Consider the following 72,089-nt stretch of genomic DNA (forward strand, 5'->3'; position numbering starts at 1 on the left):
CTAACAATGGCATTGACTTGTCCTTATAAAAGAGTAAGTGCTACTTGTTGGGGTAGTCTTCTGTGACGTTTACATCTGTTATTCATACACATTGTGTTTGTCATGTGCTTCTAAATGCCACTATTACGGTGCTTTAAATTGAAGCCTTGATTGAGTTCAATGTTCTTCAGTGCTTGTCTTTGGGGCAGTGTGATCTTTCTGTTCCTTCTCTATATTTGACCAGTGTTAGCAATCTTCTTTGCATTTTACACTGCCTGTAGTAAATATACCTGTATTTGGTGCAATGTTTGCACTGAGAGTCCCAACCAAATCTGCCTTTGGATTGTTGCGATCGGTACCCTAACAATGGCATTGGCTTGTCCTTATAACAGAGTAAGTGCTGCTTGTTGGGGTAGTCTTCTGTGACTTTTACATCTGTTATTCATACACATTGTGTTTGTCATGTGCTTCTAAATTCCACTATTGCATTGCTTTAAATTGAAGCCTTGATTGATTTCAGTGTTCTTCAGTGCTTGTCTTTGGGGCAGTGTGATCTGTCTGTTCCTTCTCTATATTTGACCAGTGTTAGCAATCTTCTTTGCATTTTAAACTGCCTGTAGTAAATATACCTGTATTTGGTGCAATGTTTGCACTGAGAGTCCCAACTAAATCTATCTTTGGATCGTTGCGATCGGTACCCTAACAATGGCATTGACTTGTCCTTATAAAAGAGTAAGTGCTACTTGTTGGGGTAGTCTTCTGTGACTTTTACATCTGTTATTCATACACATTGTGTTTGTCATGTGCTTTTAAATGCCACTATTATGGTGCTTTAAATTGAAGCCTTGATTGAGTTCAATGTTCTTCAGTGCTTGTCTTTGGGGCAGTGTGATCTGTCTGTTCCTTCTCTATATTTGACCAGTGTTAGCAATCTTCTTTGCATTTTACACTGCCTGTAGTAAATATACCTGTATTTGGTGCAATGTTTGCACTGAGAGTCCCAACCAAATCTGCCTTTGGATTGTTGCGATCGGTACCCTAACAATGGCATTGGCTTGTCCTTATAACAGAGTAAGTGCTGCTTGTTGGGGTAGTCTTCTGTGACTTTTACATCTGTTATTCATACACATTGTGTTTGTTATGTGCTTCTAAATTCCACTATTGCATTGCTTTAAATTGAAGCCTTGATTGATTTCAGTGTTCTTCAGTGCTTGTCTTTGGGGCAGTGTGATCTGTCTGTTCCTTCTCTATATTTGACCAGTGTTAGCAATCTTCTTTGCATTTTAAACTGCCTGTAGTAAATATACCTGTATTTGGTGCAATGTTTGCACTGAGAGTCCCAACTAAATCTATCTTTGGATCGTTGCGATCGGTACCCTAACAATGGCATTGACTTGTCCTTATAAAAGAGTAAGTGCTACTTGTTGGGGTAGTCTTCTGTGACTTTTACATCTGTTATTCATACACATTGTGTTTGTCATGTGCTTCTAAATGCCACTATTACGGTGCTTTAAATTGAAGCCTTGATTGAGTTCAATGTTCTTCAGTGCTTGTCTTTGGGGCAGTGTGATCTGTCTGTTCCTTCTCTATATTTGACCAGTGTTAGCAATCTTCTTTGCATTTTAAACTGCCTGTAGTAAATATACCTGTATTTGGTGCAATGTTTGCACTGAGAGTCCCAACTAAATCTATCTTTGGATCGTTGCGATCGGTACCCTAACAATGGCATTGACTTGTCCTTATAAAAGAGTAAGTGCTACTTGTTGGGGTAGTCTTCTGTGACTTTTACATCTGTTATTCATACACATTGTGTTTGTCATGTGCTTCTAAATGCCACTATTACGGTGCTTTAAATTGAAGCCTTGATTGAGTTCAATGTTCTTCAGTGCTTGTCTTTGGGGCAGTGTGATCTGTCTGTTCCTTCTCTATATTTGACCAGTGTTAGCAATCTTCTTTGCATTTTACACTGCCTGTAGTAAATATACCTGTATTTGGTGCAATGTTTGCACTGAGAGTCCCAACCAAATCTGCCTTTGGATTGTTGCGATCGGTACCCTAACAATGGCATTGGCTTGTCCTTATAACAGAGTAAGTGCTGCTTGTTGGGGTAGTCTTCTGTGACTTTTACATCTGTTATTCATACACATTGTGTTTGTCATGTGCTTCTAAATTCCACTATTGCATTGCTTTAAATTGAAGCCTTGATTGATTTCAGTGTTCTTCAGTGCTTGTCTTTGGGGCAGTGTGATCTGTCTGTTCCTTCTCTATATTTGACCAGTGTTAGCAATCTTCTTTGCATTTGACACTGCCTGTAGTAAATATACCTGCATTTAGGTGCAATGTTTGCACTGAGAGTCCCAACTAAATCTGTCTTTGGATTGTTGCGATCGGTACCCTAACAATGGCATTGGCTTGTCCTTATAACAGAGTAAGTGCTGCTTGTTGGGGTAGTCTTCTGTGACTTTTACATCTGTTATTCATACACATTGTGTTTGTCATGTGCTTCTAAATTCCACTATTGCATTGCTTTAAATTGAAGCCTTGATTGATTTAAATGTTCTTCAGTGCTTGTCTTTGGGGCAGTGTGATCTGTCTGTTCCTTCTCTATATTTGACCAGTGTTAGCAATCTTCTTTGCATTTGACACTGCCTGTAGTAAATATACCTGCATTTAGGTGCAATGTTTGCACTGAGAGTCCCAACTAAATCTGTCTTTGGATTGTTGCGATCGGTACCCTAACAATGGCATTGGCTTGTCCTTATAACAGAGTAAGTGCTACTTGTTGGGGTAGCCTTCTGTGACCTTTACATCTGTTATTCATACACATTGTGTTTGTCATGTGTTTCTAAATTCCACTATTATATTACTTTAAATTGAAGCCTTGATTGATTTGGATGTTCTTCAGTGTTTGTCTTTGAGGCAGTGTGATCTGTCTGTTCCTTCTCTATATTTGACCTGTGTTAGCAATATTCTTTGCATTTGACACTGCCTGTAGTAAATGTACCTGCATTTAGGTGCAATGTTTGCACGGAGAGTCCCAACCAAATCTGTCTTTGGATTGTTGCGATCGGTACCCTAACAATGGCATTGGCTTGTCCTTATAACAGAGTAAGTGCTACTTGTTGGGGTAGTCTTCTGTGACTTTTACATCTGTTATTCATACACATTGTGTTTGTCATGTGCTTCTAAATTCCACTATTATATTACTTTAAATTGAAGCCTTGATTGATTTCAATGTTCTTCAGTGCTTGTCTTTGGGGCAGTGTGATCTGTCTGTTCCTTCTCTATATTTGACCAGTGTTAGCAATCTTCTTTGCATTTGACACTGCCTGTAGTAAATGTACCTGCATTTAGGTGCAATGTTTGCACGGAGAGTCCCAACCAAATCTGTCTTTGGATTGTTGCGATCGGTACCCTAACAATGGCATTGGCTTGTCCTTATAACAGAGTAAGTGCTACTTGTTGGGGTAGTCTTCTGTGACTTTTACATGTGTTATTCATACACATTGTGTTTGTCATGTGCTTCAAAATTCCACTATTATATTACTTTAAATTGAAGCCTTGATTGATTTCAATGTTCTTCAGTGCTTGTCTTTGGGGCAGTGTGATCTGTCTGTTCCTTCTCTATATTTGACCAGTGTTAGCAATCTTCTTTGCATTTGACACTGCCTGTAGTAAATGTACCTGCATTTAGGTGCAATGTTTGCACGGAGAGTCCCAACCAAATCTGTCTTTGGATTGTTGTGATCGGTACCCTAACAATGGCATTGGCTTGTCCTTATAACAGAGTAAGTGCTACTTGTTGGGGTAGTCTTCTGTGACTTTTACATGTGTTATTCATACACATTGTGTTTGTCATGTGCTTCAAAATTCCACTATTATATTACTTTAAATTGAAGCCTTGATTGATTTCAATGTTCTTCAGTGCTTGTCTTTGGGGCAGTGTGATCTGTCTGTTCCTTCTCTATATTTGACCAGTGTTAGCAATCTTCTTTGCATTTTAAACTGCCTGTAGTAAATATACCTGTATTTGGTGCAATGTTTTCACTGAGAGTCCCAACTAAATATATCTTTGGATCGTTGCGATCGGTACCCTAACAATGGCATTGACTTGTCCTTATAAAAGAGTAAGTGCTACTTGTTGGGGTAGTCTTCTGTGACTTTTACATCTGTTATTTATACACATTGTGTTTGTCATGGCCCACTAAATCCCACAATTACATTACCTTAAAGTGAAGCGTTGATTGATTTCAATGTTCATAAGTGCTTCTCTTTGGGGTAGTGTGATCTGTGTCTGTTCTTTCTCTATAATTTACTCTGGTCAATTTCCTCCGTATCAAGTTCATTGAGAATTATCCTTCAACTTGAGTGACTCTCTTTCCTCTAATCACAGAAAGTGCTATTAAGTTGGGGTATTATTCTTCAACGGATGGCAACTAATTTGATATGACTGTGGGAATTACCAGAATGGCTCCCCTTACAAGATACATTTTTGATGTTCTTTTTCTGAAGTTAATTGAACTTTGTTAGAGTATCAAGTTATTGGGAACCACACATTGACTGCATGCTCTATTAAGTTTGCATGTATTTACAGTAGGTTACAATAGTTGTCTAGAAACTCTATATAGAATGAGTGCTGTATGAACTTTGCTTGTCTGTAACTGCTGTTTTTGCATCGGAAAAAACAAGTCTAGTAGACCATTCAAATAATTGGGCCTTTAAGGCAGTGAATCAAAACTCATCACAATCCTATTGTTTTGAATGTGTGAAATAGTTTCTCTTGATTAAAATGACGAACCTTAGGTAAAGGCAGAGCACTCGTCAAGCTTAAGTACCTGAGCCGTTCACAGCACAGCATTTACTGACGTGGGATTGGTTGTGGTTGCTGAACATGAACCAATCTTAAGTTGTTCCTGGGAATTGAGGGCAGATCCTTGTTATAAGAAATACTCAGGAACATGTCTCTAGAGGAAGATGGACTTCATGGAATCAACATTAAGTGATCATTTGGTGGGCAGGTCATATACAGGTCTTTACAATTTGTAGGGATCGGTACCTTAACAATGGCATTGGCTTGTCCTTATAACAGAGTAAGTGCTACTTGTTGGGGTAGTCTTCTGTGACTTTTACATCTGTTATTCATACACATTGTGTTTGTCATGTGCTTCTAAATTCCACTATTGCATTGCTTTAAATTGAAGCCTTGATTGATTTCAGTGTTCTTCAGTGCTTGTCTTTGGGGCAGTGTGATCTGTCTGTTCCTTCTCTATATTTGACCAGTGTTAGCAATCTTCTTTGCATTTTAAACTGCCTGTAGTAAATATACCTGTATTTGGTGCAATGTTTGCACTGAGAGTCCCAACTAAATCTATCTTTGGATCGTTGCGATCGGTACCCTAACAATGGCATTGACTTGTCCTTATAAAAGAGTAAGTGCTACTTGTTGGGGTAGTCTTCTGTGACTTTTACATCTGTTATTCATACACATTGTGTTTGTCATGTGCTTCTAAATGCCACTATTACGGTGCTTTAAATTGAAGCCTTGATTGAGTTCAATGTTCTTCAGTGCTTGTCTTTGGGGCAGTGTGATCTGTCTGTTCCTTCTCTATATTTGACCAGTGTTAGCAATCTTCTTTGCATTTTACACTGCCTGTAGTAAATATACCTGTATTTGGTGCAATGTTTGCACTGAGAGTCCCAACCAAATCTGCCTTTGGATTGTTGCGATCGGTACCCTAACAATGGCATTGGCTTGTCCTTATAACAGAGTAAGTGCTGCTTGTTGGGGTAGTCTTCTGTGACTTTTACATCTGTTATTCATACACATTGTGTTTGTTATGTGCTTCTAAATTCCACTATTGCATTGCTTTAAATTGAAGCCTTGATTGATTTCAGTGTTCTTCAGTGCTTGTCTTTGGGGCAGTGTGATCTGTCTGTTCCTTCTCTATATTTGACCAGTGTTAGCAATCTTCTTTGCATTTTAAACTGCCTGTAGTAAATATACCTGTATTTGGTGCAATGTTTGCACTGAGAGTCCCAACTAAATCTATCTTTGGATCGTTGCGATCGGTACCCTAACAATGGCATTGACTTGTCCTTATAAAAGAGTAAGTGCTACTTGTTGGGGTAGTCTTCTGTGACTTTTACATCTGTTATTCATACACATTGTGTTTGTCATGTGCTTCTAAATGCCACTATTACGGTGCTTTAAATTGAAGCCTTGATTGAGTTCAATGTTCTTCAGTGCTTGTCTTTGGGGCAGTGTGATCTGTCTGTTCCTTCTCTATATTTGACCAGTGTTAGCAATCTTCTTTGCATTTTAAACTGCCTGTAGTAAATATACCTGTATTTGGTGCAATGTTTGCACTGAGAGTCCCAACTAAATCTATCTTTGGATCGTTGCGATCGGTACCCTAACAATGGCATTGACTTGTCCTTATAAAAGAGTAAGTGCTACTTGTTGGGGTAGTCTTCTGTGACTTTTACATCTGTTATTCATACACATTGTGTTTGTCATGTGCTTCTAAATGCCACTATTACGGTGCTTTAAATTGAAGCCTTGATTGAGTTCAATGTTCTTCAGTGCTTGTCTTTGGGGCAGTGTGATCTGTCTGTTCCTTCTCTATATTTGACCAGTGTTAGCAATCTTCTTTGCATTTTACACTGCCTGTAGTAAATATACCTGTATTTGGTGCAATGTTTGCACTGAGAGTCCCAACCAAATCTGCCTTTGGATTGTTGCGATCGGTACCCTAACAATGGCATTGGCTTGTCCTTATAACAGAGTAAGTGCTGCTTGTTGGGGTAGTCTTCTGTGACTTTTACATCTGTTATTCATACACATTGTGTTTGTCATGTGCTTCTAAATTCCACTATTGCATTGCTTTAAATTGAAGCCTTGATTGATTTCAGTGTTCTTCAGTGCTTGTCTTTGGGGCAGTGTGATCTGTCTGTTCCTTCTCTATATTTGACCAGTGTTAGCAATCTTCTTTGCATTTGACACTGCCTGTAGTAAATATACCTGCATTTAGGTGCAATGTTTGCACTGAGAGTCCCAACTAAATCTGTCTTTGGATTGTTGCGATCGGTACCCTAACAATGGCATTGGCTTGTCCTTATAACAGAGTAAGTGCTGCTTGTTGGGGTAGTCTTCTGTGACTTTTACATCTGTTATTCATACACATTGTGTTTGTCATGTGCTTCTAAATTCCACTATTGCATTGCTTTAAATTGAAGCCTTGATTGATTTAAATGTTCTTCAGTGCTTGTCTTTGGGGCAGTGTGATCTGTCTGTTCCTTCTCTATATTTGACCTGTGTTAGCAATATTCTTTGCATTTGACACTGCCTGTAGTAAATGTACCTGCATTTAGGTGCAATGTTTGCACGGAGAGTCCCAACCAAATCTGTCTTTGGATTGTTGCGATCGGTACCCTAACAATGGCATTGGCTTGTCCTTATAACAGAGTAAGTGCTACTTGTTGGGGTAGTCTTCTGTGACTTTTACATCTGTTATTCATACACATTGTGTTTGTCATGTGCTTCTAAATTCCACTATTATATTACTTTAAATTGAAGCCTTGATTGATTTCAATGTTCTTCAGTGCTTGTCTTTGAGGCAGTGTGATCTGTCTGTTCCTTCTCTATATTTGACCTGTGTTAGCAATATTCTTTGCATTTGACACTGCCTGTAGTAAATGTACCTGCATTTAGGTGCAATGTTTGCACGGAGAGTCCCAACCAAATCTGTCTTTGGATTGTTGCGATCGGTACCCTAACAATGGCATTGGCTTGTCCTTATAACAGAGTAAGTGCTACTTGTTGGGGTAGTCTTCTGTGACTTTTACATCTGTTATTCATACACATTGTGTTTGTCATGTGCTTCAAAATTCCGCTATTATATTACTTTAAATTGAAGCCTTGATTGATTTCAATGTTCTTCAGTGCTTGTCTTTGGGGCAGTGTGATCTGTCTGTTCCTTCTCTATATTTGACCTGTGTTAGCAATCTTCTTTGCATTTTACACTGCCTGTAGTAAATATACCTGTATTTGGTGCAATGTTTGCACTGAGAGTCCCAACTAAATCTATCTTTGGATCGTTGCGATCGGTACCCTAACAATGGCATTGACTTGTCCTTATAAAAGAGTAAGTGCTACTTGTTGGGGTAGTCTTCTGTGACGTTTACATCTGTTATTCATACACATTGTGTTTGTCATGTGCTTCTAAATGCCACTATTACGGTGCTTTAAATTGAAGCCTTGATTGAGTTCAATGTTCTTCAGTGCTTGTCTTTGGGGCAGTGTGATCTTTCTGTTCCTTCTCTATATTTGACCAGTGTTAGCAATCTTCTTTGCATTTTACACTGCCTGTAGTAAATATACCTGTATTTGGTGCAATGTTTGCACTGAGAGTCCCAACCAAATCTGCCTTTGGATTGTTGCGATCGGTACCCTAACAATGGCATTGGCTTGTCCTTATAACAGAGTAAGTGCTGCTTGTTGGGGTAGTCTTCTGTGACTTTTACATCTGTTATTCATACACATTGTGTTTGTCATGTGCTTCTAAATTCCACTATTGCATTGCTTTAAATTGAAGCCTTGATTGATTTCAGTGTTCTTCAGTGCTTGTCTTTGGGCAGTGTGATCTGTCTGTTCCTTCTCTATATTTGACCAGTGTTAGCAATCTTCTTTGCATTTTAAACTGCCTGTAGTAAATATACCTGTATTTGGTGCAATGTTTGCACTGAGAGTCCCAACTAAATCTATCTTTGGATCGTTGCGATCGGTACCCTAACAATGGCATTGACTTGTCCTTATAAAAGAGTAAGTGCTACTTGTTGGGGTAGTCTTCTGTGACTTTTACATCTGTTATTCATACACATTGTGTTTGTCATGTGCTTCTAAATGCCACTATTACGGTGCTTTAAATTGAAGCCTTGATTGAGTTCAATGTTCTTCAGTGCTTGTCTTTGGGGCAGTGTGATCTGTCTGTTCCTTCTCTATATTTGACCAGTGTTAGCAATCTTCTTTGCATTTTACACTGCCTGTAGTAAATATACCTGTATTTGGTGCAATGTTTGCACTGAGAGTCCCAACCAAATCTGCCTTTGGATTGTTGCGATCGGTACCCTAACAATGGCATTGGCTTGTCCTTATAACAGAGTAAGTGCTGCTTGTTGGGGTAGTCTTCTGTGACTTTTACATCTGTTATTCATACACATTGTGTTTGTTATGTGCTTCTAAATTCCACTATTGCATTGCTTTAAATTGAAGCCTTGATTGATTTCAGTGTTCTTCAGTGCTTGTCTTTGGGGCAGTGTGATCTGTCTGTTCCTTCTCTATATTTGACCAGTGTTAGCAATCTTCTTTGCATTTTAAACTGCCTGTAGTAAATATACCTGTATTTGGTGCAATGTTTGCACTGAGAGTCCCAACTAAATCTATCTTTGGATCGTTGCGATCGGTACCCTAACAATGGCATTGACTTGTCCTTATAAAAGAGTAAGTGCTACTTGTTGGGGTAGTCTTCTGTGACTTTTACATCTGTTATTCATACACATTGTGTTTGTCATGTGCTTCTAAATGCCACTATTACGGTGCTTTAAATTGAAGCCTTGATTGAGTTCAATGTTCTTCAGTGCTTGTCTTTGGGGCAGTGTGATCTGTCTGTTCCTTCTCTATATTTGACCAGTGTTAGCAATCTTCTTTGCATTTTAAACTGCCTGTAGTAAATATACCTGTATTTGGTGCAATGTTTGCACTGAGAGTCCCAACTAAATCTATCTTTGGATCGTTGCGATCGGTACCCTAACAATGGCATTGACTTGTCCTTATAAAAGAGTAAGTGCTACTTGTTGGGGTAGTCTTCTGTGACTTTTACATCTGTTATTCATACACATTGTGTTTGTCATGTGCTTCTAAATGCCACTATTACGGTGCTTTAAATTGAAGCCTTGATTGAGTTCAATGTTCTTCAGTGCTTGTCTTTGGGGCAGTGTGATCTGTCTGTTCCTTCTCTATATTTGACCAGTGTTAGCAATCTTCTTTGCATTTTACACTGCCTGTAGTAAATGTACCTGCATTTAGGTGCAATGTTTGCACGGAGAGTCCCAACTAAATCTGTCTTTGGATTGTTGCGATCGGTACCCTAACAATGGCATTGCCTTGTCCTTATAACAGAGTAAGTGCTACTTGTTGGGGTAGTCTTCTGTGACTTTTACATGTGTTATTCATACACATTGTGTTTGTCATGTGCTTCTAAATTCCACTATTATATTACTTTAAATTGAAGCCTTGATTGATTTCAATGTTCTTCAGTGCTTGTCTTTGGGGCAGTGTGATCTGTCTGTTCCTTCTCTATATTTGACCAGTGTTAGCAATCTTCTTTGCATTTGACACTGCCTGTAGTAAATGTACCTGCATTTAGGTGCAATGTTTGCACGGAGAGTCCCAACCAAATCTGTCTTTGGATTGTTGTGATCGGTACCCTAACAATGGCATTGGCTTGTCCTTATAACAGAGTAAGTGCTACTTGTTGGGGTAGTCTTCTGTGACGTTTACATCTGTCATTCATACACATGTCATTTGTCATGGGCCTCTAAATCCCACACTTACATGACCTTACAGTGAAGCATTGATTGATTTTGATGTTCTTCAGTGTTTGTCTTTGAGGCAGTGTGATCTGTCTGTTCCTTCTCTATATTTGACCTGTGTTAGCAATCTTCTTTGTATTTTAAACTGCCTGTAGTAAATATACCTGTATTTGGTGCAATGTTTGCACTGAGAGTCCCAACTAAATCTATCTTTGGATCGTTGCGATCGGTACCCTAACAATGGCATTGACTTGTCCTTATAAAAGAGTAAGTGCTACTTGTTGGGGTAGTCTTCTGTGACTTTTACATCTGTTATTTATACACATTGTGTTTGTCATGGCCCACTAAATCCCACAATTACATTACTTTAAAGTGAAGCGTTGATTGATTTCAATGTTCATAAGTGCTTCTCTTTGGGGTAGTGTGATCTGTGTCTGTTCTTTCTCTATAATTTACTCTGGTCAATTTCCTCCGTATCAAGTTCATTGAGAATTATCCTTCAACTTGAGTGACTCTCTTTCCTCTAATCTCAGAAAGTGCTATTAAGTTGGGGTATTATTCTTCAACGGGTGGCAACTAATTTGATATGACTGTGGGAATTAACAGAATGGCTCCCCTTACAAGATAAATTTCTGATGTTCTTTTTCTGAAGTTAATTGAACTTTGTTAGAGTATCAAGTTATTGGGAACCACACATTGCCTGCATGCTCTATTAAGTTTGCATGTATTTACAGTAGGTTACAATAGTTGTCTAGAAACTCTATATAGAATGAGTGCTGTATGAACTTTGCTTGTCTGTAACTGCTGTTTTTGCATCGGAAAAAACAAGTCTAGTAGACCATTCAAATAATTGGGCCTTTAAGGCAGAGAATCAAAACTCATCACAATCCTATTGTTTTGAATGTGTGAAATAGTTTCTCTTGATTAAAATGACGAACCTTAGGTAAAGGCAGAGCACTCGTCAAGCTTAAGTACCTGAGCCGTTCACAGCACAGCATTTACTGACGTGGGATTGGTTGTGGTTGCTGAACATGAACCAATCTTAAGTTGTTCCTGGGAATTGAGGGCAGATCCTTGTTATAAGAAATACTCAGGAACATGTCTCTAGAGGAAGATGGACTTCATGGAATCAACATTAAGTGATCATTTGGTGGGCAGGTCATATACAGGTCTTTACAATTTGTAGGGATCGGTACCTTAACAATGGCATTGGCTTGTCCTTATAACAGAGTAAGTGCTACTTGTTGGGGTAGTCTTCTGTGACTTTTACATCTGTTATTCATACACATTGTGTTTGTCATGTGCTTCTAAATTCCACTATTATATTACTTTAAATTGAAGCCTTGATTGATTTCAATGTTCTTCAGTGCTTGTCTTTGGGGCAGTGTGATCTGTCTGTTCCTTCTCTATATTTGACCAGTGTTAGCAATCTTCTTTGCATTTGACACTGCCTGTAGTAAATGTACCTGCATTTAGGTGCAATGTTTGCACGGAGAGTCCCAACCAAATCTGTCTTTGGATTGTTGCGATCGGTACCCTAACAATGGCATTGGCTTGTCCTTATAACAGAGTAAGTGCTACTTGTTGGGGTAGTCTTCTGTGACTTTTACATCTGTTATTCATACACATTGTGTTTGTCATGTGCTTCAAAATTCCACTATTATATTACTTTAAAGTGAAGCCTTGATTGATTTCAATGTTCATAAGTGCTTGTCTTTGGGGTAGTGTGATCTGTGTCTGTTCTTTCTCTATAATTTACTCTGGTCAATTTCCTCCGTATCAAGTTCATTGAGAATTATCCTTCAACTTGAGTCACTCTCTTTTCTCTAATCACAGAAAGTGCTATTAAGTTGGGGTATTATTCTTCAACGGATGGCAACTAATTTGATATGACTGTGGGAATTACCAGAATGGCTCCCCTTACAAGATACATTTCTGATGTTCTTTTTCTGAAGTTAATTGAACTTTGTTAGAGTATCAAGTTATTGGGAACCACACATTGCCTGCATGCTCTATTAAGTTTGCATGTATTTACAGTAGGTTACAATAGTTGTCTAGAAACTCTATATAGAATGAGTGCTGTATGAAGTTTGCTTGTCTGTAACTGCTGTTTTTGCATCGGAAAAGACTCAAGTCTAGTAGACCATTCAAATAATTGGGCCTTTAAGGCAGAGAACCAAAACTCATCTCAATCCTATTGTTTTGAATGTGTGAAATAGTTTCTCTTGATTAAAATGACGACCCTTAGGTAAAGGCAGAGCACTCGTCAAGCTTAAGTACCTGAGTCGTTCACAGCACAGCATTTACTGACGTGGGATTGGTTGTGGTTGCTGAACATGAACCAATCTTAAGTTGTTCCTGGGAATTGAGGGCAGATCCTTGTTGTAAGAAATATTCAGGAACATGTCTCTAGAGGAAGATGGACTTCATGGAATCAACAGTAAGTGATCATTTGGTGGGCAGGTCATATACAGGTCTTTACAATTTGTTGGGATCGGTACCTTAACAATGGCATTGGCTTGTCCTTATAACAGAGTAAGTGCTACTTGTTGGGGTAGTCTTCTGTGACGTTTACATCTGTCATTCATACACATGTCATTTGTCATGGGCCTCTAAATCCCACACTTACATGACCTTACAGTGAAGCATTAATTGATTTTGATGTTCTTCAGTGTTTGTCTTTGAGGCAGTGTGATCTGTCTGTTCCTTCTCTATATTTGACCTGTGTTGGCAATATTCTTTGCATTTGACACTGCCTGTAGTAAATATACCTGTATTTGGTGCAATGTTTGCACTGAGAGTCCCAACTAAATCTGTCTATGGATTGTTGCGATCGGTACCCTAACAATGGCATTGGCTTGTCCTTATAACAGAGTAAGTGCTACTTGTTGGGGTAGTCTTCTGTGACTTTTACATGTGTTATTCATACACATTGTGTTTGTCATGTGCTTCAAAATTCCACTATTATATTACTTTAAATTGAAGCCTTGATTGATTTCAATGTTCTTCAGTGCTTGTCTTTGGGGCAGTGTGATCTGTCTGTTCCTTCTCTATATTTGACCAGTGTTAGCAATCTTCTTTGCATTTGACACTGCCTGTAGTAAATATACCTGCATTTAAGTGCAATGTTTGCACTGAGAGTCCCAACTAAATCTGTCTTTGGATTGTTGCGATCGGTACCCTAACAATGGCATTGGCTTGTCCTTATAACAGAGTAAGTGCTACTTGTTGGGGTAGCCTTCTGTGACCTTTACATCTGTTATTCATACACATTGTGTTTGTCATGTGTTTCTAAATTCCACTATTATATTACTTTAAATTGAAGCCTTGATTGATTTGGATGTTCTTCAGTGTTTGTCTTTGAGGCAGTGTGATCTGTCTGTTCCTTCTCTATATTTGACCTGTGTTAGCAATATTCTTTGCATTTGACACTGCCTGTAGTAAATGTACCTGCATTTAGGTGCAATGTTTGCACGGAGAGTCCCAACCAAATCTGTCTTTGGATTGTTGCGATCGGTACCCTAACAATGGCATTGGCTTGTCCTTATAACAGAGTAAGTGCTACTTGTTGGGGTAGTCTTCTGTGACTTTTACATCTGTTATTCATACACATTGTGTTTGTCATGTGCTTCTAAATTCCACTATTATATTGAAGCCTTGATTGATTTCAATGTTCTTCAGTGCTTGTCTTTGGGGCAGTGTGATCTGTCTGTTCCTTCTCTATATTTGACCAGTGTTAGCAATCTTCTTTGCATTTGACACTGCCTGTAGTAAATGTACCTGCATTTAGGTGCAATGTTTGCACGGAGAGTCCCAACCAAATCTGTCTTTGGATTGTTGCGATCGGTACCCTAACAATGGCATTGGCTTGTCCTTATAACAGAGTAAGTGCTACTTGTTGGGGTAGTCTTCTGTGACTTTTACATCTGTTATTCATACACATTGTGTTTGTCATGTGCTTCAAAATTCCGCTATTATATTACTTTAAATTGAAGCCTTGATTGATTTCAATGTTCTTCAGTGCTTGTCCTTGGGGCAGTGTGATCTGTCTGTTCCTTCTCTATATTTGACCAGTGTTAGCAATCTTCTTTGCATTTTAAACTGCCTGTAGTAAATATACCTGTATTTGGTGCAATGTTTGCACTGAGAGTCCCAACTAAATCTATCTTTGGATCGTTGCGATCGGTACCCTAACAATGGCATTGACTTGTCCTTATAAAAGAGTAAGTGCTACTTGTTGGGGTAGTCTTCTGTGACTTTTACATCTGTTATTCATACACATTGTGTTTGTCATGTGCTTCTAAATGCCACTATTACGGTGCTTTAAATTGAAGCCTTGATTGAGTTCAATGTTCTTCAGTGCTTGTCTTTGGGGCAGTGTGATCTGTCTGTTCCTTCTCTATATTTGACCAGTGTTAGCAATCTTCTTTGCATTTTAAACTGCCTGTAGTAAATATACCTGTATTTGGTGCAATGTTTGCACTGAGAGTCCCAACTAAATCTATCTTTGGATCGTTGCGATCGGTACCCTAACAATGGCATTGACTTGTCCTTATAAAAGAGTAAGTGCTACTTGTTGGGGTAGTCTTCTGTGACTTTTACATCTGTTATTCATACACATTGTGTTTGTCATGTGCTTCTAAATGCCACTATTACGGTGCTTTAAATTGAAGCCTTGATTGAGTTCAATGTTCTTCAGTGCTTGTCTTTGGGGCAGTGTGATCTGTCTGTTCCTTCTCTATATTTGACCAGTGTTAGCAATCTTCTTTGCATTTGACACTGCCTGTAGTAAATATACCTGCATTTAGGTGCAATGTTTGCACTGAGAGTCCCAACTAAATCTGTCTTTGGATTGTTGCGATCGGTACCCTAACAATGGCATTGGCTTGTCCTTATAACAGAGTAAGTGCTGCTTGTTGGGGTAGTCTTCTGTGACTTTTACATCTGTTATTCATACACATTGTGTTTGTCATGTGCTTCTAAATTCCACTATTGCATTGCTTTAAATTGAAGCCTTGATTGATTTAAATGTTCTTCAGTGCTTGTCTTTGGGGCAGTGTGATCTGTCTGTTCCTTCTCTATATTTGACCAGTGTTAGCAATCTTCTTTGCATTTTACACTGCCTGTAGTAAATGTACCTGCATTTAGGTGCAATGTTTGCACGGAGAGTCCCAACTAAATCTGTCTTTGGATTGTTGCGATCGGTACCCTAACAATGGCATTGACTTGTCCTTATAAAAGAGTAAGTGCTACTTGTTGGGGTAGTCTTCTGTGACGTTTACATCTGTTATTCATACACATTGTGTTTGTCATGTGCTTCTAAATGCCACTATTACGGTGCTTTAAATTGAAGCCTTGATTGAGTTCAATGTTCTTCAGTGCTTGTCTTTGGGGCAGTGTGATCTTTCTGTTCCTTCTCTATATTTGACCAGTGTTAGCAATCTTCTTTGCATTTTACACTGCCTGTAGTAAATATACCTGTATTTGGTGCAATGTTTGCACTGAGAGTCCCAACCAAATCTGCCTTTGGATTGTTGCGATCGGTACCCTAACAATGGCATTGGCTTGTCCTTATAACAGAGTAAGTGCTGCTTGTTGGGGTAGTCTTCTGTGACTTTTACATCTGTTATTCATACACATTGTGTTTGTCATGTGCTTCTAAATTCCACTATTGCATTGCTTTAAATTGAAGCCTTGATTGATTTCAGTGTTCTTCAGTGCTTGTCTTTGGGGCAGTGTGATCTGTCTGTTCCTTCTCTATATTTGACCAGTGTTAGCAATCTTCTTTGCATTTTAAACTGCCTGTAGTAAATATACCTGTATTTGGTGCAATGTTTGCACTGAGAGTCCCAACTAAATCTATCTTTGGATCGTTGCGATCGGTACCCTAACAATGGCATTGACTTGTCCTTATAAAAGAGTAAGTGCTACTTGTTGGGGTAGTCTTCTGTGACTTTTACATCTGTTATTCATACACATTGTGTTTGTCATGTGCTTTTAAATGCCACTATTATGGTGCTTTAAATTGAAGCCTTGATTGAGTTCAATGTTCTTCAGTGCTTGTCTTTGGGGCAGTGTGATCTGTCTGTTCCTTCTCTATATTTGACCAGTGTTAGCAATCTTCTTTGCATTTTACACTGCCTGTAGTAAATATACCTGTATTTGGTGCAATGTTTGCACTGAGAGTCCCAACTAAATCTATCTTTGGATCGTTGCGATCGGTACCCTAACAATGGCATTGACTTGTCCTTATAAAAGAGTAAGTGCTGCTTGTTGGGGTAGTCTTCTGTGACTTTTACATCTGTTATTCATACACATTGTGTTTGTCATGTGCTTCTAAATTCCACTATTGCATTGCTTTAAATTGAAGCCTTGATTGATTTCAGTGTTCTTCAGTGCTTGTCTTTGGGGCAGTGTGATCTGTCTGTTCCTTCTCTATATTTGACCAGTGTTAGCAATCTTCTTTGCATTTGACACTGCCTGTAGTAAATATACCTGCATTTAGGTGCAATGTTTGCACTGAGAGTCCCAACTAAATCTGTCTTTGGATTGTTGCGATCGGTACCCTAACAATGGCATTGACTTGTCCTTATAACAGAGTAAGTGCTGCTTGTTGGGGTAGTCTTCTGTGACTTTTACATCTGTTATTCATACACATTGTGTTTGTCATGTGCTTCTAAATTCCACTATTGCATTGCTTTAAATTGAAGCCTTGATTGATTTAAATGTTCTTCAGTGCTTGTCTTTGGGGCAGTGTGATCTGTCTGTTCCTTCTCTATATTTGACCAGTGTTAGCAATCTTCTTTGCATTTTACACTGCCTGTAGTAAATGTACCTGCATTTAGGTGCAATGTTTGCACGGAGAGTCCCAACTAAATCTGTCTTTGGATTGTTGCGATCGGTACCCTAACAATGGCATTGACTTGTCCTTATAAAAGAGTAAGTGCTACTTGTTGGGGTAGTCTTCTGTGACTTTTACATCTGTTATTCATACACATTGTGTTTGTCATGTGCTTCTAAATTCCACTATTGCATTGCTTTAAATTGAAGCCTTGATTGATTTAAATGTTCTTCAGTGCTTGTCTTTGGGGCAGTGTGATCTGTCTGTTCCTTCTCTATATTTGACCAGTGTTAGCAATATTCTTTGCATTTGACACTGCCTGTAGTAAATATACCTGCATTTAGGTGCAATGTTTGCACTGAGAGTCCCAACTAAATCTGTCTTTGGATTGTTGCGATCGGTACCCTAACAATGGCATTGGCTTGTCCTTATAACAGAGTAAGTGCTGCTTGTTGGGGTAGTCTTCTGTGACTTTTACATCTGTTATTCATACACATTGTGTTTGTCATGTGCTTCTAAATTCCACTATTGCATTGCTTTAAATTGAAGCCTTGATTGATTTAAATGTTCTTCAGTGCTTGTCTTTGGGGCAGTGTGATCTGTCTGTTCCTTCTCTATATTTGACCAGTGTTAGCAATCTTCTTTGCATTTTACACTGCCTGTAGTAAATGTACCTGCATTTAGGTGCAATGTTTGCACGGAGAGTCCCAACTAAATCTGTCTTTGGATTGTTGCGATCGGTACCCTAACAATGGCATTGACTTGTCCTTATAAAAGAGTAAGTGCTACTTGTTGGGGTAGTCTTCTGTGACTTTTACATCTGTTATTCATACACATTGTGTTTGTCATGTGCTTCTAAATTCCACTATTGCATTGCTTTAAATTGAAGCCTTGATTGATTTCAATGTTCTTCAGTGCTTGTCTTTGGGGCAGTGTGATCTGTCTGTTCCTTCTCTATATTTGACCAGTGTTAGCAATCTTCTTTGCATTTTACACTGCCTGTAGTAAATATACCTGCATTTAGGTGCAATGTTTGCACTGAGAGTCGCAACTAAATCTGTCTTTGGATTGTTGCGATCGGTACCCTAACAATGGCATTGGCTTGTCCTTATAACAGAGTAAGTGCTACATGTTGGGGTAGTCTTCTGTGACTTTTGCATCTGTTATTCATACACATTGTGTTAGTCATGTGCTTCTAAATTCCACTATTGCATTGCTTTAAATTGAAGCCTTGATTGATTTAAATGTTCTTCAGTGCTTGTCTTTGGGGCAGTGTGATCTGTCTGTTCCTTCTCTATATTTGACCAGTGTTAGCAATCTTCTTTGCATTTTAAACTGCCTGTAGTAAATATACCTGTATTTGGTGCAATGTTTGCACTGAGAGTCCCAACTAAATCTGCCTTTGGATTGTTGCGATCGGTACCCTAACAATGGCATTGACTTGTCCTTATAAAAGAGTAAGTGCTACTTGTTGGGGTAGTCTTCTGTAACTTTTTACATCTGTCATTCATACACATGTCATTTGTCATGGGCCACTAAATCCCACACTTACATTTCCTTACAGTGAAGCGTTGATTGATTTCAATGTTCATAAGTGCTTCTCTTTGGGGTAGTGTGATCTGTGTCTGTTCTTTCTCTATAATTTACTCTGGTCAATTTCCTCTGTATCAAGTTCATTGAGAATTATCCTTCAACTTGAGTGACTCTGTTTTCTCTAATCACAGAAAGTGCTATTAAGTTGGGGTATTATTCTTCAACGGATGGCAACTAATTTGATATGACTGTGGGAATTACCAGAATGGCTCCCCTTACAAGATACATTTCTGATGTTCTTTTTCTGAAGTTAATTGAACTTTGTTAGAGTATCAAGTTATTGGGAACCACACATTGCCTGCATGCTCTATTAAGTTTGCATGTATTTTCAGTAGGTTACAATAGTTGTCTAGAAACTCTATATAGAATGAGTGCTGTATGAAGTTTGCTTGTCTGTAACTGCTGTTTTTGCATCGGAAAAGACTCAAGTCTAGTAGACCATTCAAATAATTGGGCCTTTAAGGCAGAGAACCAAAACTCATCTCAATCCTATTGTTTTGAATGTGTGAAATAGTTTCTCTTGATTAAAATGACGACCCTTAGGTAAAGGCAGAGCACTCGTCAAGCTTAAGTACCTGAGCCGTTCACAGCACAGCATTTACTGACGTGGGATTGGTTGTGGTTGCTGAACATGAACCAATCTTAAGTTGTTCCTGGGAATTGAGGGCAGATCCTTGTTGTAAGAAATATTCAGGAACATGTCTCTAAAGGAAGATGGACTTCATGGAATCAACAGTAAGTGATCATTTGGTGGGCAGGTCATATACAGGTCTTTACAATTTGTTGGGATCGGTACCTTAACAATGGCATTGGCTTGTCCTTATAACAGAGTAAGTGCTACTTGTTGGGGTAGTCTTCTGTGACGTTTACATCTGTCATTCATACACATGTCATTTGTCATGGGCCTCTAAATCCCACACTTACATGACCTTACAGTGAAGCATTGATTGATTTTGATGTTCTTCAGTGTTTGTCTTTGAGGCAGTGTGATCTTTCTGTTCCTTCTCTATATTTGACCTGTGTTGGCAATATTCTTTGCATTTGACACTGCCTGTAGTAAATATACCTGTATTTGGTGCAATGTTTGCACTGAGAGTCCCAACTAAATCTGTCTATGGATTGTTGCGATCGGTACCCTAACAATGGCATTGGCTTGTCCTTATAACAGAGTAAGTGCTACTTGTTGGGGTAGCCTTCTGTGACCTTTACATCTGTTATTCATACACATTGTGTTTGTCATGTGTTTCTAAATTCCACTATTGCATTGCTTTAAATTGAAGCCTTGATTGATTTCAGTGTTCTTCAGTGCTTGTCTTTGGGGCAGTGTGATCTGTCTGTTCCTTCTCTATATTTGACCAGTGTTAGCAATCTTCTTTGCATTTTAAACTGCCTGTAGTAAATATACCTGTATTTGGTGCAATGTTTGCACTGAGAGTCCCAACTAAATCTATCTTTGGATCGTTGCGATCGGTACCCTAACAATGGCATTGACTTGTCCTTATAAAAGAGTAAGTGCTACTTGTTGGGGTAGTCTTCTGTGACTTTTACATCTGTTATTCATACACATTGTGTTTGTCATGTGCTTCTAAATGCCACTATTACGGTGCTTTAAATTGAAGCCTTGATTGAGTTCAATGTTCTTCAGTGCTTGTCTTTGGGGCAGTGTGATCTGTCTGTTCCTTCTCTATATTTGACCAGTGTTAGCAATCTTCTTTGCATTTTAAACTGCCTGTAGTAAATATACCTGTATTTGGTGCAATGTTTGCACTGAGAGTCCCAACTAAATCTATCTTTGGATCGTTGCGATCGGTACCCTAACAATGGCATTGACTTGTCCTTATAAAAGAGTAAGTGCTACTTGTTGGGGTAGTCTTCTGTGACTTTTACATCTGTTATTCATACACATTGTGTTTGTCATGTGCTTCTAAATGCCACTATTACGGTGCTTTAAATTGAAGCCTTGATTGAGTTCAATGTTCTTCAGTGCTTGTCTTTGGGGCAGTGTGATCTGTCTGTTCCTTCTCTATATTTGACCAGTGTTAGCAATCTTCTTTGCATTTGACACTGCCTGTAGTAAATATACCTGCATTTAGGTGCAATGTTTGCACTGAGAGTCCCAACTAAATCTGTCTTTGGATTGTTGCGATCGGTACCCTAACAATGGCATTGGCTTGTCCTTATAACAGAGTAAGTGCTGCTTGTTGGGGTAGTCTTCTGTGACTTTTACATCTGTTATTCATACACATTGTGTTTGTCATGTGCTTCTAAATTCCACTATTGCATTGCTTTAAATTGAAGCCTTGATTGATTTAAATGTTCTTCAGTGCTTGTCTTTGGGGCAGTGTGATCTGTCTGTTCCTTCTCTATATTTGACCAGTGTTAGCAATCTTCTTTGCATTTTACACTGCCTGTAGTAAATGTACCTGCATTTAGGTGCAATGTTTGCACGGAGAGTCCCAACTAAATCTGTCTTTGGATTGTTGCGATCGGTACCCTAACAATGGCATTGACTTGTCCTTATAAAAGAGTAAGTGCTACTTGTTGGGGTAGTCTTCTGTGACGTTTACATCTGTTATTCATACACATTGTGTTTGTCATGTGCTTCTAAATGCCACTATTACGGTGCTTTAAATTGAAGCCTTGATTGAGTTCAATGTTCTTCAGTGCTTGTCTTTGGGGCAGTGTGATCTTTCTGTTCCTTCTCTATATTTGACCAGTGTTAGCAATCTTCTTTGCATTTTACACTGCCTGTAGTAAATATACCTGTATTTGGTGCAATGTTTGCACTGAGAGTCCCAACCAAATCTGCCTTTGGATTGTTGCGATCGGTACCCTAACAATGGCATTGGCTTGTCCTTATAACAGAGTAAGTGCTGCTTGTTGGGGTAGTCTTCTGTGACTTTTACATCTGTTATTCATACACATTGTGTTTGTCATGTGCTTCTAAATTCCACTATTGCATTGCTTTAAATTGAAGCCTTGATTGATTTCAGTGTTCTTCAGTGCTTGTCTTTGGGGCAGTGTGATCTGTCTGTTCCTTCTCTATATTTGACCAGTGTTAGCAATCTTCTTTGCATTTTAAACTGCCTGTAGTAAATATACCTGTATTTGGTGCAATGTTTGCACTGAGAGTCCCAACTAAATCTATCTTTGGATCGTTGCGATCGGTACCCTAACAATGGCATTGACTTGTCCTTATAAAAGAGTAAGTGCTACTTGTTGGGGTAGTCTTCTGTGACTTTTACATCTGTTATTCATACACATTGTGTTTGTCATGTGCTTTTAAATGCCACTATTATGGTGCTTTAAATTGAAGCCTTGATTGAGTTCAATGTTCTTCAGTGCTTGTCTTTGGGGCAGTGTGATCTGTCTGTTCCTTCTCTATATTTGACCAGTGTTAGCAATCTTCTTTGCATTTTACACTGCCTGTAGTAAATATACCTGTATTTGGTGCAATGTTTGCACTGAGAGTCCCAACCAAATCTGCCTTTGGATTGTTGCGATCGGTACCCTAACAATGGCATTGGCTTGTCCTTATAACAGAGTAAGTGCTGCTTGTTGGGGTAGTCTTCTGTGACTTTTACATCTGTTATTCATACACATTGTGTTTGTTATGTGCTTCTAAATTCCACAATTGCATTGCTTTAAATTGAAGCCTTGATTGATTTCAGTGTTCTTCAGTGCTTGTCTTTGGGGCAGTGTGATCTGTCTGTTCCTTCTCTATATTTGACCAGTGTTAGCAATCTTCTTTGCATTTTAAACTGCCTGTAGTAAATATACCTGTATTTGGTGCAATGTTTGCACTGAGAGTCCCAACTAAATCTATCTTTGGATCGTTGCGATCGGTACCCTAACAATGGCATTGACTTGTCCTTATAAAAGAGTAAGTGCTACTTGTTGGGGTAGTCTTCTGTGACTTTTACATCTGTTATTCATACACATTGTGTTTGTCATGTGCTTCTAAATGCCACTATTACGGTGCTTTAAATTGAAGCCTTGATTGAGTTCAATGTTCTTCAGTGCTTGTCTTTGGGGCAGTGTGATCTGTCTGTTCCTTCTCTATATTTGACCAGTGTTAGCAATCTTCTTTGCATTTTAAACTGCCTGTAGTAAATATACCTGTATTTGGTGCAATGTTTGCACTGAGAGTCCCAACTAAATCTATCTTTGGATCGTTGCGATCGGTACCCTAACAATGGCATTGACTTGTCCTTATAAAAGAGTAAGTGCTGCTTGTTGGGGTAGTCTTCTGTGACTTTTACATCTGTTATTCATACACATTGTGTTTGTCATGTGCTTCTAAATTCCACTATTGCATTGCTTTAAATTGAAGCCTTGATTGATTTCAGTGTTCTTCAGTGCTTGTCTTTGGGGCAGTGTGATCTGTCTGTTCCTTCTCTATATTTGACCAGTGTTAGCAATCTTCTTTGCATTTGACACTGCCTGTAGTAAATATACCTGCATTTAGGTGCAATGTTTGCACTGAGAGTCCCAACTAAATCTGTCTTTGGATTGTTGCGATCGGTACCCTAACAATGGCATTGGCTTGTCCTTATAACAGAGTAAGTGCTGCTTGTTGGGGTAGTCTTCTGTGACTTTTACATCTGTTATTCATACACATTGTGTTTGTCATGTGCTTCTAAATTCCACTATTGCATTGCTTTAAATTGAAGCCTTGATTGATTTAAATGTTCTTCAGTGCTTGTCTTTGGGGCAGTGTGATCTGTCTGTTCCTTCTCTATATTTGACCAGTGTTAGCAATCTTCTTTGCATTTTACACTGCCTGTAGTAAATGTACCTGCATTTAGGTGCAATGTTTGCACGGAGAGTCCCAACTAAATCTGTCTTTGGATTGTTGCGATCGGTACCCTAACAATGGCATTGACTTGTCCTTATAAAAGAGTAAGTGCTACTTGTTGGGGTAGTCTTCTGTGACTTTTACATCTGTTATTCATACACATTGTGTTTGTCATGTGCTTCTAAATTCCACTATTGCATTGCTTTAAATTGAAGCCTTGATTGATTTAAATGTTCTTCAGTGCTTGTCTTTGGGGCAGTGTGATCTGTCTGTTCCTTCTCTATATTTGACCAGTGTTAGCAATATTCTTTGCATTTGACACTGCCTGTAGTAAATATACCTGCATTTAGGTGCAATGTTTGCACTGAGAGTCCCAACTAAATCTGTCTTTGGATTGTTGCGATCGGTACCCTAACAATGGCATTGGCTTGTCCTTATAACAGAGTAAGTGCTGCTTGTTGGGGTAGTCTTCTGTGACTTTTACATCTGTTATTCATACACATTGTGTTTGTCATGTGCTTCTAAATTCCACTATTGCATTGCTTTAAATTGAAGCCTTGATTGATTTAAATGTTCTTCAGTGCTTGTCTTTGGGGCAGTGTGATCTGTCTGTTCCTTCTCTATATTTGACCAGTGTTAGCAATCTTCTTTGCATTTTACACTGCCTGTAGTAAATGTACCTGCATTTAGGTGCAATGTTTGCACGGAGAGTCCCAACTAAATCTGTCTTTGGATTGTTGCGATCGGTACCCTAACAATGGCATTGACTTGTCCTTATAAAAGAGTAAGTGCTACTTGTTGGGGTAGTCTTCTGTGACTTTTACATCTGTTATTCATACACATTGTGTTTGTCATGTGCTTCTAAATTCCACTATTGCATTGCTTTAAATTGAAGCCTTGATTGATTTCAATGTTCTTCAGTGCTTGTCTTTGGGGCAGTGTGATCTGTCTGTTCCTTCTCTATATTTGACCAGTGTTAGCAATCTTCTTTGCATTTTAAACTGCCTGTAGTAAATATACCTGTATTTGGTGCAATGTTTGCACTGAGAGTCCCAACTAAATCTGCCTTTGGATTGTTGCGATCGGTACCCTAACAATGGCATTGACTTGTCCTTATAAAAGAGTAAGTGCTACTTGTTGGGGTAGTCTTCTGTAACTTTTTACATCTGTCATTCATACACATGTCATTTGTCATGGGCCACTAAATCCCACACTTACATTTCCTTACAGTGAAGCGTTGATTGATTTCAATGTTCATAAGTGCTTCTCTTTGGGGTAGTGTGATCTGTGTCTGTTCTTTCTCTATAATTTACTCTGGTCAATTTCCTCTGTATCAAGTTCATTGAGAAGTATCCTTCAACTTGAGTGACTCTGTTTTCTCTAATCACAGAAAGTGCTATTAAGTTGGGGTATTATTCTTCAACGGATGGCAACTAATTTGATATGACTGTGGGAATTACCAGAATGGCTCCCCTTACAAGATACATTTCTGATGTTCTTTTTCTGAAGTTAATTGAACTTTGTTAGAGTATCAAGTTATTGGGAACCACACATTGCCTGCATGCTCTATTAAGTTTGCATGTATTTTCAGTAGGTTACAATAGTTGTCTAGAAACTCTATATAGAATGAGTGCTGTATGAAGTTTGCTTGTCTGTAACTGCTGTTTTTGCATCGGAAAAGACTCAAGTCTAGTAGACCATTCAAATAATTGGGCCTTTAAGGCAGAGAACCAAAACTCATCTCAATCCTATTGTTTTGAATGTGTGAAATAGTTTCTCTTGATTAAAATGACGACCCTTAGGTAAAGGCAGAGCACTCGTCAAGCTTAAGTACCTGAGCCGTTCACAGCACAGCATTTACTGACGTGGGATTGGTTGTGGTTGCTGAACATGAACCAATCTTAAGTTGTTCCTGGGAATTGAGGGCAGATCCTTGTTGTAAGAAATATTCAGGAACATGTCTCTAGAGGAAGATGGACTTCATGGAATCAACAGTAAGTGATCATTTGGTGGGCAGGTCATATACAGGTCTTTACAATTTGTTGGGATCGGTACCTTAACAATGGCATTGGCTTGTCCTTATAACAGAGTAAGTGCTACTTGTTGGGGTAGTCTTCTGTGACGTTTACATCTGTCATTCATACACATGTCATTTGTCATGGGCCTCTAAATCCCACACTTACATGACCTTACAGTGAAGCATTGATTGATTTTGATGTTCTTCAGTGTTTGTCTTTGAGGCAGTGTGATCTTTCTGTTCCTTCTCTATATTTGACCTGTGTTGGCAATATTCTTTGCATTTGACACTGCCTGTAGTAAATATACCTGTATTTGGTGCAATGTTTGCACTGAGAGTCCCAACTAAATCTGTCTATGGATTGTTGCGATCGGTACCCTAACAATGGCATTGGCTTGTCCTTATAACAGAGTAAGTGCTACTTGTTGGGGTAGCCTTCTGTGACCTTTACATCTGTTATTCATACACATTGTGTTTGTCATGTGTTTCTAAATTCCACTATTATATTACTTTAAATTGAAGCCTTGATTGATTTAAATGTTCTTCAGTGCTTGTCTTTGGGGCAGTGTGATCTGTCTGTTCCTTCTCTATATTTGACCAGTGTTAGCAATATTCTTTGCATTTGACACTGCCTGTAGTAAATATACCTGCATTTAGGTGCAATGTTTGCACTGAGAGTCCCAACTAAATCTGTCTTTGGATTGTTGCGATCGGTACCCTAACAATGGCATTGGCTTGTCCTTATAACAGAGTAAGTGCTGCTTGTTGGGGTAGTCTTCTGTGACTTTTACATCTGTTATTCATACACATTGTGTTTGTCATGTGCTTCTAAATTCCACTATTGCATTGCTTTAAATTGAAGCCTTGATTGATTTAAATGTTCTTCAGTGCTTGTCTTTGGGGCAGTGTGATCTGTCTGTTCCTTCTCTATATTTGACCAGTGTTAGCAATCTTCTTTGCATTTTACACTGCCTGTAGTAAATGTACCTGCATTTAGGTGCAATGTTTGCACGGAGAGTCCCAACTAAATCTGTCTTTGGATTGTTGCGATCGGTACCCTAACAATGGCATTGACTTGTCCTTATAAAAGAGTAAGTGCTACTTGTTGGGGTAGTCTTCTGTGACTTTTACATCTGTTATTCATACACATTGTGTTTGTCATGTGCTTCTAAATTCCACTATTGCATTGCTTTAAATTGAAGCCTTGATTGATTTCAATGTTCTTCAGTGCTTGTCTTTGGGGCAGTGTGATCTGTCTGTTCCTTCTCTATATTTGACCAGTGTTAGCAATCTTCTTTGCATTTTACACTGCCTGTAGTAAATATACCTGCATTTAGGTGCAATGTTTGCACTGAGAGTCGCAACTAAATCTGTCTTTGGATTGTTGCGATCGGTACCCTAACAATGGCATTGGCTTGTCCTTATAACAGAGTAAGTGCTACATGTTGGGGTAGTCTTCTGTGACTTTTGCATCTGTTATTCATACACATTGTGTTAGTCATGTGCTTCTAAATTCCACTATTGCATTGCTTTAAATTGAAGCCTTGATTGATTTAAATGTTCTTCAGTGCTTGTCTTTGGGGCAGTGTGATCTGTCTGTTCCTTCTCTATATTTGACCAGTGTTAGCAATCTTCTTTGCATTTTAAACTGCCTGTAGTAAATATACCTGTATTTGGTGCAATGTTTGCACTGAGAGTCCCAACTAAATCTGCCTTTGGATTGTTGCGATCGGTACCCTAACAATGGCATTGACTTGTCCTTATAAAAGAGTAAGTGCTACTTGTTGGGGTAGTCTTCTGTAACTTTTTACATCTGTCATTCATACACATGTCATTTGTCATGGGCCACTAAATCCCACACTTACATTTCCTTACAGTGAAGCGTTGATTGATTTCAATGTTCATAAGTGCTTCTCTTTGGGGTAGTGTGATCTGTGTCTGTTCTTTCTCTATAATTTACTCTGGTCAATTTCCTCTGTATCAAGTTCATTGAGAATTATCCTTCAACTTGAGTGACTCTGTTTTCTCTAATCACAGAAAGTGCTATTAAGTTGGGGTATTATTCTTCAACGGATGGCAACTAATTTGATATGACTGTGGGAATTACCAGAATGGCTCCCCTTACAAGATACATTTCTGATGTTCTTTTTCTGAAGTTAATTGAACTTTGTTAGAGTATCAAGTTATTGGGAACCACACATTGCCTGCATGCTCTATTAAGTTTGCATGTATTTTCAGTAGGTTACAATAGTTGTCTAGAAACTCTATATAGAATGAGTGCTGTATGAAGTTTGCTTGTCTGTAACTGCTGTTTTTGCATCGGAAAAGACTCAAGTCTAGTAGACCATTCAAATAATTGGGCCTTTAAGGCAGAGAACCAAAACTCATCTCAATCCTATTGTTTTGAATGTGTGAAATAGTTTCTCTTGATTAAAATGACGACCCTTAGGTAAAGGCAGAGCACTCGTCAAGCTTAAGTACCTGAGCCGTTCACAGCACAGCATTTACTGACGTGGGATTGGTTGTGGTTGCTGAACATGAACCAATCTTAAGTTGTTCCTGGGAATTGAGGGCAGATCCTTGTTGTAAGAAATATTCAGGAACATGTCTCTAGAGGAAGATGGACTTCATGGAATCAACAGTAAGTGATCATTTGGTGGGCAGGTCATATACAGGTCTTTACAATTTGTTGGGATCGGTACCTTAACAATGGCATTGGCTTGTCCTTATAACAGAGTAAGTGCTACTTGTTGGGGTAGTCTTCTGTGACGTTTACATCTGTCATTCATACACATGTCATTTGTCATGGGCCTCTAAATCCCACACTTACATGACCTTACAGTGAAGCATTGATTGATTTTGATGTTCTTCAGTGTTTGTCTTTGAGGCAGTGTGATCTTTCTGTTCCTTCTCTATATTTGACCTGTGTTGGCAATATTCTTTGCATTTGACACTGCCTGTAGTAAATATACCTGTATTTGGTGCAATGTTTGCACTGAGAGTCCCAACTAAATCTGTCTATGGATTGTTGCGATCGGTACCCTAACAATGGCATTGGCTTGTCCTTATAACAGAGTAAGTGCTACTTGTTGGGGTAGCCTTCTGTGACCTTTACATCTGTTATTCATACACATTGTGTTTGTCATGTGTTTCTAAATTCCACTATTATATTACTTTAAATTGAAGCCTTGATTGATTTGGATGTTCTTCAGTGTTTGTCTTTGAGGCAGTGTGATCTGTCTGTTCCTTCTCTATATTTGACCTGTGTTAGCAATATTCTTTGCATTTGACACTGCCTGTAGTAAATGTACCTGCATTTAGGTGCAATGTTTGCACGGAGAGTCCCAACCAAATCTGTCTTTGGATTGTTGCGATCGGTACCCTAACAATGGCATTGGCTTGTCCTTATAACAGAGTAAGTGCTACTTGTTGGGGTAGTCTTCTGTGACTTTTACATCTGTTATTCATACACATTGTGTTTGTCATGTGCTTCTAAATTCCACTATTATATTACTTTAAATTGAAGCCTTGATTGATTTCAATGTTCATCAGTGCTTGTCTTTGGGGCAGTGTGATCTGTCTGTTCCTTCTCTATATTTGACCAGTGTTAGCAATCTTCTTTGCATTTTACACTGCCTGTAGTAAATGTACCTGCATTTAGGTGCAATGTTTGCACGGAGAGTCCCAACTAAATCTGTCTTTGGATTGTTGCGATCGGTACCCTAACAATGGCATTGACTTGTCCTTATAAAAGAGTAAGTGCTACTTGTTGGGGTAGTCTTCTGTGACTTTTACATCTGTTATTCATACACATTGTGTTAGTCATGTGCTTCTAAATTCCACTATTGCATTGCTTTAAATTGAAGCCTTGATTGATTTAAATGTTCTTCAGTGCTTGTCTTTGGGGCAGTGTGATCTGTCTGTTCCTTCTCTATATTTGACCAGTGTTAGCAATCTTCTTTGCATTTTACACTGCCTGTAGTAAATGTACCTGCATTTAGGTGCAATGTTTGCACGGAGAGTCCCAACTAAATCTGTCTTTGGATTGTTGCGATCGGTACCCTAACAATGGCATTGGCTTGTCCTTATAACAGAGTAAGTGCTACTTGTTGGGGTAGCCTTCTGTGACTTTTACATCTGTTATTCATACACATTGTGTTTGTCATGTGTTTCTAAATTCCACTATTATATTACTTTAAATTGAAGCCTTGATTGATTTTGATGTTCTTCAGTGTTTGTCTTTGAGGCAGTGTGATCTGTCTGTTCCTTCTCTATATTTGACCAGTGTTAGCAATCTTCTTTGCATTTTACACTGCCTGTAGTAAATATACCTGTATTTGGTGCAATGTTTGCACTGAGAGTCCCAACTAAATCTGCCTTTGGATTGTTGCGATCGGTACCCTAACAATGGTATTGGCTTGTCCTTATAACAGGGTAAGTGCTACTTGTTGGGGTAGTCTTCTGTAACTTTTTACATCTGTCATTCATACACATGTCATTTGTCATGGGCCACTAAATCCCACACTTACATTTCCTTACAGTGAAGCGTTGATTGATTTCAATGTTCATAAGTGCTTCTCTTTGGGGTAGTGTGATCTGTGTCTGTTCTTTCTCTATAATTTACTCTGGTCAATTACCTCCGTATCAAGTTCATTGAGAATTATCCTTCAACTTGAGTGACTCTCTTTCCTCTAATCACAGAAAGTGCTATTAAGTTGGGGTAATATTCTTCAACGGATGGCAACTAATTTGATATGACTGTGGGAATTACCAGAATGGCTCCCCTTACAAGATACATTTCTGATGTTCTTTTTCTGAAGTTAATTGAACTTTGTTAGAGTATCAAGTTATTGGGAACCACACATTGCCTGCATGCTCTATTAAGTTTGCATGTATTTACAGTAGGTTACAATAGTTGTCTAGAAACTATATATAGAATGAGTGCTGTATGAAGTTTGCTTGTCTGTAACTGCTGTTTTTGCATCGGAAAAGACAAGTCTAGTAGACCATTCAAATAATTGGGCCTTTAAGGCAGAGAACCAAAACTCATCTCAATCCTATTGTTTTGAATGTGTGAAATAGTTTCTCTTGATTAAAATGACGAACCTTAGGTAAAGGCAGAGCACTCGTCAAGCTTAAGTACCTGAGCCGTTCACAGCACAGCATTTACTGACGTGGGATTGGTTGTGGTTGCTGAACATGAACCAATCTTAAGTTGTTCCTGGGAATTGAGGGCAGATCCTTGTTATAAGAAATACTCAGGAACATGTCTCTAGAGGAAGATGGACTTCATGGAATCAACAGTAAGTGATCATTTGGTGGGCAGGTCATATACAGGTCTTTACAATTTGTTGGGATCGGTACCTTAACAATGGCATTGGCTTGTCCTTATAACAGAGTAAGTGCTACTTGTTGGGGTAGTCTTCTGTGACGTTTACATCTGTCATTCATACACATGTCATTTGTCATGGGCCTCTAAATCCCACACTTACATGACCTTACAGTGAAGCATTGATTGATTTTGATGTTCTTCAGTGTTTGTCTTTGAGGCAGTGTGATCTGTCTGTTCCTTCTCTATATTTGACCTGTGTTAGCAATCTTCTTTGTATTTTAAACTGCCTGTAGTAAATATACCTGTATTTGGTGCAATGTTTGCACTGAGAGTCCCAACTAAATCTATCTTTGGATCGTTGCGATCGGTACCCTAACAATGGCATTGACTTGTCCTTATAAAAGAGTAAGTGCTACTTGTTGGGGTAGTCTTCTGTGACTTTTACATCTGTTATTTATACACATTGTGTTTGTCATGGCCCACTAAATCCCACAATTACATTACCTTAAAGTGAAGCGTTGATTGATTTCAATGTTCATAAGTGCTTCTCTTTGGGGTAGTGTGATCTGTGTCTGTTCTTTCTCTATAATTTACTCTGGTCAATTTCCTCCGTATCAAGTTCATTGAGAATTATCCTTCAACTTGAGTGACTCTCTTTCCTCTAATCTCAGAAAGTGCTATTAAGTTGGGGTATTATTCTTCAACGGATGGCAACTAATTTGATATGACTGTGGGAATTAACAGAATGGCTCCCCTTACAAGATAAATTTCTGATGTTCTTTTTCTGAAGTTAATTGAACTTTGTTAGAGTATCAAGTTATTGGGAACCACACATTGCCTGCATGCTCTATTAAGTTTGCATGTATTTACAGTAGGTTACAATAGTTGTCTAGAAACTCTATATAGAATGAGTGCTGTATGAAGTTTGCTTGTCTGTAACTGCTGTTTTTGCATCGGAAAAGACAAGTCTAGTAGACCATTCAAATAATTGGGCCTTTAAGGCAGAGAACCAAAACTCATCTCAATCCTATTGTTTTGAATGTGTGAAATAGTTTCTCTTGATTAAAATGACGAACCTTAGGTAAAGGCAGAGCACTCGTCAAGCTTAAGTACCTGAGCCGTTCACAGCACAGCATTTACTGACGTGGGATTGGTTGTGGTTGCTGAACATGAACCAATCTTAAGTTGTTCCTGGGAATTGAGGGCAGATCCTTGTTATAAGAAATACTCAGGAACATGTCTCTAGAGGAAGATGGACTTCATGGAATCAACAGTAAGTGATCATTTGGTGGGCAGGTCATAAACAGGTCTTTACAATTTGTAGGGATCGGTACCTTAACAATGGCATTGGCTTGTCCTTATAACAGAGTAAGTGCTACTTGTTGGGGTAGTCTTCTGTGACGTTTACATCTGTCATTCATACACATGTCATTTGTCATGGGCCTCTAAATCCCACACTTACATGACCTTACAGTGAAGCCTTGATTGATTTTGATGTTCTTCAGTGCTTGTCTTTGGGGCAGTGTGATCTGTCTGTTCCTTCTCTATATTTGACCAGTGTTAGCAATCTTCTTTGCATTTGACACTGCCTGTAGTAAATATATCTGCATTTAGGTGCAATGTTTGCACTGAGAGTCCCAACTAAATCTGTCTTTGGATTGTTGCGATCGGTACCCTAACAATGGCATTGGCTTGTCCTTATAACAGAGTAAGTGCTACTTGTTGGGGTAGCTTTCTGTGACTTTTACATCTGTTATTCATACACATTGTGTGTTTGTCATGTGCTTCAAAATGCCACTATTACGGTGCTTTAAATTGAAGCCTTGATTGATTTCAATGTTCTTCAGTGCTTGTCTTTGGGGCAGTGTGATCTGTCTGTTCCTTCTCTATATTTGACCAGTGTTAGCAATCTTCTTTGCATTTGACACTGCCTGTAGTAAATATACCTGCATTTAGGTGCAATGTTTGCATTGAGAGTCCCAACTAAATCTGTCTTTGGATTGTTGCGATCGGTACCCTAACAATGGCATTGGCTTGTCCTTATAACAGAGTAAGTGCTGCTTGTTGGGGTAGTCTTCTGTGACTTTTACATCTGTTATTCATACACATTGTGTTTGTCATGTGCTTCTAAATTCCACTATTGCATTGCTTTAAATTGAAGCCTTGATTGATTTAAATGTTCTTCAGTGCTTGTCTTTGGGGCAGTGTGATCTGTCTGTTCCTTCTCTATATTTGACCAGTGTTAGCAATCTTCTTTGCATTTGACACTGCCTGTAGTAAATATACCTGCATTTAGGTGCAATGTTTGCACTGAGAGTCCCAACTAAATCTGTCTTTGGATTGTTGCGATCGGTACCCTAACAATGGCATTGGCTTGTCCTTATAACAGAGTAAGTGCTACTTGTTGGGGTAGCCTTCTGTGACCTTTACATCTGTTATTCATACACATTGTGTTTGTCATGTGTTTCTAAATTCCACTATTATATTACTTTAAATTGAAGCCTTGATTGATTTCAATGTTCTTCAGTGCTTGTCTTTGGGGCAGTGTGATCTGTCTGTTCCTTCTCTATATTTGACCAGTGTTAGCAATCTTCTTTGCATTTGACACTGCCTGTAGTAAATATACCTGCATTTAGGTGCAATGTTTGCACTGAGAGTCCCAACTAAATCTGTCTTTGGATTGTTGCGATCGGTACCCTAACAATGGCATTGGCTTGTCCTTATAACAGAGTAAGTGCTGCTTGTTGGGGTAGTCTTCTGTGACTTTTACATCTGTTATTCATACACATTGTGTTTGTCATGTGCTTCTAAATTCCACTATTGCATTGCTTTAAATTGAAGCCTTGATTGATTTAAATGTTCTTCAGTGCTTGTCTTTGGGGCAGTGTGATCTGTCTGTTCCTTCTCTATATTTGACCAGTGTTAGCAATCTTCTTTGCATTTGACACTGCCTGTAGTAAATATACCTGCATTTAGGTGCAATGTTTGCACTGAGAGTCCCAACTAAATCTGTCTTTGGATTGTTGCGATCGGTACCCTAACAATGGCATTGGCTTGTCCTTATAACAGAGTAAGTGCTACTTGTTGGGGTAGCCTTCTGTGACCTTTACATCTGTTATTCATACACATTGTGTTTGTCATGTGTTTCTAAATTCCACTATTATATTACTTTAAATTGAAGCCTTGATTGATTTCAATGTTCTTCAGTGCTTGTCTTTGGGGCAGTGTGATCTGTCTGTTCCTTCTCTATATTTGACCAGTGTTAGCAATCTTCTTTGCATTTGACACTGCCTGTAGTAAATGTACCTGCATTTAGGTGCAATGTTTGCACGGAGAGTCCCAACCAAATCTGTCTTTGGATTGTTGCGATCGGTACCCTAACAATGGCATTGGCTTGTCCTTATAACAGAGTAAGTGCTACTTGTTGGGGTAGCCTTCTGTGACCTTTACATCTGTTATTCATACACATTGTGTTTGTCATGTGTTTCTAAATTCCACTATTATATTACTTTAAATTGAAGCCTTGATTGATTTGGATGTTCTTCAGTGTTTGTCTTTGAGGCAGTGTGATCTGTCTGTTCCTTCTCTATATTTGACCAGTGTTAGCAATCTTCTTTGCATTTTACACTGCCTGTAGTAAATATACCTGTATTTGGTGCAATGTTTGCACTGAGAGTCCCAACTAAATCTGCCTTTGGATTGTTGCGATCGGTACCCTAACAATGGTATTGGCTTGTCCTTATAACAGGGTAAGTGCTACTTGTTGGGGTAGTCTTCTGTAACTTTTTACATCTGTCATTCATACACATGTCATTTGTCATGGGCCACTAAATCCCACACTTACATTTCCTTACAGTGAAGCGTTGATTGATTTCAATGTTCATAAGTGCTTCTCTTTGGGGTAGTGTGATCTGTGTCTGTTCTTTCTCTATAATTTACTCTGGTCAATTACCTCCGTATCAAGTTCATTGAGAATTATCCTTCAACTTGAGTGACTCTCTTTCCTCTAATCACAGAAAGTGCTATTAAGTTGGGGTAATATTCTTCAACGGATGGCAACTAATTTGATATGACTGTGGGAATTACCAGAATGGCTCCCCTTACAAGATACATTTCTGATGTTCTTTTTCTGAAGTTAATTGAACTTTGTTAGAGTATCAAGTTATTGGGAACCACACATTGCCTGCATGCTCTATTAAGTTTGCATGTATTTACAGTAGGTTACAATAGTTGTCTAGAAACTATATATAGAATGAGTGCTGTATGAAGTTTGCTTGTCTGTAACTGCTGTTTTTGCATCGGAAAAGACAAGTCTAGTAGACCATTCAAATAATTGGGCCTTTAAGGCAGAGAACCAAAACTCATCTCAATCCTATTGTTTTGAATGTGTGAAATAGTTTCTCTTGATTAAAATGACGAACCTTAGGTAAAGGCAGAGCACTCGTCAAGCTTAAGTACCTGAGCCGTTCACAGCACAGCATTTACTGACGTGGGATTGGTTGTGGTTGCTGAACATGAACCAATCTTAAGTTGTTCCTGGGAATTGAGGGCAGATCCTTGTTATAAGAAATACTCAGGAACATGTCTCTAGAGGAAGATGGACTTCATGGAATCAACAGTAAGTGATCATTTGGTGGGCAGGTCATATACAGGTCTTTACAATTTGTTGGGATCGGTACCTTAACAATGGCATTGGCTTGTCCTTATAACAGAGTAAGTGCTACTTGTTGGGGTAGTCTTCTGTGACGTTTACATCTGTCATTCATACACATGTCATTTGTCATGGGCCTCTAAATCCCACACTTACATGACCTTACAGTGAAGCATTGATTGATTTTGATGTTCTTCAGTGTTTGTCTTTGAGGCAGTGTGATCTGTCTGTTCCTTCTCTATATTTGACCTGTGTTAGCAATCTTCTTTGTATTTTAAACTGCCTGTAGTAAATATACCTGTATTTGGTGCAATGTTTGCACTGAGAGTCCCAACTAAATCTATCTTTGGATCATTGCGATCGGTACCCTAACAATGGCATTGACTTGTCCTTATAAAAGAGTAAGTGCTACTTGTTGGGGTAGTCTTCTGTGACTTTTACATCTGTTATTTATACACATTGTGTTTGTCATGGCCCACTAAATCCCACAATTACATTACCTTAAAGTGAAGCGTTGATTGATTTCAATGTTCATAAGTGCTTCTCTTTGGGGTAGTGTGATCTGTGTCTGTTCTTTCTCTATAATTTACTCTGGTCAATTTCCTCCGTATCAAGTTCATTGAGAATTATCCTTCAACTTGAGTGACTCTCTTTCCTCTAATCTCAGAAAGTGCTATTAAGTTGGGGTATTATTCTTCAACGGATGGCAACTAATTTGATATGACTGTGGGAATTAACAGAATGGCTCCCCTTACAAGATAAATTTCTGATGTTCTTTTTCTGAAGTTAATTGAACTTTGTTAGAGTATCAAGTTATTGGGAACCACACATTGCCTGCATGCTCTATTAAGTTTGCATGTATTTACAGTAGGTTACAATAGTTGTCTAGAAACTCTATATAGAATGAGTGCTGTATGAAGTTTGCTTGTCTGTAACTGCTGTTTTTGCATCGGAAAAGACAAGTCTAGTAGACCATTCAAATAATTGGGCCTTTAAGGCAGAGAACCAAAACTCATCTCAATCCTATTGTTTTGAATGTGTGAAATAGTTTCTCTTGATTAAAATGACGAACCTTAGGTAAAGGCAGAGCACTCGTCAAGCTTAAGTACCTGAGCCGTTCACAGCACAGCATTTACTGACGTGGGATTGGTTGTGGTTGCTGAACATGAACCAATCTTAAGTTGTTCCTGGGAATTGAGGGCAGATCCTTGTTATAAGAAATACTCAGGAACATGTCTCTAGAGGAAGATGGACTTCATGGAATCAACAGTAAGTGATCATTTGGTGGGCAGGTCATAAACAGGTCTTTACAATTTGTAGGGATCGGTACCTTAACAATGGCATTGGCTTGTCCTTATAACAGAGTAAGTGCTACTTGTTGGGGTAGTCTTCTGTGACGTTTACATCTGTCATTCATACACATGTCATTTGTCATGGGCCTCTAAATCCCACACTTACATGACCTTACAGTGAAGCCTTGATTGATTTTGATGTTCTTCAGTGCTTGTCTTTGGGGCAGTGTGATCTGTCTGTTCCTTCTCTATATTTGACCAGTGTTAGCAATCTTCTTTGCATTTGACACTGCCTGTAGTAAATATATCTGCATTTAGGTGCAATGTTTGCACTGAGAGTCCCAACTAAATCTGTCTTTGGATTGTTGCGATCGGTACCCTAACAATGGCATTGGCTTGTCCTTATAACAGAGTAAGTGCTACTTGTTGGGGTAGCTTTCTGTGACTTTTACATCTGTTATTCATTCACATTGTGTGTTTGTCATGTGCTTCAAAATGCCACTATTACGGTGCTTTAAATTGAAGCCTTGATTGATTTCAATGTTCTTCAGTGCTTGTCTTTGGGGCAGTGTGATCTGTCTGTTCCTTCTCTATATTTGACCAGTGTTAGCAATCTTCTTTGCATTTGACACTGCCTGTAGTAAATATACCTGCATTTAGGTGCAATGTTTGCACTGAGAGTCCCAACTAAATCTGTCTTTGGATTGTTGCGATCGGTACCCTAACAATGGCATTGGCTTGTCCTTATAACAGAGTAAGTGCTGCTTGTTGGGGTAGTCTTCTGTGACTTTTACATCTGTTATTCATACACATTGTGTTTGTCATGTGCTTCTAAATTCCACTATTGCATTGCTTTAAATTGAAGCCTTGATTGATTTAAATGTTCTTCAGTGCTTGTCTTTGGGGCAGTGTGATCTGTCTGTTCCTTCTCTATATTTGACCAGTGTTAGCAATCTTCTTTGCATTTGACACTGCCTGTAGTAAATATACCTGCATTTAGGTGCAATGTTTGCACTGAGAGTCCCAACTAAATCTGTCTTTGGATTGTTGCGATCGGTACCCTAACAATGGCATTGGCTTGTCCTTATAACAGAGTAAGTGCTACTTGTTGGGGTAGCCTTCTGTGACCTTTACATCTGTTATTCATACACATTGTGTTTGTCATGTGTTTCTAAATTCCACTATTATATTACTTTAAATTGAAGCCTTGATTGATTTCAATGTTCTTCAGTGCTTGTCTTTGGGGCAGTGTGATCTGTCTGTTCCTTCTCTATATTTGACCTGTGTTAGCAATATTCTTTGCATTTGACACTGCCTGTAGTAAATGTACCTGCATTTAGGTGCAATGTTTGCACGGAGAGTCCCAACCAAATCTGTCTTTGGATTGTTGCGATCGGTACCCTAACAATGGCATTGGCTTGTCCTTATAACAGAGTAAGTGCTACTTGTTGGGGTAGTCTTCTGTGACTTTTACATCTGTTATTCATACACATTGTGTTTGTCATGTGCTTCTAAATTCCACTATTATATTGAAGCCTTGATTGATTTCAATGTTCTTCAGTGCTTGTCTTTGGGGCAGTGTGATCTGTCTGTTCCTTCTCTATATTTGACCAGTGTTAGCAATCTTCTTTGCATTTGACACTGCCTGTAGTAAATGTACCTGCATTTAGGTGCAATGTTTGCACGGAGAGTCCCAACCAAATCTGTCTTTGGATTGTTGCGATCGGTACCCTAACAATGGCATTGGCTTGTCCTTATAACAGAGTAAGTGCTACTTGTTGGGGTAGTCTTCTGTGACTTTTACATCTGTTATTCATACACATTGTGTTTGTCATGTGCTTCAAAATTCCGCTATTATATTACTTTAAATTGAAGCCTTGATTGATTTCAATGTTCTTCAGTGCTTGTCTTTGGGGCAGTGTGATCTGTCTGTTCCTTCTCTATATTTGACCTGTGTTAGCAATCTTCTTTGCATTTTACACTGCCTGTAGTAAATATACCTGTATTTGGTGCAATGTTTGCACTGAGAGTCCCAACTAAATCTATCTTTGGATTGTTGCGATCGGTACCCTAACAATGGCATTGACTTGTCCTTATAAAAGAGTAAGTGCTACTTGTTGGGGTAGTCTTCTGTGACGTTTACATCTGTTATTCATACACATTGTGTTTGTCATGTGCTTCTAAATGCCACTATTACGGTGCTTTAAATTGAAGCCTTGATTGAGTTCAATGTTCTTCAGTGCTTGTCTTTGGGGCAGTGTGATCTTTCTGTTCCTTCTCTATATTTGACCAGTGTTAGCAATCTTCTTTGCATTTTACACTGCCTGTAGTAAATATACCTGTATTTGGTGCAATGTTTGCACTGAGAGTCCCAACCAAATCTGCCTTTGGATTGTTGCGATCGGTACCCTAACAATGGCATTGGCTTGTCCTTATAACAGAGTAAGTGCTGCTTGTTGGGGTAGTCTTCTGTGACTTTTACATCTGTTATTCATACACATTGTGTTTGTCATGTGCTTCTAAATTCCACTATTGCATTGCTTTAAATTGAAGCCTTGATTGATTTCAGTGTTCTTCAGTGCTTGTCTTTGGGGCAGTGTGATCTGTCTGTTCCTTCTCTATATTTGACCAGTGTTAGCAATCTTCTTTGCATTTTAAACTGCCTGTAGTAAATATACCTGTATTTGGTGCAATGTTTGCACTGAGAGTCCCAACTAAATCTATCTTTGGATCGTTGCGATCGGTACCCTAACAATGGCATTGACTTGTCCTTATAAAAGAGTAAGTGCTACTTGTTGGGGTAGTCTTCTGTGACTTTTACATCTGTTATTCATACACATTGTGTTTGTCATGTGCTTTTAAATGCCACTATTATGGTGCTTTAAATTGAAGCCTTGATTGAGTTCAATGTTCTTCAGTGCTTGTCTTTGGGGCAGTGTGATCTGTCTGTTCCTTCTCTATATTTGACCAGTGTTAGCAATCTTCTTTGCATTTTACACTGCCTGTAGTAAATATACCTGTATTTGGTGCAATGTTTGCACTGAGAGTCCCAACCAAATCTGCCTTTGGATTGTTGCGATCGGTACCCTAACAATGGCATTGGCTTGTCCTTATAACAGAGTAAGTGCTGCTTGTTGGGGTAGTCTTCTGTGACTTTTACATCTGTTATTCATACACATTGTGTTTGTCATGTGCTTCTAAATGCCACTATTACGGTGCTTTAAATTGAAGCCTTGATTGAGTTCAATGTTCTTCAGTGCTTGTCTTTGGGGCAGTGTGATCTGTCTGTTCCTTCTCTATATTTGACCAGTGTTAGCAATCTTCTTTGCATTTGACACTGCCTGTAGTAAATATACCTGCATTTAGGTGCAATGTTTGCACTGAGAGTCCCAACTAAATCTGTCTTTGGATTGTTGCGATCGGTACCCTAACAATGGCATTGGCTTGTCCTTATAACAGAGTAAGTGCTGCTTGTTGGGGTAGTCTTCTGTGACTTTTACATCTGTTATTCATACACATTGTGTTTGTCATGTGCTTCTAAATTCCACTATTGCATTGCTTTAAATTGAAGCCTTGATTGATTTCAATGTTCTTCAGTGCTTGTCTTTGGGGCAGTGTGATCTGTCTGTTCCTTCTCTATATTTGACCTGTGTTAGCAATCTTCTTTGCATTTTACACTGCCTGTAGTAAATATACCTGTATTTGGTGCAATGTTTGCACTGAGAGTCCCAACTAAATCTATCTTTGGATTGTTGCGATCGGTACCCTAACAATGGCATTGACTTGTCCTTATAAAAGAGTAAGTGCTACTTGTTGGGGTAGTCTTCTGTGACGTTTACATCTGTTATTCATACACATTGTGTTTGTCATGTGCTTCTAAATGCCACTATTACGGTGCTTTAAATTGAAGCCTTGATTGATTTCAATGTTCTTCAGTGCTTGTCTTTGGGGCAGTGTGATCTTTCTGTTCCTTCTCTATATTTGACCAGTGTTAGCAATCTTCTTTGCATTTTACACTGCCTGTAGTAAATATACCTGTATTTGGTGCAATGTTTGCACTGAGAGTCCCAACCAAATCTGCCTTTGGATTGTTGCGATCGGTACCCTAACAATGGCATTGGCTTGTCCTTATAACAGAGTAAGTGCTGCTTGTTGGGGTAGTCTTCTGTGACTTTTACATCTGTTATTCATACACATTGTGTTTGTCATGTGCTTCTAAATTCCACTATTGCATTGCTTTAAATTGAAGCCTTGATTGATTTCAGTGTTCTTCAGTGCTTGTCTTTGGGGCAGTGTGATCTGTCTGTTCCTTCTCTATATTTGACCAGTGTTAGCAATCTTCTTTGCATTTTAAACTGCCTGTAGTAAATATACCTGTATTTGGTGCAATGTTTGCACTGAGAGTCCCAACTAAATCTATCTTTGGATCGTTGCGATCGGTACCCTAACAATGGCATTGACTTGTCCTTATAAAAGAGTAAGTGCTACTTGTTGGGGTAGTCTTCTGTGACTTTTACATCTGTTATTCATACACATTGTGTTTGTCATGTGCTTCTAAATGCCACTATTACGGTGCTTTAAATTGAAGCCTTGATTGAGTTCAATGTTCTTCAGTGCTTGTCTTTGGGGCAGTGTGATCTGTCTGTTCCTTCTCTATATTTGACCAGTGTTAGCAATCTTCTTTGCATTTTAAACTGCCTGTAGTAAATATACCTGTATTTGGTGCAATGTTTGCACTGAGAGTCCCAACTAAATCTATCTTTGGATCGTTGCGATCGGTACCCTAACAATGGCATTGACTTGTCCTTATAAAAGAGTAAGTGCTACTTGTTGGGGTAGTCTTCTGTGACTTTTACATCTGTTATTCATACACATTGTGTTTGTCATGTGCTTCTAAATGCCACTATTACGGTGCTTTAAATTGAAGCCTTGATTGAGTTCAATGTTCTTCAGTGCTTGTCTTTGGGGCAGTGTGATCTGTCTGTTCCTTCTCTATATTTGACCAGTGTTAGCAATCTTCTTTGCATTTGACACTGCCTGTAGTAAATATACCTGCATTTAGGTGCAATGTTTGCACTGAGAGTCCCAACTAAATCTGTCTTTGGATTGTTGCGATCGGTACCCTAACAATGGCATTGGCTTGTCCTTATAACAGAGTAAGTGCTGCTTGTTGGGGTAGTCTTCTGTGACTTTTACATCTGTTATTCATACACATTGTGTTTGTCATGTGCTTCTAAATTCCACTATTGCATTGCTTTAAATTGAAGCCTTGATTGATTTCAGTGTTCTTCAGTGCTTGTCTTTGGGGCAGTGTGATCTGTCTGTTCCTTCTCTATATTTGACCAGTGTTAGCAATCTTCTTTGCATTTTAAACTGCCTGTAGTAAATATACCTGTATTTGGTGCAATGTTTGCACTGAGAGTCCCAACTAAATCTATCTTTGGATCGTTGCGATCGGTACCCTAACAATGGCATTGACTTGTCCTTATAAAAGAGTAAGTGCTACTTGTTGGGGTAGTCTTCTGTGACTTTTACATCTGTTATTCATACACATTGTGTTTGTCATGTGCTTTTAAATGCCACTATTATGGTGCTTTAAATTGAAGCCTTGATTGAGTTCAATGTTCTTCAGTGCTTGTCTTTGGGGCAGTGTGATCTGTCTGTTCCTTCTCTATATTTGACCAGTGTTAGCAATCTTCTTTGCATTTTACACTGCCTGTAGTAAATATACCTGTATTTGGTGCAATGTTTGCACTGAGAGTCCCAACCAAATCTGCCTTTGGATTGTTGCGATCGGTACCCTAACAATGGCATTGGCTTGTCCTTATAACAGAGTAAGTGCTGCTTGTTGGGGTAGTCTTCTGTGACTTTTACATCTGTTATTCATACACATTGTGTTTGTTATGTGCTTCTAAATTCCACTATTGCATTGCTTTAAATTGAAGCCTTGATTGATTTCAGTGTTCTTCAGTGCTTGTCTTTGGGGCAGTGTGATCTGTCTGTTCCTTCTCTATATTTGACCAGTGTTAGCAATCTTCTTTGCATTTTAAACTGCCTGTAGTAAATATACCTGTATTTGGTGCAATGTTTGCACTGAGAGTCCCAACTAAATCTATCTTTGGATCGTTGCGATCGGTACCCTAACAATGGCATTGACTTGTCCTTATAAAAGAGTAAGTGCTACTTGTTGGGGTAGTCTTCTGTGACTTTTACATCTGTTATTCATACACATTGTGTTTGTCATGTGCTTCTAAATGCCACTATTACGGTGCTTTAAATTGAAGCCTTGATTGAGTTCAATGTTCTTCAGTGCTTGTCTTTGGGGCAGTGTGATCTGTCTGTTCCTTCTCTATATTTGACCAGTGTTAGCAATCTTCTTTGCATTTTAAACTGCCTGTAGTAAATATACCTGTATTTGGTGCAATGTTTGCACTGAGAGTCCCAACTAAATCTATCTTTGGATCGTTGCGATCGGTACCCTAACAATGGCATTGACTTGTCCTTATAAAAGAGTAAGTGCTACTTGTTGGGGTAGTCTTCTGTGACTTTTACATCTGTTATTCATACACATTGTGTTTGTCATGTGCTTCTAAATGCCACTATTACGGTGCTTTAAATTGAAGCCTTGATTGAGTTCAATGTTCTTCAGTGCTTGTCTTTGGGGCAGTGTGATCTGTCTGTTCCTTCTCTATATTTGACCAGTGTTAGCAATCTTCTTTGCATTTGACACTGCCTGTAGTAAATATACCTGCATTTAGGTGCAATGTTTGCACTGAGAGTCCCAACTAAATCTGTCTTTGGATTGTTGCGATCGGTACCCTAACAATGGCATTGGCTTGTCCTTATAACAGAGTAAGTGCTGCTTGTTGGGGTAGTCTTCTGTGACTTTTACATCTGTTATTCATACACATTGTGTTTGTCATGTGCTTCTAAATTCCACTATTGCATTGCTTTAAATTGAAGCCTTGATTGATTTCAATGTTCTTCAGTGCTTGTCTTTGGGGCAGTGTGATCTGTCTGTTCCTTCTCTATATTTGACCTGTGTTAGCAATCTTCTTTGCATTTTACACTGCCTGTAGTAAATATACCTGTATTTGGTGCAATGTTTGCACTGAGAGTCCCAACTAAATCTATCTTTGGATTGTTGCGATCGGTACCCTAACAATGGCATTGACTTGTCCTTATAAAAGAGTAAGTGCTACTTGTTGGGGTAGTCTTCTGTGACGTTTACATCTGTTATTCATACACATTGTGTTTGTCATGTGCTTCTAAATGCCACTATTACGGTGCTTTAAATTGAAGCCTTGATTGAGTTCAATGTTCTTCAGTGCTTGTCTTTGGGGCAGTGTGATCTTTCTGTTCCTTCTCTATATTTGACCAGTGTTAGCAATCTTCTTTGCATTTTACACTGCCTGTAGTAAATATACCTGTATTTGGTGCAATGTTTGCACTGAGAGTCCCAACCAAATCTGCCTTTGGATTGTTGCGATCGGTACCCTAACAATGGCATTGGCTTGTCCTTATAACAGAGTAAGTGCTGCTTGTTGGGGTAGTCTTCTGTGACTTTTACATCTGTTATTCATACACATTGTGTTTGTCATGTGCTTCTAAATTCCACTATTGCATTGCTTTAAATTGAAGCCTTGATTGATTTCAGTGTTCTTCAGTGCTTGTCTTTGGGGCAGTGTGATCTGTCTGTTCCTTCTCTATATTTGACCAGTGTTAGCAATCTTCTTTGCATTTTAAACTGCCTGTAGTAAATATACCTGTATTTGGTGCAATGTTTGCACTGAGAGTCCCAACTAAATCTATCTTTGGATCGTTGCGATCGGTACCCTAACAATGGCATTGACTTGTCCTTATAAAAGAGTAAGTGCTACTTGTTGGGGTAGTCTTCTGTGACTTTTACATCTGTTATTCATACACATTGTGTTTGTCATGTGCTTTTAAATGCCACTATTATGGTGCTTTAAATTGAAGCCTTGATTGAGTTCAATGTTCTTCAGTGCTTGTCTTTGGGGCAGTGTGATCTGTCTGTTCCTTCTCTATATTTGACCAGTGTTAGCAATCTTCTTTGCATTTTACACTGCCTGTAGTAAATATACCTGTATTTGGTGCAATGTTTGCACTGAGAGTCCCAACCAAATCTGCCTTTGGATTGTTGCGATCGGTACCCTAACAATGGCATTGGCTTGTCCTTATAACAGAGTAAGTGCTGCTTGTTGGGGTAGTCTTCTGTGACTTTTACATCTGTTATTCATACACATTGTGTTTGTCATGTGCTTCTAAATTCCACTATTGCATTGCTTTAAATTGAAGCCTTGATTGATTTCAGTGTTCTTCAGTGCTTGTCTTTGGGGCAGTGTGATCTGTCTGTTCCTTCTCTATATTTGACCTGTGTTAGCAATCTTCTTTGCATTTTACACTGCCTGTAGTAAATATACCTGTATTTGGTGCAATGTTTGCACTGAGAGTCCCAACTAAATCTATCTTTGGATCGTTGCGATCGGTACCCTAACAATGGCATTGACTTGTCCTTATAAAAGAGTAAGTGCTACTTGTTGGGGTAGTCTTCTGTGACTTTTACATCTGTTATTCATACACATTGTGTTTGTCATGTGCTTCTAAATTCCACTATTGCATTGCTTTAAATTGAAGCCTTGATTGATTTCAATGTTCTTCAGTGCTTGTCTTTGGGGCAGTGTGATCTGTCTGTTCCTTCTCTATATTTGACCAGTGTTAGCAATCTTCTTTGCATTTTACACTGCCTGTAGTAAATATACCTGCATTTAGGTGCAATGTTTGCACTGAGAGTCGCAACTAAATCTGTCTTTGGATTGTTGCGATCGGTACCCTAACAATGGCATTGGCTTGTCCTTATAACAGAGTAAGTGCTACATGTTGGGGTAGTCTTCTGTGACTTTTGCATCTGTTATTCATACACATTGTGTTAGTCATGTGCTTCTAAATTCCACTATTGCATTGCTTTAAATTGAAGCCTTGATTGATTTAAATGTTCTTCAGTGCTTGTCTTTGGGGCAGTGTGATCTGTCTGTTCCTTCTCTATATTTGACCAGTGTTAGCAATCTTCTTTGCATTTTAAACTGCCTGTAGTAAATATACCTGTATTTGGTGCAATGTTTGCACTGAGAGTCCCAACTAAATCTGCCTTTGGATTGTTGCGATCGGTACCCTAACAATGGCATTGACTTGTCCTTATAAAAGAGTAAGTGCTACTTGTTGGGGTAGTCTTCTGTAACTTTTTACATCTGTCATTCATACACATGTCATTTGTCATGGGCCACTAAATCCCACACTTACATTTCCTTACAGTGAAGCGTTGATTGATTTCAATGTTCATAAGTGCTTCTCTTTGGGGTAGTGTGATCTGTGTCTGTTCTTTCTCTATAATTTACTCTGGTCAATTTCCTCTGTATCAAGTTCATTGAGAATTATCCTTCAACTTGAGTGACTCTGTTTTCTCTAATCACAGAAAGTGCTATTAAGTTGGGGTATTATTCTTCAACGGATGGCAACTAATTTGATATGACTGTGGGAATTACCAGAATGGCTCCCCTTACAAGATACATTTCTGATGTTCTTTTTCTGAAGTTAATTGAACTTTGTTAGAGTATCAAGTTATTGGGAACCACACATTGCCTGCATGCTCTATTAAGTTTGCATGTATTTTCAGTAGGTTACAATAGTTGTCTAGAAACTCTATATAGAATGAGTGCTGTATGAAGTTTGCTTGTCTGTAACTGCTGTTTTTGCATCGGAAAAGACTCAAGTCTAGTAGACCATTCAAATAATTGGGCCTTTAAGGCAGAGAACCAAAACTCATCTCAATCCTATTGTTTTGAATGTGTGAAATAGTTTCTCTTGATTAAAATGACGACCCTTAGGTAAAGGCAGAGCACTCGTCAAGCTTAAGTACCTGAGCCGTTCACAGCACAGCATTTACTGACGTGGGATTGGTTGTGATTGCTGAACATGAACCAATCTTAAGTTGTTCCTGGGAATTGAGGGCAGATCCTTGTTGTAAGAAATATTCAGGAACATGTCTCTAGAGGAAGATGGACTTCATGGAATCAACAGTAAGTGATCATTTGGTGGGCAGGTCATATACAGGTCTTTACAATTTGTTGGGATCGGTACCTTAACAATGGCATTGGCTTGTCCTTATAACAGAGTAAGTGCTACTTGTTGGGGTAGTCTTCTGTGACGTTTACATCTGTCATTCATACACATGTCATTTGTCATGGGCCTCTAAATCCCACACTTACATGACCTTACAGTGAAGCATTGATTGATTTTGATGTTCTTCAGTGTTTGTCTTTGAGGCAGTGTGATCTTTCTGTTCCTTCTCTATATTTGACCTGTGTTGGCAATATTCTTTGCATTTGACACTGCCTGTAGTAAATATACCTGTATTTGGTGCAATGTTTGCACTGAGAGTCCCAACTAAATCTGTCTATGGATTGTTGCGATCGGTACCCTAACAATGGCATTGGCTTGTCCTTATAACAGAGTAAGTGCTACTTGTTGGGGTAGCCTTCTGTGACCTTTACATCTGTTATTCATACACATTGTGTTTGTCATGTGTTTCTAAATTCCACTATTATATTACTTTAAATTGAAGCCTTGATTGATTTAAATGTTCTTCAGTGCTTGTCTTTGGGGCAGTGTGATCTGTCTGTTCCTTCTCTATATTTGACCAGTGTTAGCAATATTCTTTGCATTTGACACTGCCTGTAGTAAATATACCTGCATTTAGGTGCAATGTTTGCACTGAGAGTCCCAACTAAATCTGTCTTTGGATTGTTGCGATCGGTACCCTAACAATGGCATTGGCTTGTCCTTATAACAGAGTAAGTGCTGCTTGTTGGGGTAGTCTTCTGTGACTTTTACATCTGTTATTCATACACATTGTGTTTGTCATGTGCTTCTAAATTCCACTATTGCATTGCTTTAAATTGAAGCCTTGATTGATTTAAATGTTCTTCAGTGCTTGTCTTTGGGGCAGTGTGATCTGTCTGTTCCTTCTCTATATTTGACCAGTGTTAGCAATCTTCTTTGCATTTTACACTGCCTGTAGTAAATGTACCTGCATTTAGGTGCAATGTTTGCACGGAGAGTCCCAACTAAATCTGTCTTTGGATTGTTGCGATCGGTACCCTAACAATGGCATTGACTTGTCCTTATAAAAGAGTAAGTGCTACTTGTTGGGGTAGTCTTCTGTGACTTTTACATCTGTTATTCATACACATTGTGTTTGTCATGTGCTTCTAAATTCCACTATTGCATTGCTTTAAATTGAAGCCTTGATTGATTTCAATGTTCTTCAGTGCTTGTCTTTGGGGCAGTGTGATCTGTCTGTTCCTTCTCTATATTTGACCAGTGTTAGCAATCTTCTTTGCATTTTACACTGCCTGTAGTAAATATACCTGCATTTAGGTGCAATGTTTGCACTGAGAGTCGCAACTAAATCTGTCTTTGGATTGTTGCGATCGGTACCCTAACAATGGCATTGGCTTGTCCTTATAACAGAGTAAGTGCTACATGTTGGGGTAGTCTTCTGTGACTTTTGCATCTGTTATTCATACACATTGTGTTAGTCATGTGCTTCTAAATTCCACTATTGCATTGCTTTAAATTGAAGCCTTGATTGATTTAAATGTTCTTCAGTGCTTGTCTTTGGGGCAGTGTGATCTGTCTGTTCCTTCTCTATATTTGACCAGTGTTAGCAATCTTCTTTGCATTTTAAACTGCCTGTAGTAAATATACCTGTATTTGGTGCAATGTTTGCACTGAGAGTCCCAACTAAATCTGCCTTTGGATTGTTGCGATCGGTACCCTAACAATGGCATTGACTTGTCCTTATAAAAGAGTAAGTGCTACTTGTTGGGGTAGTCTTCTGTAACTTTTTACATCTGTCATTCATACACATGTCATTTGTCATGGGCCACTAAATCCCACACTTACATTTCCTTACAGTGAAGCGTTGATTGATTTCAATGTTCATAAGTGCTTCTCTTTGGGGTAGTGTGATCTGTGTCTGTTCTTTCTCTATAATTTACTCTGGTCAATTTCCTCAGTATCAAGTTCATTGAGAATTATCCTTCAACTTGAGTGACTCTGTTTTCTCTAATCACAGAAAGTGCTATTAAGTTGGGGTATTATTCTTCAACGGATGGCAACTAATTTGATATGACTGTGGGAATTACCAGAATGGCTCCCCTTACAAGATACATTTCTGATGTTCTTTTTCTGAAGTTAATTGAACTTTGTTAGAGTATCAAGTTATTGGGAACCACACATTGCCTGCATGCTCTATTAAGTTTGCATGTATTTTCAGTAGGTTACAATAGTTGTCTAGAAACTCTATATAGAATGAGTGCTGTATGAAGTTTGCTTGTCTGTAACTGCTGTTTTTGCATCGGAAAAGACTCAAGTCTAGTAGACCATTCAAATAATTGGGCCTTTAAGGCAGAGAACCAAAACTCATCTCAATCCTATTGTTTTGAATGTGTGAAATAGTTTCTCTTGATTAAAATGACGACCCTTAGGTAAAGGCAGAGCACTCGTCAAGCTTAAGTACCTGAGCCGTTCACAGCACAGCATTTACTGACGTGGGATTGGTTGTGGTTGCTGAACATGAACCAATCTTAAGTTGTTCCTGGGAATTGAGGGCAGATCCTTGTTGTAAGAAATATTCAGGAACATGTCTCTAGAGGAAGATGGACTTCATGGAATCAACAGTAAGTGATCATTTGGTGGGCAGGTCATATACAGGTCTTTACAATTTGTTGGGATCGGTACCTTAACAATGGCATTGGCTTGTCCTTATAACAGAGTAAGTGCTACTTGTTGGGGTAGTCTTCTGTGACGTTTACATCTGTCATTCATACACATGTCATTTGTCATGGGCCTCTAAATCCCACACTTACATGACCTTACAGTGAAGCATTGATTGATTTTGATGTTCTTCAGTGTTTGTCTTTGAGGCAGTGTGATCTTTCTGTTCCTTCTCTATATTTGACCTGTGTTGGCAATATTCTTTGCATTTGACACTGCCTGTAGTAAATATACCTGTATTTGGTGCAATGTTTGCACTGAGAGTCCCAACTAAATCTGTCTATGGATTGTTGCGATCGGTACCCTAACAATGGCATTGGCTTGTCCTTATAACAGAGTAAGTGCTACTTGTTGGGGTAGCCTTCTGTGACCTTTACATCTGTTATTCATACACATTGTGTTTGTCATGTGTTTCTAAATTCCACTATTATATTACTTTAAATTGAAGCCTTGATTGATTTGGATGTTCTTCAGTGTTTGTCTTTGAGGCAGTGTGATCTGTCTGTTCCTTCTCTATATTTGACCTGTGTTAGCAATATTCTTTGCATTTGACACTGCCTGTAGTAAATGTACCTGCATTTAGGTGCAATGTTTGCACGGAGAGTCCCAACCAAATCTGTCTTTGGATTGTTGCGATCGGTACCCTAACAATGGCATTGGCTTGTCCTTATAACAGAGTAAGTGCTACTTGTTGGGGTAGTCTTCTGTGACTTTTACATCTGTTATTCATACACATTGTGTTTGTCATGTGCTTCTAAATTCCACTATTATATTACTTTAAATTGAAGCCTTGATTGATTTCAATGTTCATCAGTGCTTGTCTTTGGGGCAGTGTGATCTGTCTGTTCCTTCTCTATATTTGACCAGTGTTAGCAATCTTCTTTGCATTTTACACTGCCTGTAGTAAATGTACCTGCATTTAGGTGCAATGTTTGCACGGAGAGTCCCAACTAAATCTGTCTTTGGATTGTTGCGATCGGTACCCTAACAATGGCATTGACTTGTCCTTATAAAAGAGTAAGTGCTACTTGTTGGGGTAGTCTTCTGTGACTTTTACATCTGTTATTCATACACATTGTGTTAGTCATGTGCTTCTAAATTCCACTATTGCATTGCTTTAAATTGAAGCCTTGATTGATTTAAATGTTCTTCAGTGCTTGTCTTTGGGGCAGTGTGATCTGTCTGTTCCTTCTCTATATTTGACCAGTGTTAGCAATCTTCTTTGCATTTTACACTGCCTGTAGTAAATGTACCTGCATTTAGGTGCAATGTTTGCACGGAGAGTCCCAACTAAATCTGTCTTTGGATTGTTGCGATCGGTACCCTAACAATGGCATTGGCTTGTCCTTATAACAGAGTAAGTGCTACTTGTTGGGGTAGCCTTCTGTGACTTTTACATCTGTTATTCATACACATTGTGTTTGTCATGTGTTTCTAAATTCCACTATTATATTACTTTAAATTGAAGCCTTGATTGATTTTGATGTTCTTCAGTGTTTGTCTTTGAGGCAGTGTGATCTGTCTGTTCCTTCTCTATATTTGACCAGTGTTAGCAATCTTCTTTGCATTTTACACTGCCTGTAGTAAATATACCTGTATTTGGTGCAATGTTTGCACTGAGAGTCCCAACTAAATCTGCCTTTGGATTGTTGCGATCGGTACCCTAACAATGGTATTGGCTTGTCCTTATAACAGGGTAAGTGCTACTTGTTGGGGTAGTCTTCTGTAACTTTTTACATCTGTCATTCATACACATGTCATTTGTCATGGGCCACTAAATCCCACACTTACATTTCCTTACAGTGAAGCGTTGATTGATTTCAATGTTCATAAGTGCTTCTCTTTGGGGTAGTGTGATCTGTGTCTGTTCTTTCTCTATAATTTACTCTGGTCAATTACCTCCGTATCAAGTTCATTGAGAATTATCCTTCAACTTGAGTGACTCTCTTTCCTCTAATCACAGAAAGTGCTATTAAGTTGGGGTAATATTCTTCAACGGATGGCAACTAATTTGATATGACTGTGGGAATTACCAGAATGGCTCCCCTTACAAGATACATTTCTGATGTTCTTTTTCTGAAGTTAATTGAACTTTGTTAGAGTATCAAGTTATTGGGAACCACACATTGCCTGCATGCTCTATTAAGTTTGCATGTATTTACAGTAGGTTACAATAGTTGTCTAGAAACTATATATAGAATGAGTGCTGTATGAAGTTTGCTTGTCTGTAACTGCTGTTTTTGCATCGGAAAAGACAAGTCTAGTAGACCATTCAAATAATTGGGCCTTTAAGGCAGAGAACCAAAACTCATCTCAATCCTATTGTTTTGAATGTGTGAAATAGTTTCTCTTGATTAAAATGACGAACCTTAGGTAAAGGCAGAGCACTCGTCAAGCTTAAGTACCTGAGCCGTTCACAGCACAGCATTTACTGACGTGGGATTGGTTGTGGTTGCTGAACATGAACCAATCTTAAGTTGTTCCTGGGAATTGAGGGCAGATCCTTGTTATAAGAAATACTCAGGAACATGTCTCTAGAGGAAGATGGACTTCATGGAATCAACAGTAAGTGATCATTTGGTGGGCAGGTCATATACAGGTCTTTACAATTTGTTGGGATCGGTACCTTAACAATGGCATTGGCTTGTCCTTATAACAGAGTAAGTGCTACTTGTTGGGGTAGTCTTCTGTGACGTTTACATCTGTCATTCATACACATGTCATTTGTCATGGGCCTCTAAATCCCACACTTACATGACCTTACAGTGAAGCATTGATTGATTTTGATGTTCTTCAGTGTTTGTCTTTGAGGCAGTGTGATCTGTCTGTTCCTTCTCTATATTTGACCTGTGTTAGCAATCTTCTTTGTATTTTAAACTGCCTGTAGTAAATATACCTGTATTTGGTGCAATGTTTGCACTGAGAGTCCCAACTAAATCTATCTTTGGATCGTTGCGATCGGTACCCTAACAATGGCATTGACTTGTCCTTATAAAAGAGTAAGTGCTACTTGTTGGGGTAGTCTTCTGTGACTTTTACATCTGTTATTTATACACATTGTGTTTGTCATGGCCCACTAAATCCCACAATTACATTACCTTAAAGTGAAGCGTTGATTGATTTCAATGTTCATAAGTGCTTCTCTTTGGGGTAGTGTGATCTGTGTCTGTTCTTTCTCTATAATTTACTCTGGTCAATTTCCTCCGTATCAAGTTCATTGAGAATTATCCTTCAACTTGAGTGACTCTCTTTCCTCTAATCTCAGAAAGTGCTATTAAGTTGGGGTATTATTCTTCAACGGATGGCAACTAATTTGATATGACTGTGGGAATTAACAGAATGGCTCCCCTTACAAGATAAATTTCTGATGTTCTTTTTCTGAAGTTAATTGAACTTTGTTAGAGTATCAAGTTATTGGGAACCACACATTGCCTGCATGCTCTATTAAGTTTGCATGTATTTACAGTAGGTTACAATAGTTGTCTAGAAACTCTATATAGAATGAGTGCTGTATGAAGTTTGCTTGTCTGTAACTGCTGTTTTTGCATCGGAAAAGACAAGTCTAGTAGACCATTCAAATAATTGGGCCTTTAAGGCAGAGAACCAAAACTCATCTCAATCCTATTGTTTTGAATGTGTGAAATAGTTTCTCTTGATTAAAATGACGAACCTTAGGTAAAGGCAGAGCACTCGTCAAGCTTAAGTACCTGAGCCGTTCACAGCACAGCATTTACTGACGTGGGATTGGTTGTGGTTGCTGAACATGAACCAATCTTAAGTTGTTCCTGGGAATTGAGGGCAGATCCTTGTTATAAGAAATACTCAGGAACATGTCTCTAGAGGAAGATGGACTTCATGGAATCAACAGTAAGTGATCATTTGGTGGGCAGGTCATAAACAGGTCTTTACAATTTGTAGGGATCGGTACCTTAACAATGGCATTGGCTTGTCCTTATAACAGAGTAAGTGCTACTTGTTGGGGTAGTCTTCTGTGACGTTTACATCTGTCATTCATACACATGTCATTTGTCATGGGCCTCTAAATCCCACACTTACATGACCTTACAGTGAAGCCTTGATTGATTTTGATGTTCTTCAGTGCTTGTCTTTGGGGCAGTGTGATCTGTCTGTTCCTTCTCTATATTTGACCAGTGTTAGCAATCTTCTTTGCATTTGACACTGCCTGTAGTAAATATATCTGCATTTAGGTGCAATGTTTGCACTGAGAGTCCCAACTAAATCTGTCTTTGGATTGTTGCGATCGGTACCCTAACAATGGCATTGGCTTGTCCTTATAACAGAGTAAGTGCTACTTGTTGGGGTAGCTTTCTGTGACTTTTACATCTGTTATTCATACACATTGTGTGTTTGTCATGTGCTTCAAAATGCCACTATTACGGTGCTTTAAATTGAAGCCTTGATTGATTTCAATGTTCTTCAGTGCTTGTCTTTGGGGCAGTGTGATCTGTCTGTTCCTTCTCTATATTTGACCAGTGTTAGCAATCTTCTTTGCATTTGACACTGCCTGTAGTAAATATACCTGCATTTAGGTGCAATGTTTGCATTGAGAGTCCCAACTAAATCTGTCTTTGGATTGTTGCGATCGGTACCCTAACAATGGCATTGGCTTGTCCTTATAACAGAGTAAGTGCTGCTTGTTGGGGTAGTCTTCTGTGACTTTTACATCTGTTATTCATACACATTGTGTTTGTCATGTGCTTCTAAATTCCACTATTGCATTGCTTTAAATTGAAGCCTTGATTGATTTAAATGTTCTTCAGTGCTTGTCTTTGGGGCAGTGTGATCTGTCTGTTCCTTCTCTATATTTGACCAGTGTTAGCAATCTTCTTTGCATTTGACACTGCCTGTAGTAAATATACCTGCATTTAGGTGCAATGTTTGCACTGAGAGTCCCAACTAAATCTGTCTTTGGATTGTTGCGATCGGTACCCTAACAATGGCATTGGCTTGTCCTTATAACAGAGTAAGTGCTACTTGTTGGGGTAGCCTTCTGTGACCTTTACATCTGTTATTCATACACATTGTGTTTGTCATGTGTTTCTAAATTCCACTATTATATTACTTTAAATTGAAGCCTTGATTGATTTCAATGTTCTTCAGTGCTTGTCTTTGGGGCAGTGTGATCTGTCTGTTCCTTCTCTATATTTGACCAGTGTTAGCAATCTTCTTTGCATTTGACACTGCCTGTAGTAAATATACCTGTATTTGGTGCAATGTTTGCACTGAGAGTCCCAACTAAATCTATCTTTGGATCGTTGCGATCGGTACCCTAACAATGGCATTGACTTGTCCTTATAAAAGAGTAAGTGCTACTTGTTGGGGTAGTCTTCTGTGACTTTTACATCTGTTATTCATACACATTGTGTTTGTCATGTGCTTCTAAATTCCACTATTGCATTGCTTTAAATTGAAGCCTTGATTGATTTCAATGTTCTTCAGTGCTTGTCTTTGGGGCAGTGTGATCTGTCTGTTCCTTCTCTATATTTGACCAGTGTTAGCAATCTTCTTTGCATTTTACACTGCCTGTAGTAAATATACCTGCATTTAGGTGCAATGTTTGCACTGAGAGTCGCAACTAAATCTGTCTTTGGATTGTTGCGATCGGTACCCTAACAATGGCATTGGCTTGTCCTTATAACAGAGTAAGTGCTACATGTTGGGGTAGTCTTCTGTGACTTTTGCATCTGTTATTCATACACATTGTGTTAGTCATGTGCTTCTAAATTCCACTATTGCATTGCTTTAAATTGAAGCCTTGATTGATTTAAATGTTCTTCAGTGCTTGTCTTTGGGGCAGTGTGATCTGTCTGTTCCTTCTCTATATTTGACCAGTGTTAGCAATCTTCTTTGCATTTTAAACTGCCTGTAGTAAATATACCTGTATTTGGTGCAATGTTTGCACTGAGAGTCCCAACTAAATCTGCCTTTGGATTGTTGCGATCGGTACCCTAACAATGGCATTGACTTGTCCTTATAAAAGAGTAAGTGCTACTTGTTGGGGTAGTCTTCTGTAACTTTTTACATCTGTCATTCATACACATGTCATTTGTCATGGGCCACTAAATCCCACACTTACATTTCCTTACAGTGAAGCGTTGATTGATTTCAATGTTCATAAGTGCTTCTCTTTGGGGTAGTGTGATCTGTGTCTGTTCTTTCTCTATAATTTACTCTGGTCAATTTCCTCTGTATCAAGTTCATTGAGAATTATCCTTCAACTTGAGTGACTCTGTTTTCTCTAATCACAGAAAGTGCTATTAAGTTGGGGTATTATTCTTCAACGGATGGCAACTAATTTGATATGACTGTGGGAATTACCAGAATGGCTCCCCTTACAAGATACATTTCTGATGTTCTTTTTCTGAAGTTAATTGAACTTTGTTAGAGTATCAAGTTATTGGGAACCACACATTGCCTGCATGCTCTATTAAGTTTGCATGTATTTTCAGTAGGTTACAATAGTTGTCTAGAAACTCTATATAGAATGAGTGCTGTATGAAGTTTGCTTGTCTGTAACTGCTGTTTTTGCATCGGAAAAGACTCAAGTCTAGTAGACCATTCAAATAATTGGGCCTTTAAGGCAGAGAACCAAAACTCATCTCAATCCTATTGTTTTGAATGTGTGAAATAGTTTCTCTTGATTAAAATGACGACCCTTAGGTAAAGGCAGAGCACTCGTCAAGCTTAAGTACCTGAGCCGTTCACAGCACAGCATTTACTGACGTGGGATTGGTTGTGATTGCTGAACATGAACCAATCTTAAGTTGTTCCTGGGAATTGAGGGCAGATCCTTGTTGTAAGAAATATTCAGGAACATGTCTCTAGAGGAAGATGGACTTCATGGAATCAACAGTAAGTGATCATTTGGTGGGCAGGTCATATACAGGTCTTTACAATTTGTTGGGATCGGTACCTTAACAATGGCATTGGCTTGTCCTTATAACAGAGTAAGTGCTACTTGTTGGGGTAGTCTTCTGTGACGTTTACATCTGTCATTCATACACATGTCATTTGTCATGGGCCTCTAAATCCCACACTTACATGACCTTACAGTGAAGCATTGATTGATTTTGATGTTCTTCAGTGTTTGTCTTTGAGGCAGTGTGATCTTTCTGTTCCTTCTCTATATTTGACCTGTGTTGGCAATATTCTTTGCATTTGACACTGCCTGTAGTAAATATACCTGTATTTGGTGCAATGTTTGCACTGAGAGTCCCAACTAAATCTGTCTATGGATTGTTGCGATCGGTACCCTAACAATGGCATTGGCTTGTCCTTATAACAGAGTAAGTGCTACTTGTTGGGGTAGCCTTCTGTGACCTTTACATCTGTTATTCATACACATTGTGTTTGTCATGTGTTTCTAAATTCCACTATTATATTACTTTAAATTGAAGCCTTGATTGATTTAAATGTTCTTCAGTGCTTGTCTTTGGGGCAGTGTGATCTGTCTGTTCCTTCTCTATATTTGACCAGTGTTAGCAATATTCTTTGCATTTGACACTGCCTGTAGTAAATATACCTGCATTTAGGTGCAATGTTTGCACTGAGAGTCCCAACTAAATCTGTCTTTGGATTGTTGCGATCGGTACCCTAACAATGGCATTGGCTTGTCCTTATAACAGAGTAAGTGCTGCTTGTTGGGGTAGTCTTCTGTGACTTTTACATCTGTTATTCATACACATTGTGTTTGTCATGTGCTTCTAAATTCCACTATTGCATTGCTTTAAATTGAAGCCTTGATTGATTTAAATGTTCTTCAGTGCTTGTCTTTGGGGCAGTGTGATCTGTCTGTTCCTTCTCTATATTTGACCAGTGTTAGCAATCTTCTTTGCATTTTACACTGCCTGTAGTAAATGTACCTGCATTTAGGTGCAATGTTTGCACGGAGAGTCCCAACTAAATCTGTCTTTGGATTGTTGCGATCGGTACCCTAACAATGGCATTGACTTGTCCTTATAAAAGAGTAAGTGCTACTTGTTGGGGTAGTCTTCTGTGACTTTTACATCTGTTATTCATACACATTGTGTTTGTCATGTGCTTCTAAATTCCACTATTGCATTGCTTTAAATTGAAGCCTTGATTGATTTCAATGTTCTTCAGTGCTTGTCTTTGGGGCAGTGTGATCTGTCTGTTCCTTCTCTATATTTGACCAGTGTTAGCAATCTTCTTTGCATTTTACACTGCCTGTAGTAAATATACCTGCATTTAGGTGCAATGTTTGCACTGAGAGTCGCAACTAAATCTGTCTTTGGATTGTTGCGATCGGTACCCTAACAATGGCATTGGCTTGTCCTTATAACAGAGTAAGTGCTACATGTTGGGGTAGTCTTCTGTGACTTTTGCATCTGTTATTCATACACATTGTGTTAGTCATGTGCTTCTAAATTCCACTATTGCATTGCTTTAAATTGAAGCCTTGATTGATTTAAATGTTCTTCAGTGCTTGTCTTTGGGGCAGTGTGATCTGTCTGTTCCTTCTCTATATTTGACCAGTGTTAGCAATCTTCTTTGCATTTTAAACTGCCTGTAGTAAATATACCTGTATTTGGTGCAATGTTTGCACTGAGAGTCCCAACTAAATCTGCCTTTGGATTGTTGCGATCGGTACCCTAACAATGGCATTGACTTGTCCTTATAAAAGAGTAAGTGCTACTTGTTGGGGTAGTCTTCTGTAACTTTTTACATCTGTCATTCATACACATGTCATTTGTCATGGGCCACTAAATCCCACACTTACATTTCCTTACAGTGAAGCGTTGATTGATTTCAATGTTCATAAGTGCTTCTCTTTGGGGTAGTGTGATCTGTGTCTGTTCTTTCTCTATAATTTACTCTGGTCAATTTCCTCTGTATCAAGTTCATTGAGAATTATCCTTCAACTTGAGTGACTCTGTTTTCTCTAATCACAGAAAGTGCTATTAAGTTGGGGTATTATTCTTCAACGGATGGCAACTAATTTGATATGACTGTGGGAATTACCAGAATGGCTCCCCTTACAAGATACATTTCTGATGTTCTTTTTCTGAAGTTAATTGAACTTTGTTAGAGTATCAAGTTATTGGGAACCACACATTGCCTGCATGCTCTATTAAGTTTGCATGTATTTTCAGTAGGTTACAATAGTTGTCTAGAAACTCTATATAGAATGAGTGCTGTATGAAGTTTGCTTGTCTGTAACTGCTGTTTTTGCATCGGAAAAGACTCAAGTCTAGTAGACCATTCAAATAATTGGGCCTTTAAGGCAGAGAACCAAAACTCATCTCAATCCTATTGTTTTGAATGTGTGAAATAGTTTCTCTTGATTAAAATGACGACCCTTAGGTAAAGGCAGAGCACTCGTCAAGCTTAAGTACCTGAGCCGTTCACAGCACAGCATTTACTGACGTGGGATTGGTTGTGGTTGCTGAACATGAACCAATCTTAAGTTGTTCCTGGGAATTGAGGGCAGATCCTTGTTGTAAGAAATATTCAGGAACATGTCTCTAGAGGAAGATGGACTTCATGGAATCAACAGTAAGTGATCATTTGGTGGGCAGGTCATATACAGGTCTTTACAATTTGTTGGGATCGGTACCTTAACAATGGCATTGGCTTGTCCTTATAACAGAGTAAGTGCTACTTGTTGGGGTAGTCTTCTGTGACGTTTACATCTGTCATTCATACACATGTCATTTGTCATGGGCCTCTAAATCCCACACTTACATGACCTTACAGTGAAGCATTGATTGATTTTGATGTTCTTCAGTGTTTGTCTTTGAGGCAGTGTGATCTTTCTGTTCCTTCTCTATATTTGACCTGTGTTGGCAATATTCTTTGCATTTGACACTGCCTGTAGTAAATATACCTGTATTTGGTGCAATGTTTGCACTGAGAGTCCCAACTAAATCTGTCTATGGATTGTTGCGATCGGTACCCTAACAATGGCATTGGCTTGTCCTTATAACAGAGTAAGTGCTACTTGTTGGGGTAGCCTTCTGTGACCTTTACATCTGTTATTCATACACATTGTGTTTGTCATGTGTTTCTAAATTCCACTATTATATTACTTTAAATTGAAGCCTTGATTGATTTGGATGTTCTTCAGTGTTTGTCTTTGAGGCAGTGTGATCTGTCTGTTCCTTCTCTATATTTGACCTGTGTTAGCAATATTCTTTGCATTTGACACTGCCTGTAGTAAATGTACCTGCATTTAGGTGCAATGTTTGCACGGAGAGTCCCAACCAAATCTGTCTTTGGATTGTTGCGATCGGTACCCTAACAATGGCATTGGCTTGTCCTTATAACAGAGTAAGTGCTACTTGTTGGGGTAGTCTTCTGTGACTTTTACATCTGTTATTCATACACATTGTGTTTGTCATGTGCTTCTAAATTCCACTATTATATTACTTTAAATTGAAGCCTTGATTGATTTCAATGTTCATCAGTGCTTGTCTTTGGGGCAGTGTGATCTGTCTGTTCCTTCTCTATATTTGACCAGTGTTAGCAATCTTCTTTGCATTTTACACTGCCTGTAGTAAATGTACCTGCATTTAGGTGCAATGTTTGCACGGAGAGTCCCAACTAAATCTGTCTTTGGATTGTTGCGATCGGTACCCTAACAATGGCATTGACTTGTCCTTATAAAAGAGTAAGTGCTACTTGTTGGGGTAGTCTTCTGTGACTTTTACATCTGTTATTCATACACATTGTGTTAGTCATGTGCTTCTAAATTCCACTATTGCATTGCTTTAAATTGAAGCCTTGATTGATTTAAATGTTCTTCAGTGCTTGTCTTTGGGGCAGTGTGATCTGTCTGTTCCTTCTCTATATTTGACCAGTGTTAGCAATCTTCTTTGCATTTTACACTGCCTGTAGTAAATGTACCTGCATTTAGGTGCAATGTTTGCACGGAGAGTCCCAACTAAATCTGTCTTTGGATTGTTGCGATCGGTACCCTAACAATGGCATTGGCTTGTCCTTATAACAGAGTAAGTGCTACTTGTTGGGGTAGCCTTCTGTGACTTTTACATCTGTTATTCATACACATTGTGTTTGTCATGTGTTTCTAAATTCCACTATTATATTACTTTAAATTGAAGCCTTGATTGATTTTGATGTTCTTCAGTGTTTGTCTTTGAGGCAGTGTGATCTGTCTGTTCCTTCTCTATATTTGACCAGTGTTAGCAATCTTCTTTGCATTTTACACTGCCTGTAGTAAATATACCTGTATTTGGTGCAATGTTTGCACTGAGAGTCCCAACTAAATCTGCCTTTGGATTGTTGCGATCGGTACCCTAACAATGGTATTGGCTTGTCCTTATAACAGGGTAAGTGCTACTTGTTGGGGTAGTCTTCTGTAACTTTTTACATCTGTCATTCATACACATGTCATTTGTCATGGGCCACTAAATCCCACACTTACATTTCCTTACAGTGAAGCGTTGATTGATTTCAATGTTCATAAGTGCTTCTCTTTGGGGTAGTGTGATCTGTGTCTGTTCTTTCTCTATAATTTACTCTGGTCAATTACCTCCGTATCAAGTTCATTGAGAATTATCCTTCAACTTGAGTGACTCTCTTTCCTCTAATCACAGAAAGTGCTATTAAGTTGGGGTAATATTCTTCAACGGATGGCAACTAATTTGATATGACTGTGGGAATTACCAGAATGGCTCCCCTTACAAGATACATTTCTGATGTTCTTTTTCTGAAGTTAATTGAACTTTGTTAGAGTATCAAGTTATTGGGAACCACACATTGCCTGCATGCTCTATTAAGTTTGCATGTATTTACAGTAGGTTACAATAGTTGTCTAGAAACTATATATAGAATGAGTGCTGTATGAAGTTTGCTTGTCTGTAACTGCTGTTTTTGCATCGGAAAAGACAAGTCTAGTAGACCATTCAAATAATTGGGCCTTTAAGGCAGAGAACCAAAACTCATCTCAATCCTATTGTTTTGAATGTGTGAAATAGTTTCTCTTGATTAAAATGACGAACCTTAGGTAAAGGCAGAGCACTCGTCAAGCTTAAGTACCTGAGCCGTTCACAGCACAGCATTTACTGACGTGGGATTGGTTGTGGTTGCTGAACATGAACCAATCTTAAGTTGTTCCTGGGAATTGAGGGCAGATCCTTGTTATAAGAAATACTCAGGAACATGTCTCTAGAGGAAGATGGACTTCATGGAATCAACAGTAAGTGATCATTTGGTGGGCAGGTCATATACAGGTCTTTACAATTTGTTGGGATCGGTACCTTAACAATGGCATTGGCTTGTCCTTATAACAGAGTAAGTGCTACTTGTTGGGGTAGTCTTCTGTGACGTTTACATCTGTCATTCATACACATGTCATTTGTCATGGGCCTCTAAATCCCACACTTACATGACCTTACAGTGAAGCATTGATTGATTTTGATGTTCTTCAGTGTTTGTCTTTGAGGCAGTGTGATCTGTCTGTTCCTTCTCTATATTTGACCTGTGTTAGCAATCTTCTTTGTATTTTAAACTGCCTGTAGTAAATATACCTGTATTTGGTGCAATGTTTGCACTGAGAGTCCCAACTAAATCTATCTTTGGATCGTTGCGATCGGTACCCTAACAATGGCATTGACTTGTCCTTATAAAAGAGTAAGTGCTACTTGTTGGGGTAGTCTTCTGTGACTTTTACATCTGTTATTTATACACATTGTGTTTGTCATGGCCCACTAAATCCCACAATTACATTACCTTAAAGTGAAGCGTTGATTGATTTCAATGTTCATAAGTGCTTCTCTTTGGGGTAGTGTGATCTGTGTCTGTTCTTTCTCTATAATTTACTCTGGTCAATTTCCTCCGTATCAAGTTCATTGAGAATTATCCTTCAACTTGAGTGACTCTCTTTCCTCTAATCTCAGAAAGTGCTATTAAGTTGGGGTATTATTCTTCAACGGATGGCAACTAATTTGATATGACTGTGGGAATTAACAGAATGGCTCCCCTTACAAGATAAATTTCTGATGTTCTTTTTCTGAAGTTAATTGAACTTTGTTAGAGTATCAAGTTATTGGGAACCACACATTGCCTGCATGCTCTATTAAGTTTGCATGTATTTACAGTAGGTTACAATAGTTGTCTAGAAACTCTATATAGAATGAGTGCTGTATGAAGTTTGCTTGTCTGTAACTGCTGTTTTTGCATCGGAAAAGACAAGTCTAGTAGACCATTCAAATAATTGGGCCTTTAAGGCAGAGAACCAAAACTCATCTCAATCCTATTGTTTTGAATGTGTGAAATAGTTTCTCTTGATTAAAATGACGAACCTTAGGTAAAGGCAGAGCACTCGTCAAGCTTAAGTACCTGAGCCGTTCACAGCACAGCATTTACTGACGTGGGATTGGTTGTGGTTGCTGAACATGAACCAATCTTAAGTTGTTCCTGGGAATTGAGGGCAGATCCTTGTTATAAGAAATACTCAGGAACATGTCTCTAGAGGAAGATGGACTTCATGGAATCAACAGTAAGTGATCATTTGGTGGGCAGGTCATAAACAGGTCTTTACAATTTGTAGGGATCGGTACCTTAACAATGGCATTGGCTTGTCCTTATAACAGAGTAAGTGCTACTTGTTGGGGTAGTCTTCTGTGACGTTTACATCTGTCATTCATACACATGTCATTTGTCATGGGCCTCTAAATCCCACACTTACATGACCTTACAGTGAAGCCTTGATTGATTTTGATGTTCTTCAGTGCTTGTCTTTGGGGCAGTGTGATCTGTCTGTTCCTTCTCTATATTTGACCAGTGTTAGCAATCTTCTTTGCATTTGACACTGCCTGTAGTAAATATATCTGCATTTAGGTGCAATGTTTGCACTGAGAGTCCCAACTAAATCTGTCTTTGGATTGTTGCGATCGGTACCCTAACAATGGCATTGGCTTGTCCTTATAACAGAGTAAGTGCTACTTGTTGGGGTAGCTTTCTGTGACTTTTACATCTGTTATTCATACACATTGTGTGTTTGTCATGTGCTTCAAAATGCCACTATTACGGTGCTTTAAATTGAAGCCTTGATTGATTTCAATGTTCTTCAGTGCTTGTCTTTGGGGCAGTGTGATCTGTCTGTTCCTTCTCTATATTTGACCAGTGTTAGCAATCTTCTTTGCATTTGACACTGCCTGTAGTAAATATACCTGCATTTAGGTGCAATGTTTGCATTGAGAGTCCCAACTAAATCTGTCTTTGGATTGTTGCGATCGGTACCCTAACAATGGCATTGGCTTGTCCTTATAACAGAGTAAGTGCTGCTTGTTGGGGTAGTCTTCTGTGACTTTTACATCTGTTATTCATACACATTGTGTTTGTCATGTGCTTCTAAATTCCACTATTGCATTGCTTTAAATTGAAGCCTTGATTGATTTAAATGTTCTTCAGTGCTTGTCTTTGGGGCAGTGTGATCTGTCTGTTCCTTCTCTATATTTGACCAGTGTTAGCAATCTTCTTTGCATTTGACACTGCCTGTAGTAAATATACCTGCATTTAGGTGCAATGTTTGCACTGAGAGTCCCAACTAAATCTGTCTTTGGATTGTTGCGATCGGTACCCTAACAATGGCATTGGCTTGTCCTTATAACAGAGTAAGTGCTACTTGTTGGGGTAGCCTTCTGTGACCTTTACATCTGTTATTCATACACATTGTGTTTGTCATGTGTTTCTAAATTCCACTATTATATTACTTTAAATTGAAGCCTTGATTGATTTCAATGTTCTTCAGTGCTTGTCTTTGGGGCAGTGTGATCTGTCTGTTCCTTCTCTATATTTGACCAGTGTTAGCAATCTTCTTTGCATTTGACACTGCCTGTAGTAAATATACCTGCATTTAGGTGCAATGTTTGCACTGAGAGTCCCAACTAAATCTGTCTTTGGATTGTTGCGATCGGTACCCTAACAATGGCATTGGCTTGTCCTTATAACAGAGTAAGTGCTGCTTGTTGGGGTAGTCTTCTGTGACTTTTACATCTGTTATTCATACACATTGTGTTTGTCATGTGCTTCTAAATTCCACTATTGCATTGCTTTAAATTGAAGCCTTGATTGATTTAAATGTTCTTCAGTGCTTGTCTTTGGGGCAGTGTGATCTGTCTGTTCCTTCTCTATATTTGACCAGTGTTAGCAATCTTCTTTGCATTTGACACTGCCTGTAGTAAATATACCTGCATTTAGGTGCAATGTTTGCACTGAGAGTCCCAACTAAATCTGTCTTTGGATTGTTGCGATCGGTACCCTAACAATGGCATTGGCTTGTCCTTATAACAGAGTAAGTGCTACTTGTTGGGGTAGCCTTCTGTGACCTTTACATCTGTTATTCATACACATTGTGTTTGTCATGTGTTTCTAAATTCCACTATTATATTACTTTAAATTGAAGCCTTGATTGATTTCAATGTTCTTCAGTGCTTGTCTTTGGGGCAGTGTGATCTGTCTGTTCCTTCTCTATATTTGACCAGTGTTAGCAATCTTCTTTGCATTTGACACTGCCTGTAGTAAATGTACCTGCATTTAGGTGCAATGTTTGCACGGAGAGTCCCAACCAAATCTGTCTTTGGATTGTTGCGATCGGTACCCTAACAATGGCATTGGCTTGTCCTTATAACAGAGTAAGTGCTACTTGTTGGGGTAGCCTTCTGTGACCTTTACATCTGTTATTCATACACATTGTGTTTGTCATGTGTTTCTAAATTCCACTATTATATTACTTTAAATTGAAGCCTTGATTGATTTGGATGTTCTTCAGTGTTTGTCTTTGAGGCAGTGTGATCTGTCTGTTCCTTCTCTATATTTGACCAGTGTTAGCAATCTTCTTTGCATTTTACACTGCCTGTAGTAAATATACCTGTATTTGGTGCAATGTTTGCACTGAGAGTCCCAACTAAATCTGCCTTTGGATTGTTGCGATCGGTACCCTAACAATGGTATTGGCTTGTCCTTATAACAGGGTAAGTGCTACTTGTTGGGGTAGTCTTCTGTAACTTTTTACATCTGTCATTCATACACATGTCATTTGTCATGGGCCACTAAATCCCACACTTACATTTCCTTACAGTGAAGCGTTGATTGATTTCAATGTTCATAAGTGCTTCTCTTTGGGGTAGTGTGATCTGTGTCTGTTCTTTCTCTATAATTTACTCTGGTCAATTACCTCCGTATCAAGTTCATTGAGAATTATCCTTCAACTTGAGTGACTCTCTTTCCTCTAATCACAGAAAGTGCTATTAAGTTGGGGTAATATTCTTCAACGGATGGCAACTAATTTGATATGACTGTGGGAATTACCAGAATGGCTCCCCTTACAAGATACATTTCTGATGTTCTTTTTCTGAAGTTAATTGAACTTTGTTAGAGTATCAAGTTATTGGGAACCACACATTGCCTGCATGCTCTATTAAGTTTGCATGTATTTACAGTAGGTTACAATAGTTGTCTAGAAACTATATATAGAATGAGTGCTGTATGAAGTTTGCTTGTCTGTAACTGCTGTTTTTGCATCGGAAAAGACAAGTCTAGTAGACCATTCAAATAATTGGGCCTTTAAGGCAGAGAACCAAAACTCATCTCAATCCTATTGTTTTGAATGTGTGAAATAGTTTCTCTTGATTAAAATGACGAACCTTAGGTAAAGGCAGAGCACTCGTCAAGCTTAAGTACCTGAGCCGTTCACAGCACAGCATTTACTGACGTGGGATTGGTTGTGGTTGCTGAACATGAACCAATCTTAAGTTGTTCCTGGGAATTGAGGGCAGATCCTTGTTATAAGAAATACTCAGGAACATGTCTCTAGAGGAAGATGGACTTCATGGAATCAACAGTAAGTGATCATTTGGTGGGCAGGTCATATACAGGTCTTTACAATTTGTTGGGATCGGTACCTTAACAATGGCATTGGCTTGTCCTTATAACAGAGTAAGTGCTACTTGTTGGGGTAGTCTTCTGTGACGTTTACATCTGTCATTCATACACATGTCATTTGTCATGGGCCTCTAAATCCCACACTTACATGACCTTACAGTGAAGCATTGATTGATTTTGATGTTCTTCAGTGTTTGTCTTTGAGGCAGTGTGATCTGTCTGTTCCTTCTCTATATTTGACCTGTGTTAGCAATCTTCTTTGTATTTTAAACTGCCTGTAGTAAATATACCTGTATTTGGTGCAATGTTTGCACTGAGAGTCCCAACTAAATCTATCTTTGGATCATTGCGATCGGTACCCTAACAATGGCATTGACTTGTCCTTATAAAAGAGTAAGTGCTACTTGTTGGGGTAGTCTTCTGTGACTTTTACATCTGTTATTTATACACATTGTGTTTGTCATGGCCCACTAAATCCCACAATTACATTACCTTAAAGTGAAGCGTTGATTGATTTCAATGTTCATAAGTGCTTCTCTTTGGGGTAGTGTGATCTGTGTCTGTTCTTTCTCTATAATTTACTCTGGTCAATTTCCTCCGTATCAAGTTCATTGAGAATTATCCTTCAACTTGAGTGACTCTCTTTCCTCTAATCTCAGAAAGTGCTATTAAGTTGGGGTATTATTCTTCAACGGATGGCAACTAATTTGATATGACTGTGGGAATTAACAGAATGGCTCCCCTTACAAGATAAATTTCTGATGTTCTTTTTCTGAAGTTAATTGAACTTTGTTAGAGTATCAAGTTATTGGGAACCACACATTGCCTGCATGCTCTATTAAGTTTGCATGTATTTACAGTAGGTTACAATAGTTGTCTAGAAACTCTATATAGAATGAGTGCTGTATGAAGTTTGCTTGTCTGTAACTGCTGTTTTTGCATCGGAAAAGACAAGTCTAGTAGACCATTCAAATAATTGGGCCTTTAAGGCAGAGAACCAAAACTCATCTCAATCCTATTGTTTTGAATGTGTGAAATAGTTTCTCTTGATTAAAATGACGAACCTTAGGTAAAGGCAGAGCACTCGTCAAGCTTAAGTACCTGAGCCGTTCACAGCACAGCATTTACTGACGTGGGATTGGTTGTGGTTGCTGAACATGAACCAATCTTAAGTTGTTCCTGGGAATTGAGGGCAGATCCTTGTTATAAGAAATACTCAGGAACATGTCTCTAGAGGAAGATGGACTTCATGGAATCAACAGTAAGTGATCATTTGGTGGGCAGGTCATAAACAGGTCTTTACAATTTGTAGGGATCGGTACCTTAACAATGGCATTGGCTTGTCCTTATAACAGAGTAAGTGCTACTTGTTGGGGTAGTCTTCTGTGACGTTTACATCTGTCATTCATACACATGTCATTTGTCATGGGCCTCTAAATCCCACACTTACATGACCTTACAGTGAAGCCTTGATTGATTTTGATGTTCTTCAGTGCTTGTCTTTGGGGCAGTGTGATCTATCTGTTCCTTCTCTATATTTGACCAGTGTTAGCAATCTTCTTTGCATTTGACACTGCCTGTAGTAAATATATCTGCATTTAGGTGCAATGTTTGCACTGAGAGTCCCAACTAAATCTGTCTTTGGATTGTTGCGATCGGTACCCTAACAATGGCATTGGCTTGTCCTTATAACAGAGTAAGTGCTACTTGTTGGGGTAGCTTTCTGTGACTTTTACATCTGTTATTCATTCACATTGTGTGTTTGTCATGTGCTTCAAAATGCCACTATTACGGTGCTTTAAATTGAAGCCTTGATTGATTTCAATGTTCTTCAGTGCTTGTCTTTGGGGCAGTGTGATCTGTCTGTTCCTTCTCTATATTTGACCAGTGTTAGCAATCTTCTTTGCATTTGACACTGCCTGTAGTAAATATACCTGCATTTAGGTGCAATGTTTGCACTGAGAGTCCCAACTAAATCTGTCTTTGGATTGTTGCGATCGGTACCCTAACAATGGCATTGGCTTGTCCTTATAACAGAGTAAGTGCTGCTTGTTGGGGTAGTCTTCTGTGACTTTTACATCTGTTATTCATACACATTGTGTTTGTCATGTGCTTCTAAATTCCACTATTGCATTGCTTTAAATTGAAGCCTTGATTGATTTAAATGTTCTTCAGTGCTTGTCTTTGGGGCAGTGTGATCTGTCTGTTCCTTCTCTATATTTGACCAGTGTTAGCAATCTTCTTTGCATTTGACACTGCCTGTAGTAAATATACCTGCATTTAGGTGCAATGTTTGCACTGAGAGTCCCAACTAAATCTGTCTTTGGATTGTTGCGATCGGTACCCTAACAATGGCATTGGCTTGTCCTTATAACAGAGTAAGTGCTACTTGTTGGGGTAGCCTTCTGTGACCTTTACATCTGTTATTCATACACATTGTGTTTGTCATGTGTTTCTAAATTCCACTATTATATTACTTTAAATTGAAGCCTTGATTGATTTCAATGTTCTTCAGTGCTTGTCTTTGGGGCAGTGTGATCTGTCTGTTCCTTCTCTATATTTGACCTGTGTTAGCAATATTCTTTGCATTTGACACTGCCTGTAGTAAATGTACCTGCATTTAGGTGCAATGTTTGCACGGAGAGTCCCAACCAAATCTGTCTTTGGATTGTTGCGATCGGTACCCTAACAATGGCATTGGCTTGTCCTTATAACAGAGTAAGTGCTACTTGTTGGGGTAGTCTTCTGTGACTTTTACATCTGTTATTCATACACATTGTGTTTGTCATGTGCTTCTAAATTCCACTATTATATTGAAGCCTTGATTGATTTCAATGTTCTTCAGTGCTTGTCTTTGGGGCAGTGTGATCTGTCTGTTCCTTCTCTATATTTGACCAGTGTTAGCAATCTTCTTTGCATTTGACACTGCCTGTAGTAAATGTACCTGCATTTAGGTGCAATGTTTGCACGGAGAGTCCCAACCAAATCTGTCTTTGGATTGTTGCGATCGGTACCCTAACAATGGCATTGGCTTGTCCTTATAACAGAGTAAGTGCTACTTGTTGGGGTAGTCTTCTGTGACTTTTACATCTGTTATTCATACACATTGTGTTTGTCATGTGCTTCAAAATTCCGCTATTATATTACTTTAAATTGAAGCCTTGATTGATTTCAATGTTCTTCAGTGCTTGTCTTTGGGGCAGTGTGATCTGTCTGTTCCTTCTCTATATTTGACCTGTGTTAGCAATCTTCTTTGCATTTTACACTGCCTGTAGTAAATATACCTGTATTTGGTGCAATGTTTGCACTGAGAGTCCCAACTAAATCTATCTTTGGATTGTTGCGATCGGTACCCTAACAATGGCATTGACTTGTCCTTATAAAAGAGTAAGTGCTACTTGTTGGGGTAGTCTTCTGTGACGTTTACATCTGTTATTCATACACATTGTGTTTGTCATGTGCTTCTAAATGCCACTATTACGGTGCTTTAAATTGAAGCCTTGATTGAGTTCAATGTTCTTCAGTGCTTGTCTTTGGGGCAGTGTGATCTTTCTGTTCCTTCTCTATATTTGACCAGTGTTAGCAATCTTCTTTGCATTATACACTGCCTGTAGTAAATATACCTGTATTTGGTGCAATGTTTGCACTGAGAGTCCCAACCAAATCTGCCTTTGGATTGTTGCGATCGGTACCCTAACAATGGCATTGGCTTGTCCTTATAACAGAGTAAGTGCTGCTTGTTGGGGTAGTCTTCTGTGACTTTTACATCTGTTATTCATACACATTGTGTTTGTCATGTGCTTCTAAATTCCACTATTGCATTGCTTTAAATTGAAGCCTTGATTGATTTCAGTGTTCTTCAGTGCTTGTCTTTGGGGCAGTGTGATCTGTCTGTTCCTTCTCTATATTTGACCAGTGTTAGCAATCTTCTTTGCATTTTAAACTGCCTGTAGTAAATATACCTGTATTTGGTGCAATGTTTGCACTGAGAGTCCCAACTAAATCTATCTTTGGATCGTTGCGATCGGTACCCTAACAATGGCATTGACTTGTCCTTATAAAAGAGTAAGTGCTACTTGTTGGGGTAGTCTTCTGTGACTTTTACATCTGTTATTCATACACATTGTGTTTGTCATGTGCTTTTAAATGCCACTATTATGGTGCTTTAAATTGAAGCCTTGATTGAGTTCAATGTTCTTCAGTGCTTGTCTTTGGGGCAGTGTGATCTGTCTGTTCCTTCTCTATATTTGACCAGTGTTAGCAATCTTCTTTGCATTTTACACTGCCTGTAGTAAATATACCTGTATTTGGTGCAATGTTTGCACTGAGAGTCCCAACTAAATCTATATTTGGATCGTTGCGATCGGTACCCTAACAATGGCATTGACTTGTCCTTATAAAAGAGTAAGTGCTACTTGTTGGGGTAGTCTTCTGTGACTTTTACATCTGTTATTCATACACATTGTGTTTGTCATGTGCTTCTAAATGCCACTATTACGGTGCTTTAAATTGAAGCCTTGATTGAGTTCAATGTTCTTCAGTGCTTGTCTTTGGGGCAGTGTGATCTGTCTGTTCCTTCTCTATATTTGACCAGTGTTAGCAATCTTCTTTGCATTTGACACTGCCTGTAGTAAATATACCTGCATTTAGGTGCAATGTTTGCACTGAGAGTCCCAACTAAATCTGTCTTTGGATTGTTGCGATCGGTACCCTAACAATGGCATTGGCTTGTCCTTATAACAGAGTAAGTGCTGCTTGTTGGGGTAGTCTTCTGTGACTTTTACATCTGTTATTCATACACATTGTGTTTGTCATGTGCTTCTAAATTCCACTATTGCATTGCTTTAAATTGAAGCCTTGATTGATTTCAATGTTCTTCAGTGCTTGTCTTTGGGGCAGTGTGATCTGTCTGTTCCTTCTCTATATTTGACCTGTGTTAGCAATCTTCTTTGCATTTTACACTGCCTGTAGTAAATATACCTGTATTTGGTGCAATGTTTGCACTGAGAGTCCCAACTAAATCTATCTTTGGATTGTTGCGATCGGTACCCTAACAATGGCATTGACTTGTCCTTATAAAAGAGTAAGTGCTACTTGTTGGGGTAGTCTTCTGTGACGTTTACATCTGTTATTCATACACATTGTGTTTGTCATGTGCTTCTAAATGCCACTATTACGGTGCTTTAAATTGAAGCCTTGATTGAGTTCAATGTTCTTCAGTGCTTGTCTTTGGGGCAGTGTGATCTGTCTG

Source organism: Osmerus eperlanus, chromosome 9, assembly GCF_963692335.1.
Source record: "Osmerus eperlanus chromosome 9, fOsmEpe2.1, whole genome shotgun sequence".
NCBI classification, from domain to species: Eukaryota; Metazoa; Chordata; class Actinopteri; order Osmeriformes; family Osmeridae; genus Osmerus; species Osmerus eperlanus.